Source organism: Hyaena hyaena, unplaced genomic scaffold, assembly GCF_003009895.1.
Source record: "Hyaena hyaena isolate Hyena2069 unplaced genomic scaffold, ASM300989v1 scaffold_388, whole genome shotgun sequence".
Taxonomy (NCBI): domain Eukaryota; kingdom Metazoa; phylum Chordata; class Mammalia; order Carnivora; family Hyaenidae; genus Hyaena; species Hyaena hyaena.
In genome coordinates, this window is record NW_024081021.1 from 523661 (window position 1) to 595749 (window position 72089).

Below are 72089 nucleotides of genomic sequence, written 5' to 3' on the forward strand. Positions count from 1 at the left end.
AAGAAAGAAAGAAAGAAAGAAAGAAAGAAAGAAGCCTTTAAAAAGACAGTTCAGTCTTTCTTGGGGTGAGGAGTTCAATTGACAATTCCACCAAAATTTGAAATGTGAATAACTTTTTGACCAAGAAATTCCAATTCAGAGTATCAGGAGCATATGAGTACTCAAAAGCTACATGCAAAACCCAGGGGCATGAAATTGATTACATAAGTTACCATTCCATCTCACAGTGAATATTCTGCATCAAAGATGATAGTGAACTTACAGATGATTTTCCTTTTGTTTGTACCTTTTTATTTGACTGAATCTTTTGTAATAAGCATGCCTTACTTTTATAATCAGAAAAATTAAGAAAGCCATTTTTGTTTTATTCATTTAGAAGCAATTTTAAATAGTAGTTAAGGGGCACTGGGTGGCTCAGTCGGTTGAGCATCCGACTCTTGATTTCAGCTCAGGTCATGATCTTGCAGTACGTGGGATCAAGTCCTGTGTTGGGCTCTGCACTGACAGTGGGATTCTTTCTCTTCCTCTCTCTCTGCTCCTCCTCTGCTCATGTGTGCTCTCTACGTCTCAAAATAAATATTTTAAAAAATAATAAAAATAAATAAAATAGTAGTTAAGACTATGACCGGGGTTCAAATCTGAGCACCACTCCCTTGTTCAACCTTTAGCAAGTTGCTTCATGTCTCTGTTCCTCATTTTGCCATTATTACATAAGGTTGTTTAAGGAGTAAATTAATATATGTAAAATGCTTAGAACCTGCTTGGCATGCAGTAAGCACTTGATATGCACTAGTTATTATTTCATTTTGGAAAAACCGAGATTATTCAGTGATTTGTGTTTAGGTTGTGTTTTGACACAAAACCTGTCTCTGATATCAAAACAGCAGATTCAAAATGTCAATAGTCAATGGGACAGGACAAAAATGAAATTACAAGTTTAAATATTGGAAAGGAAAAGACAAGGTGCAATTATTTTCAAAATGCTACAGTTGTCTACTGAGGGAAATCTAAGATACTCAATTTAAAAATTATCAGGATTAATGAGAGAATTCAGTGGAAGGGAAAAACAAGGGTTAAGTGTCCTGAATTCAATAGCTCTAACCTATAGTAGCAATAACTAGTCAGAAAATATAATGAAAGTTTCAATTCACAGTCACAAAAATAAATAAAACAACTGGAAACTTCACAAGATATTTATAAACTCCACATCAAGACTATCACAAAAATATGCTGAAAGACTCAAAAGGAGACCTAAATCTCCTAGATAGAATGTAAATAACAGAATAATGTAAACATCTCTGTTACATATTTGTATTTTATATATTATATTTACATAATAAATGTAAATATATAATGATATTAAAAATATAGATTCCTCTCAAATTAAAGTATAAATCTAATGCAATTCTAATGGAAATTCTGGACTCCTTCCTTGAATTTGCCAAGTTAATCCTCAAATTAATCTAGATGAATAAACACTTGAGAATAGGTAAGAAAAGTATGAAAAATAAGTTGCCCGAGGGAAGCTTACTCTGCCAGGTATCAAATCAGAAGCATAGTACTGGCTCAGTGGGACAGATCAGAGAATACAAAACCAGACACAAGCATTTTGGGAATTTAGTACATGGTAAAGGCCACCACCTATGTGGGATCATTTCAGAAACTGTATTAAGACAATTGGTCATGCATAAAGAAAAAATTTTAAATTAGATCTTCATGTTACACAATACACAAAAGTAAATTTCCAAGTAGATCAAAACTCTAAATTTTAAGAAAAGGAACCATTAAAGTATAGAAAAAAAAGAAACCATTAAACTGTATTCAAGGTTCAAGTAGAACCTTGAAATAAGTTTTGTCTTTCAAATTAGGATTTATAATCTATAGACCTCACAATGTCTTTTACTCAAAAAAACAGACACAAATATGTAGAGAGGTTAATACACATGTAAACAAAAAGGAAAACCCTGCAGACTGCAATAGTGGTGAGGACCTGGGATTACAGTGGACTTTCATCATGTTTTATATTTTGGAGATGTTTGAATTTTACTTTTGGAATCAGAAAAAAGAGTAAACATGGGGCACCTGGGTGGCTTAGTCGGTTGTGTCCGACTTTGGCTCAGGTCATGATCTCACAGTTTGTGGGTTTGAGCCTCACATGGGGCTCTGTGCTGACAGCTCAGGGCCTGGTGCCTGTTTTGGATTCTGTGTCTCCTTCTCTCTGCCCCTCCCCCACTCATGCTCTGTCCCTCTCTCAAAAAGAAATATTAAAAAAAATTTTTTTAAAAGAGCAAACAAAAAATGTATATTATATACTCTGATGAAATCTATCAATATTCTCAGAAGATAATGAAATAGAACAAAGCTACGTGCAGGATGAACCAAATACTAAAATTTTGTGAATCCTATGCCCAACATTCCACTACATTCATTATATTTGATTCACTTTCATCTGCTGACCTTCCAAATATAGCACTCAGAATTGACCTAACATTCCAGAAACAGTCTGGCCAACCTACAAAACAGTAAGACATGATCTGGAAGCAAAGGTTCTTCTATCCTTACTTTGTTGGTGTTGCTTTAGCCTCATCACAGTGTGATTTCCTGCAGGCATACCTGTTTTATTGTGCCTCACTTTAGCACATTTCATAGGTGCTGCATTTCTTACAGATGGAAGATTTGGGGCAACACTGCATCGAGCAAGTCCATCAGCGCCATTTTTCCATAGCATTTTCTCACTTCACGTCTCTGTCACATTTGGGTAATGCTTGCAATATTGCAAACTTTTTCATCATTTTACTTGAATTGCTGCGATTCCATGATACAACTTTAGTGGATGAGGAGTTGCTTATGGATGAGCAAACCAAGTGGTTTCTTGAGATGGAATCTACTCCTGGTGAAGTTGCTGTGAAGATTATTGGAATGACAACAAAGGATTTAGAATATTCCATCAACTTAATTGATAAAGCAGCAGCAGGGTTTGAGAGGTTTGAGTCCAATTCTGAAAGAAGTTCTAAATGTAGGTAAAATGCTATCAACATTATATGCTACACAGCAATTGTTCATGAAAGGAAGAGACAGTCAAAGGGGCAAATTTCATTGTCTTATTTTAAGAAATTGCCAGGGCACCTGGGTGGCTCAGTCGGTTAAGCATCTGACTTTGGCTCTAGTCATGATCTTGCAGTTCATGGGTTCAAGCCCCACATCGGGCTCTGTGCTCACAGCTGGGCCTGGACCCTGCTTCGGATTCTGTGTTTCCTTATCTCTCTGGCCCTCCCCCATTCCTGCTCTGTCTCTGTCTCTCTCTCAAAAATGAATAAATATTTTAAAAACTTTTTTTAATTTAAAAAAGAAAAAAGGAAAGAAATTGTCACAGCCACCTCAGCCTTGAGCAACAGCCCCCCTGACCAGTCAGCAGCCATCAACATCAAGGCAAGACCCTCTACCCACAAAAAGATAGACTCCCTGAAACCTCAGATGATGGTTAGCATTTTTTCTACCAAAAAAATATTTTTTAAAGTATGAACATTGTTTTTTAGACATACTACTATTGTACACTTCATAGACTATAGTATAGTGTAAACATAACTTTAATATGCACTGGGAAACCAAAAAATTCATTTGACTTGCTTTATTGCTTTATTGCAGTGGTCTGGAATCGAACCGGCAATACCTCTGAGGTATGCCTGTATTTAGATTGTGGTCAGCAGAATCCCCCATCTGTCCAGCCAGGTTTCTGCGGGAAAACTAATGCAACTCTCTATTAGTTTTCTGTTCTTGTCGTAACCAAGTATCACAAACTTAATGGCCTAAACAACACAGATTTATTACCACACAGCTCAATAGATCAGAAGTCTGACATTGGTCTCACTTGGCTAAAATCAAGGTGTCAGCAAGGGTGTGTTTCTATCAGGAGGTTCTGAGGAGAATCCATGTACTTGCTCACTCAGGTTGTTGGCATAATTCAGTTCATCACAGTTGTAGCACTGAGATCCCCATTTGCTTTCTGACTATCAGCTTGATGGCTATTCCCAGCTTCTAGGGGCTACCCACATTCCTTGACTTGTGGCCTCCATCCTCCATTTTCAAAACCATCAACAGCGGTTGAGTTTTTCCCATGTTTGAATCTCTCCTCCTATCTCCTCCCTCAGTGCAGACAGAAAAGTGTTTCAGTTTCAAAGACTCATGTGATTAGATTGGCCCCATTTGGATAATCCAAGCTACTCTCCCCATCTGAAAGTACATTTACTCACATCAGCAAAATCCTTTTTGCCATAAAGGTTACCTAGTTACAAGTTTTGGGGATTAGGACTTGGGACATCTTGGTGGGCAGTTAAGTATGTGTGCTTTGGGATCCGCAAGGGTTGGAATCTCGTTCTAATATCCAATGGCTGAGCAATCTTGGACAAGTTACTTTAAATATCTCCATCTTTGTAATAATGGCATCTATCCCAACTGTCATAAGAGCTATGTAACACACATATACTTCCTTAGCTCCCTAACATACACAAATGCTCAATAAATGTTAGCTATTATTAAACTTAAATGGGGAACCTTTTCTTATCTCAACTGAATTTCATCTTATTCTTTCCAACTCAGGGCTGCAGGCTGTCAAGATAGTTTTTAATCTCAATTCTGTGGTCTTCAATATTATAACTTCCCTTTAGATTTCTGTTATCTTCCCCTTGATAAGCATGCTTGCTCCTTCATCACGGTCACAAAGTTAGGCAAGGTTAAGCTGTAGCTTTGGCATGAATGCAAACAGCGCTCATCTTTGAAAACAATTTCATGGGAGAGACCCTGACTCTAAGGATAAGGTGCTGAGAAAGGCTAGGAAATAACAAAGGCTCCTCTTGCCCTTAAGGACATTCCTAGTTTAATGGCCCCTTTCAAAATGAGAAAAAAAATAGGGTCACTGCAAATGGCACCGGTCTGCTCTAAGACAACTTATTTTTAAATGGATAAGCGAGATAATGGAGATATTTACGTCCCCATTTTATAGACTAATAAACAACTGAGGCTCAGTCCATTTTAAAGGACTTGTTCAGGGTCATTATAGCTGATAAAGGGCAGACTGAGGCCATGAACTCAAGATTTCTGACTCCAAATCCTACTTTCTTTCCCCCTCAGCACTCTTCCTTCTAAGGATTCTGCTTGCCACATCTCAGAACCAGAAAAGCCCCAGAAAGGCGACAACTAAATGATGGAAGAAATCTTGAGCCTAATGAATTACTTCATAGGAAGGAAGGAAGGAAGGAAGGGAGGGAGGGAGAGAAGACAAAGAAAAAGAAAGAAAAAGAGAAAAAGAAAGAAAAAAGGAAAGAAAAAAGAGAGAAAGAAAGAAACTGGAACTCTTCAGCCTAGAAATATTACAACTGAGAAAAAAAATCAAATCCAAACTGACAGAACTAAGATTGATGGGCACCATTTGCTATAATCTAGTTGGTGCCTTTCAAACTCCTGTTAAAGTACTTATTCACAGAGCAGAAATGTATCCAACTCTATACTTCCATGTAGTGTTAGCCAGAAATATGCAGGCAATCAGTCTTCATAACAGTGAGTTCCTGGAAAAAACTTATAGATTGATCATTACGAATTAAAGTATGTTTCCCCATTTCCCAGCAGTATGATGAAGAGGCTTGACCAAGGGAGTATTATGTCAAATAAATCACACATACAGCCAACATAGGTGACAATCCAATATTATGACTTCAAAACTGCATATTCATAAAAAAGGGTCAATACATACATCTTTGTGTAAGAGATCTCAATGTACTATGTGTATACAAATATATGTAATTTACATATATTCAAATACTAAAAGTGAAATTCTATCATATAAACTTCTCTTAAACTAACAGTTTAATTTTGTCTGTCTTTAGAATTTAGGAGGGTTTTTGGGTTGTCTGGGTGGCTCAGTAGGTTAAGCATCTGACTCTTGGTTTTAGCTCAGGTAATGATCTCGTGGTTCATGAGTTTGAGCCCCACATCGGGCTTCACACTGACAGTGAGGAGCCTGCTTGGGGTTCTCTATCTCCTTTTCTCTCTGTCCCTCCCCCACTCACTCTCTCTGTGTCTCAAAATAAACTTTAAAAAAATTAACAACAACAAAAAAAGAATTTAGGAGGGCTTTGATTGAGATTATACGAGTAAGCCAAGTCTTTAAAAAAAAAAAAAAAAAGACTGTCTAACTAGGTTGAAATAATTAGAACCACCAACTTGTTGGATTTTCTGTATCTGAGCTATCCTACTTTTTAATCTATAAAATCCTTTTTTTATTGTTGGAAAATTCTCAAAGGAGCAGCTGCCCATGAATCTGAAATGACAATGATTGGGTTGTGACAGCCTATCCTTCCTTCCCAAGTGTTAGCCCCAGGGTAGTGCAGACGCCCTCTCCACTCGAAGTCCCCCCAACTGGTCCTAAAGATTTGTATGGACTACCACCAGAAGGACTTTTATACATATTACTTCATTGTGAGATAAGTAGGACAGATATTATTCTTAGGATCTGCAGTGTAAGGGACCTTAAATGACTTTGCTCAAGGTCACAGAGCTCATTAGTAGAAGAGCTGGGACACGAAGTCAGGTCCCACAATTAAGGCACAGTATCTTTTTCTGCAGTGTATCCACTCATCTGTCTGCCAGGACGGAAAGAGATTTCTTCGAAGAATCTTTGCGAGTTGGCATGATGTATACATGCTCACAGCAGGACTTTTGGTTGATATAGTTTATGACTATATTCCAGACAGACTATAATCCAGGTCTTTCCAGTAAGGTGTCTCCCATTTAATGGAATTGTTTTTAAAATGCCTATGATCGCTCCCTCTCTCTAGAAGGACAAAGCCCAGTGAGCTTTTCTTGTGATCACAAATGTCTAGATTTTCCTCAAAGCCACATAGCTTCGGGGGGAAAAAATAAAAATTCTAACTACTGTGTTTCTTTTCTCCCACTCTGAGTTAGAATCATCCAGTATACCTCAGACATTTCTTCAAATTTAGAAAGGCAAACCCAATACCTAGGTATGCCAACATTATCATTCCCCTCCTCCAACACATAACCTGGCCCCATCTACCTTGCCCATAACCTGCTTAAGAGGTGGCTGGTGTCATTAGGGAATACCACGGATCAGAACCCCTGGTGCTTGGCAATGATCTCCTCAGCTGGCTTCCCATAAGCTGGGATAGAAATTTCTTCCCCTTGGGGCGCCTGGGTGGCTTAGTTGGCTAAGTGTCCGACTTTCGTTTAGGTCATGATCTCGCGGTTCGTGGGTTCGAACCCCGCATAGGCTCTGTGCTGACTGCCAGCTCAGAGCCTGGAGCCTGCTTCAGATTCTGTATCTCCCTCTCTCTCTGACCCTCCCCTGCTCATGCTGTCTCTCTCTCTCTCTCTCTCCTAGAAATAAATAAATATATATATATATATATATATATATAAAAAGAAATTTCTTCCCCTTATCCAAGCTGCTTCTGTGTTATACACCAGCTTTAAGGATCTTCACATGAACATTCATGATGCAAGAAATTGCTAGGCAGCCTGATCCTTTCCTCTACAAAGGCAAAATTACCAGGTAACAAGAAAAATTAAGTTGAGGAATTTAGGAAACCTATCTGGATCATTCAGACAAGAAAAAACCTGTCACTCAAGAACAATTTTACGTATTTTATCCAAATGATTTCAACAGCCCCTTTCCTCAAGTGAGAACCGCTAAGTCAGAAAAACAACAACAAAACACCACCAAACAAGACTGCTTTCTTGAGCAAGCAGTGTCATCCAGCCTAAACCCTACACTGCATCACTAGACCTAGGAACCATTACTACGTTTCAACTCTCCTTCCTCAGTCTCTGCCCTTTGCACTACATATAATCACATGCTCTTTAGTGGAAGAGCATCACGGCCCATTCAACAACTGTGGGTTATAGCTCAATCCAGCGTGTCGCACCTGGTCGCAAGTAGGTTGAGGGTGGGCCTCCAAGATGTTTTCCCTGAGCCTTTCCAGGGTCTTACTCTACAATTTATAAACCATGTGGTCCTCATTCACACATAAGGGAAATAATTCCCCAAAGCAGTCCTACCTTCCTCAGAAACATAAATGAACTAAGGAAAATAACAGGTTTTACTAATTCCGAGACTAGTGTTTAGAGCAGAAACGATAGAGAGCACAGGGTGATTACACAGCAGGAGAAGGTACAACAGGCTGTGAAATGATTTTGGTCTTTTTGGTCCAGTGGTAGGAATTTCAGCTCAAACAACAGCACTTTGCTGAGAAAAGCATGCTATTAAATGAACAATCACATGAGGCCTTTTTAGAACAATGAATTTGGATTGGCACTAGCTCCGTACATATCACTTAGAACAGTTTAGCAAGAAAAGCTCTACCATGACTGAGGTCATTGATATTGGTATCAGTCCTCTCAATTATTTTGTATTAGGCAGAAAACACTTAGGTTTTATCGCGTATCATACAGGAGCGTAAACAAAAAGCATTAGCCTCCTCATTTTAGAGAAATCTCCTAAAGCTCTCTTGAGCAAACCATGAGCAAAAATTTATATATTATATACATAAACATTTTTGGTTTTACATATTATTTTCTATATAAACCAGTCTCTAATTTCTCAAGACTTTGAATCAGCTATGAATGTTAGCATATGGAACAAAGTCTAAATACGCCCGGGTAAACTGGATAAGACAGTCTATTAACTTTCAAGGACATTTGGTATAATTATGTCTATCCGTAGGCTGAGGCTCATTAAGTAAAGACAGCTCAAAACTTAGTAGGGTAGAGTCCCAACAGAACCTGAACTGAGCAGCTAGTGCACTACTCTGGTTTAGGAATGCAGAGAAATTCTACCTTCTATTTATGGAATCATCCATCCCTTTCTCAAACCCTCTTTCCTAACTGCTCACTGTTCACAAAACTCCAGCAGCCTCTCTTCCCTGGATCCATTTCCTCTGTCCCACAGTCCAGGATGACAGACTGGAAGTGACCAGCCAGCAAAGCAATACAACCATAAACCAGATCTAGAATCACATCTTCTGCTGGTGTTGGGTGAAATTAACCCACTTGCCCCCTATTCCCCACATTCCTTCCTCAACCTATCTAACCAGCGACATGAAAGCCCTGACACTCACTGTACTGACCCTTACCTAAACTGAAGGGTTGCTGGGCCAGACCTTTTTTTAAATTACCATTTTAATGTGGACAAGTCCATGGCATCTAGTACATCACAATTTGGTTAACCATCACCGCTATCTAGTTCCAGAGGAATATCATCATGCCCCCCCCCCCACCAAAAAATCCTGTATCCATTAGCCATCACTGCCCATTCACCTCTCCCCCAGTCCTTCACAACCACTTATTCTACCTTTTTCCATTTATCACAGTGATTAATAGTTTGGGCCAATATAGCTAATTCTACCAGTCACTGAGAAAGACCAGTTAATTTAATGAAGCAAAGAGGCTTTTTTGTTTATATAAGAATTTCAAGGCTTAACATCTGGATTCTAAGTCAAATTTAACTTCAGGTCATAACATCCCTACAGGTTTTGTTAAACAGATCACAATATCTGGGCTTCTCATCATTAGTTTATGAAATAGAATTACCATATCGCTGCCCTTCACATCCCATGCAGTGCTAATCACTCCTTGACCTCATTTTTCCATTTTATAGAATTCATAAAAGAAGAGATTTAAGTTATATTGCTCAAAGATTATAGATTCGCTCATTGATTTTTAGTTCCTCCTACTTAGGAAACAGCGTTTTCTATTTGGGAAGACACCTTTGCCATTCTTGTTAGTTCCTTTGTAAGCTTAAATGAACCTACGGACTGTTAAAAAGCTAACGGTCTGTTTGAACTTCTAATGTCTGGCACATTTCGTGCACTTAACAGATGTAAATGAGTGAGGAGCCCAAGATGGCGGCGGAACAGCATGGAAGGTTTTTTTCCCCATCTCGCCAACGTGAAATAACAACCAGATCAACACCAAACCATCCTGCATACCAAGAAACCGGATTTGAGGATTAACACAACAATCTGCACAACCTGAACCACAGAACTCAGGAGGTATGCAGCATGGAGAGGTGAACCGAGGGAGAGAGAAGCCACGGAGGGCAGGGAGCTGTTTTTACTTGCAGAGAGAGGACAGAGACGGGAGGAGAGTATGGGAAGAGCACTCCCCACAAAAGCAGCTTAAGAGAAAGTGAAGTGGGAAGAGCCACAGCGACTGAACAAAAAAGGGAGAAAGGAGGAAGAAGAGGGTTTAAATTCCATTAAGACTCTATAAAGGGGGGGCCGGGGGGGAGCACAGACTGAAACTCTGCAGCTCAGTACCTGGCAGTGCTCTAGGGCGAATCCCCAGGGGCGGAGGGGTCCAGGAGTCCTTGGGCCACACGGGGAGAAGGGGTTCCACCGCTAGAGGCTGTGAGGCCACGCGATCCCAGCCGACCCCAGAGAACCACCACATTCACTGGTACTGGAACAAGGTCGTTAAGGGTGAAGCCCGGCCCGTGTGTGTTGTGATTTTCCATAATCCCTGAAACGCTGCTGCTACATGATCACTGAACTTTTCCTGGGGCAGGCTGGCACCCAGCTGCAAGTGTCTGAGCATCGGCAGCACGGTCCTGCGAAAGTTCCTGGGGGCGGCAGCACTTGGCCATTGCCGGGTGAGACCCTCCCCCAGAGAATCTGAGCGGGTCAAAGCTGCAGTCCCTCAGAAATGAGGGGTCAGGAAACAGCCGGATCTGAGATAAAACTCAGTAAGGAGGTGCCACCTGGCAAACTGAAGGCTTGGTCACAGACATTGTAAACATGGGGAGTGGGTGGAAGCTGGAGACAAAGGACAGGTGCATGATTGCTGACGAGGGAGAAGAGAGTTCCCATACGAGAGGCCTAGTATCTGTGTGACGTGCGACGCCTTTTTCACCCCTCCTGCGCATGCGCATACATACCTCCAGGCACCACCATCCACCCCAGTAGGCTAAGCAGCGCCATCTAGTGGACAATGGGGCCATTACACTAAGCCCCACCCAAGTGGGCCATGCTCACTCTTCAGGAACACAAGTGTCACCTGCCTAGTTTATGGACTATAAAGTGCTTCATAGTTTGACTTCTAGAGGAAGATGATGTAATTTCAGTCGTATTTTAGTCTGTTTGCTGGTCCATCTATTCAATTTTTTTTCATTTCTTTTTCTTGAATACAGAATGTTTTTATTTTCAATTTTTATTAAAAATATTTTAATTTTTTCTAAATTTTTTAGTTTTGTAAATTTTTCAAATTCTATTTTTACTTCCATCATTTCAATTTATCCTATTTCATTGTATTCATTTTCTCAAAAATTCAACGTTTTCCTTGTCCCTCCCCTTTTTCTCTAATCAATCAAGCTCCTTTCAATAACTAGACCTAAACACACCTACGATCTAGCATCATTTATTTGATTTTGTGTGTGTGTTGCTTTTAATTTTAATTTTTTTACCATATTAATTCTTTTCTGGCTTCAAAATGATGAAACAAAGTAATTCACCCCAAAAGAGCAGGAAGAAACAATAGCCAGGGCCTTAATCAACAGAGATATAAGCAAGATGTCTGAACCAGATTTAGAATCACTATAATAAGAATACTAGCTAGGGTGGAAAATAGAATAGAATCCCCCTCTACAGAGATAAAAAAAGTAAAAACTAGTCCGGATGAAATAAAAAATGTTATAACTGAGTTGCAATCTTGAATGGATGCCACGGCGGCAAGGATGGATGAGGCAGGCAGAGCAGCGAAATCAGCGATATAGAGGACAAACTTATGGAGAAATATGAAGCAGAGAAATAGAGGAAGACTAAAGCAAAAGAGTACAACTTAAGAATAAGAGAAATCAGTGACTCATTTAAAAAGGAACAACATCAGAACCACAGGGATCCCAGAAGATGAAGAGAGAGTAAAAGGGCCGGAAGGGTTGTGTGAGCAAATCATAGCGGAAAACTTTCCTAACCTGGGGGAAAGACAAAGACATCAAAATCCAGGAAGCACAGAGGACTCCAAGATTCAACAAAAACTGACCATAAATAAGGCATATCTTAGTCAAATTTCACAACATACTCAGGCAAGGAAAGAATCATGAAAGCAGCAAGGGGAAACAAAGTCCTTAGCCTACAAGGGAAGACAGATCAGGTTTGCAGCACACCTATCCACATAAACTTGGCAGGCCAGAAAGGAGTGGCCGGATATATTCAATGTGCTGAATCAGAAAGATATGCAGCCAAGAATTCTTTCTCCAGCAAGGCTGTCATTCAAAATAGAAGGAGAGTTTAAAAGTTTCCCAGACAAACAAAAATTAAAGGAGTTTGTGACCACTAAACCAGCCCTGCAAGAAATTCTAAGGGGGACTCTCTGAGGGGAGAAAAAACGGGGTTGGGAGGGGAGACCAAAAGCAACAAAGACTAGAAAAGACCAAAGACCACCAACAGAAACTCCAACTCTACAAGAAACATAATGGCAATAAACTCTTTCTTTCAGTACTCACTCTAAACTATGATGAACTAAATACCTTAACAGTAGGAGACTTCAACACCCCACTTACAGCAATGGACACAGATCATCTAAAAAGAAAATCAACAAGGAAATAATGGCTTTGATGACATACTGGACCAGATAGACTTAACAGATATATTCAGAACATTTCATCCTAAAGCAGCAGAATATACATTCTTCTTGCGTGCATATGGAACATTCTCCAGAATAGATCACATACTGGGACACAAATCAGCCCTCAACAAACACAGAAAGATCAAGATCAGACCGTGCATATTTTCAGACCACAACGCTATGAAACTCAAAATCAACCACAAGAAAAAATTAGGAAAGATAACAAATACTTGGAGACTAAAGAACATCCTACTAAAGAATGAATGGGCTAACCAAGAAGTTAAAGAGGAAATTAAAAAGTACATGGAAGCCAATGAAAATGATAACACCACAGCCCCAAACCTCTGGGATGCAGCAAAGGCAGTCATAAGAGGGAAGCATATAGCAATCCAGGCCTTCCTAAAGAAGAAAGGTCTCAGACACACAACCTAACCTTACACCTCAAAGAGCTGGAAAAAAGAACAGCAAATAAAACCTAAAACCAGCAGAAGACAGGAAATAATTTAAAAAAAATAAATGAGTTACATGTCCAAAAAGCCAAATGGTTGCAAGTGACACTTCTGGAATGGTTTTTGTAGAAACTAAGACTTGTTGGCTCAAACTGTGATTTTTTTCCTTGCACCTCTAAGTAATAAAAATAATATCTACTTTACATTAATGCTTTGTGACCTCATAAAATAGCACATCTAAGCTTTAAATGAAAAGCAATGACTCATACAATTTGCTTTGACTCTTAGAAACACATACAGTCCAATTAAGCCAAAATGTGCAGATGGACTAGGCTGTCAGTATGATTCTAGTTTCTACTCATGGAATGATTCCGCTTCCCCAGCCCTCCAACCCTCCGAACTCCCCCCACACCCCCAGCAAAACCCTCTTTTCTAACTGTTGCACATCATGCCTTACTGTGCAACACACACAATACCTACGTTTTTCCTGCCCTGTCTAAAAAAAAAGGTATTTCAAATAAACAAAACCACATCAATAACCATCTTAACAACCTTAGTTTCACAATCTTAAATTATAATCAGGTCCCCAAACTATCCCACTGGTATTCAGGTATCTAAGTAGCTATTCTTGAATTATAGTCATAATCACAATATTTGAGGCCATTTACTAGTTTACTCTCCAGACTCTCCATAATCCGTAACTATTCTCCAAAAAGAATATTGCTCTTGATTTCTCTTGGTATTTCTCAAGAGAACAAAACAAAAACAAATGATAAGCAAATTGTCAAATCACCTCAAAGCAAATATTTCAAGGTGGTTCAGCAGCTTTGGCCTGATTCCTGTGTCATATTAGGGAGCTGTGTATGTTTTCAAATCTGAAATTGCCACTAATTCAGTACTTCTACTTAATTTGATTCAATTCTCTAAGATTTACATAAAATGACTGAAATACACAACAGAGAACATTTTTAGGTTGAGTATATATTAAAAGCAACTAACAAACCTACAGAGAATAGTTTCAGTGTAGAAAAGTGTCCAGAGATATTTGACTTATGTTTAAACTTTATGTTACTACTTATGATAAAATTTCAAAGTGAGAAAATACAATGGGGGTCATAAGCCCAGACTGGCAAAAAAGGTCAAAATAGCTCAGTTTAAAAACAGGGCTACCTGTCAAACAATTCTCAGTGCTTTCATCTGATTGTGTTGTTTGTACACTACAATGGCTAAAGGTGAGACTTAGGCCCTTAAGACATTATATTTGACATTAGACATTAAAAATGTCTAGGTCTGGCTTCAAACTAAAAAGTGCACTATGAGTAAAATGGCTTGCTCCTCTTTACATGGTCCCCTTAATGGACTAAGTCTTGTAAGCCAAATAGCAAAATGGAGGCGGGAAGGTTTACTGCAATGATCTTTCTTATAAGAACCTTTGTCAACTGAACTACTCTCTTTCTTAAATGTTTGAGAGCGCATATGTGTGTGTGCACCCACATGTGCACACAAGCAGGAGAGGGCCAGAAAGAGTGGGAAACAGGGAATCCCAAGCAGGCTCCACGCTGTAAGTGCAGAGCCCAACTTGGGGCTTAAACTCATGAACCATGAGATCTCATGAACTCATGAACCTTGAGACCTGAGCCAAAATCAAGAGTTGGACACTTAGCCAACTGAGCCCCACCTGAAAAACTTTTTAAGAGAAGCAAAGGTCATTACGCTTTTGATTCATACTTACGGAAATACGCTCTATAGTAAAAATGTCTTTATTCTAGAAAGGAACTGAGTTATCAAAGAGAACTACTAAAAAGCAGTTACCTAGCAACCTAGCCTTGCAATAGAAAAAAAAGAAAACATGAAACATAACTAACCCAATTTGGTAATTTTTATTTTCTTCTCTCATTCGAGTCCTAGAAATTACAGTCTGAATAACCAAATCACTCGGATGCTGGTAAGTCTGTCGGCTGCAACCATAAATTATTTTATTTGAGGTAACAGTATCCTCAGCAGGAAAGTGGGGATTTATATTCCTTAACTCAGTTATACAGGTACATTGTCAAATATTTAACAGGATTTAGATATGGGATTGGATTCCAATACTTAAAAAATAAACTCAAACCTAATATTTCTTTATAGTTATAGCATCTACTATTTCATGTTCTCCTAAAGCAGAAAGATAGTACAAAGAATTTTGTTGTTAAGGCTAAGGAAATAGAGAATGTAGCCAAAGCCAATTAATTCCATTCAAGGATCAGATAAGTCAGGTATTAACAGTAGTGACACGCAAGTAAACTGTCAAAGACATTACTAATAGCAACAGTATAGGGCTGATATACCAGTGCACAGAGAAGCAAGGTATAACTTAACAATGCTTTTACACCTTAGGAATTTACTCATCACTTTGCTAGGGAAAGAGCATTAAGATAGAGTTCATATCTAAAAGTCAATACCACTTAAGCCAAATCTAAATTAAATAAGACTTGTCACCATCCATGGGTTTGTTTCCTAAAATCGTAGGCACAAATAATCAAGAATGCTGACATCACTACTGGTTTTCAGAAGAGGGGAAGGGAAGGAGACAATTATTACATAAACTCAGAAGTTATCTTTTAAAATAAAGACAATTTAATTTTGCAACAAATGTAGAAAAGTATAGGGGAAGGGAGAAAAAAGTTCTATTTATTGTAGAGTTAGGTAAACTTAAAATTGGCAATGAATGAATGAGGAACATACACAGCCTAGTATACACTTATAGTTCATATACAAGTTACCCTTGGCACAACTTACTGGGTTCCATGTAATGCCTCTAGACTGAATTTATATTTTTCTAGATCTTTAGAGGGCTAAAGGGACATTGGTCCACAGCTGTTAAAATTCAAGGGGTATAAATGTTAACATGTGTTTACTTTTCATCTTAACTTTCTATTCAACAGCCCTAAAATTTTTTAAAACCCTACCTCATTTCTAAGAGGATTAAGGCAAACTGTCTTTTTTCTGTTAAAATTCAAAATAGAACTTTTACAAAAGATCTAAATACAACTTCTACATGGAAATGTGTTTAAAAGTCTCAAGGTCACAAAACTGCTACTGCTAACTATAGACTGTAGTTATTCTAGGTAGATGAAACATATTCCCCTTTTATTAAAGATAAATATAAAATGGCTACATCGCATTTCTATTATAAAAAAGCTATGAATTTGATAACAAGTGTGCTCTGGTCTCATAATACCATGTTTAGTCTTTTTACACCTCCTTGAGATACATAATTTTCAAAAAAAAAACAGTTCCAATGGGAGAAAGAATGTTTAATAAATGGTGCTGAAACAAATAGCTATCTGTCTGGAATAAAAATAAAATTAGATCCTTACACCTCGCACCATATATAAAAATACATATATTACTGATGGATTCAAGAGTAAAAAATAAAAATGCAAGTACCCCAAATCCTACATACAATTTTAAAGGGTTCACAAACTCCCTAAAGCCCATCCATGGGTCTCAGGTTAGCACAAAGAGGAGTTGTTAATCATAACTTCTATTAAAATCTCAATACCAAATACCAGATGTGTTTTCAAGATCAAGTCACATGCAACAAATGAAGATGAACACATTAACTCATTGTTGTAACTTTATAAAATCTCCAAACTGGAACTAGAAACAGAGGCATGTCAATACAAATGGACAATGACTTAAAAAAAAAAATTACACCAATTTAAATAAGTTTGAGTGCATACTGTACAAGTGTATCCATGTCTGTTAGCCTTTCAGAAATATAAAATCAGCTAAATCTTTAGTACTTAAAATTCATTATGTGCAATGTTATTCTCAAACTTGATTAAAATACTTAATAAATACATGTTTAATATGAATTAACTGCAACATACTAAACATCTAAACATATAATAGGGATTCTATAATATTAAAATGCATACTTTCACCTGCATTAATCTCATACACAATGGAAAAATACTTGCAGATAATTAGCATTAAGAATGCAAATATATTTTCACTGTGGAAGAAAAATATTAAGATTAGAAATCATGTATTTGTGTAATCTACAAGGAAGTTGTAGATAGTCTACATTATGGTACTCTATTTTAAAATGAAAACAATTCAATATTTAACTTTACAACAAATTTACTCAAGGCAAAATATTTGTTTATTACAGAACAGGATCTTAAAGTAAGCAAGGCAACATTAGATCAACAATCTTAGATTTTTTTTAATGAAGTGTAGCTTTAAAACTGTAATAAAGGGTGAACATAAATTCTAACATGCTCTTCTCTTCTTATAAATGGGATGATGTAGAAAAGCAAAGCTTCAGGGTGTAGGGATTGGAACCATCTGTAAAAATTAAAAAACAAAGTTAGTAGTTTAATTCATCAAACTTTCAAGATTACTTTGAACTGGCAGAGTCAAGTATTTCACCTTTTTATACCATCAGGAGCAGAAACATAAAAAGGAAAATTTCTATGTAAGGAAAGGGGAAGATTACTTCTGCACAGTGCTCCCAGCAAGTAAGCTACATGAAAGGGACTCTCCACTGCTACATTCCTACTGCACTGAACATTATCTGACACACAGAGGCACTCAGTTTCTTAGTGAATTAATTAATTAATCATTACAGATAAATAGTATAGGATTAGGCTTATGTTCACCAGCAAAGCTCACTTTGTAGAATACATTAGAATGGCAGTTCCTCTATAAGAGGCAATGGGACTCTGGGAAATGGGACAAGATTGGGATGTAGAGGAAGGTATTGATAAACTGAAAAAGTTCTAGAAGATCTAGTATTAAATTCTAAAATTACTCAATAAAAACAGTATGTTCCACAAAAATTTTTCCATTTTATACATTTTTCTTTAACTTTTCAGACTAGAAGGAAATAATCTTCCTCATTTGATTATGCAAAGAAATAATTCTGGTATCTTAATATATTAAAAGCTATCATCCTTGGGGCACCTGGGTGGCTTAGTCGGTTAAGCGTCCGACTTTCGCTTAGGTCATGATCTCGCGGTTTGTGGGTTCGAGCCCCACGTCGGGCTCTGTGCTGACTGCCAGCTCAGAGCATGGAGCCTGTTTCAGAGTCTGTGATTCCCTCTCTCTCTGACCCTCCCCTGCTCACGCTGTCTCTCTCTCTCCTAGAAATAAATAAAACATTAAAAAAAATTTTTAATAAAAAAAAAAAAGCTATCATCCTTAAGGAAAAACATTCTTATAAAGGAAAAAAACATATAAATAACAAGTATTTGCATGACATTGAGAGGATAAAAAGATAAAATAATTGTTCCAGCCTTCAAGGAGTTTAAATTTCATACACTATCTTGACTATGTCTCAAATATGAATACAATTTTAAAGCCTTTAAAAAACCTTCTACTGAGGGGTGCCTGGGTGGCTCAGCTGGTTAATAAATGTCTGACTCTTGGTTTTGGCTCAGGTCATGATCTCACGGTTCATGGGTTCAAGCCCCATGCGGCCTGCTTGCAATTCTCTCTCTCTCTATCTCTCAAAAATAAACTTTAAAAATAAATAAATAAAAACCTTCTAATATTAAGCTATGATTCACTACTCAAATTTAGTTTTGTGACTAAAAAGTAAATGAGATATTCCTACTTATTTTTTATCTTTCAATTAAAATTTTCAAACATAAAAAAATTTATAGATTAGTATGACAAATCCCCATGTATCTATCACCTAACTTTAATAATAATAATTGTCAACATCTGGCATCTACCTACCCTCTACATACTTTTAGGGAGCTAGAATATTAGGAAAAAATTTTTTCTTAATGTTTACTCATTTTTGAGAGAGAGAGAGCATGAGTGGGGAAGGGACAAAGAAAGAGGGAGACACAGAATCCAAATCTAAGCTGTCAACACAGAGCCTAGTATGCAGCTCAAACTCACAAACTGTTTAATCATGACCCAAGCCGAAGTTGGATGCTCAACCGACTGAGCCACCCAGGTGCCCCTGGGAGCTAGAATATTTTAAAGTGAATCCTAGATATGTTATTCTACTCATAAATCCTCAGTGTGTGTATTTTTCCTTTTTTTCCTCATCACACCTAATGAAGTTAATAATATTTTTTCTTCCACTATTTAGAAAAATAAACTTTTAACACCCTTTAGATCTAGGATCAAAGTACACAGCACAAAGCTTCAAAAGTTAAATACTTGAGTGTTCTTTGCATGGTAGAAAAAGAGGCCATTTTAAACAGAGTGACAATTTCATTTGATACAAATCAAAACGAGTATTCTTCAAGGGGAAATGGGTAAATCAAATAAACTGTGGTACATCTCTACTATGAATAGCTACTATGCCTGTGCTTTAAAAAAAAAAAAAAGAAAGAAAAAAAAGTAGCTTTGTATGTGCTAATAGAGAAATAGCTCTAAGACATAGTAAGTGAAACCAGCAAGGCAAAGAAGAATATGCACAGAAGAACCATTTTGGAGCACCTAGCATCCAACTCTTGATTCTGGATCAGGTCATGATCTCAGGGTCAAGGGATTGAGCCCCACATTGGACTCTGCACTGAACACAGAGCCTGCCTGGGATTCTGTCTCTCTCTCTCTCTCAAATGAAAANAAAAAAAAAAAAAAAAAAAAAAAAAAAGATTCTCTCGCTCTCTCTGCCCCTCTCCCCAACTTGTGCTAACTAAAAAAAAAAAAGAAGAATTTTGTGGGGGCACCTCGACTCAGTCAGTTAAGAATCCAACCCTTGATTCTGGCTCATGATCTGACAGTTGTGAGACGGAGCCGCTCATCCAGCTCCAGGCTTGAGCGAGGAGCCTCCTTAAGATTCTCTCCCTCTCCCCAACCTGTATTGCATGTATGCACCTTCTCTCAAAAAATAAAATTAAAATAAAAAAAGGACCGTTTTATGTAATTTTAAGTGTCCATATATATACATACACTGGAGAGGAGGAATAAAGGAGACAAATAGATAAGAAGTTGTAGAAACCTTTAACTTTCATTTTGTACCCTTATGTGTTTTCAACTTTTTAAACATATAAATATATTACTTTCTTCTAAAAACATCAAGAGGGATTGTGGGAGCCAGCATCCAAGATGGCCTCAATGATCCACCCTTCTGGTATTCATAGCCCTGTACAGTCCCCTCCCACACTGTACTAGTTGGTCTGTGCAATAAAAATACAGTATAAATGACAGTATGTCACTTCCAAACATTAGGTTATAAAAGACATTGTGCCTTCTGTTTTGGTTTTTGCTCTCATCTTCCTTGGATCACTCACTCTGAAGGAAGCCAGCTACCATGAAATGGCCAATGTAACTTGACTGAACTTGCAAAGTGACCTTGGAAATGGATTTCCCAGTCCCTAAGCATGACTTGAAATGACTGAGGACCCAGACAACAGCTTGACTGCAATCTGGAGAGACCCTAAGCTAGAAATACCCAGCTAAAATGTCCACAGACTACTGACCCTCATCTTGCTGTTTTAAGCTGCTGAAAGTGGTAATCTGTTATACAAGTAATAGGGAACTAACATAGGATTGTGTGCGTGTGGGATTTGTATGCCTTTTTTCTTCATACTTCTCTACTCAAAAAAACAGTGTGTGTTATTTTGACAGTAACTACTATTGAATAATTACGACACAATTGTACTTACTTGGAACTTGGGGCATGCCTGGATGGCTCAGTCGGTTAAGTGTCCAACTTCAGCTCAGGTCATGATCTCACAGTCCGTGAGTTTGAACCCCACATCAGACTCTGTGCTGACGGCTCAGAGCCTGGAGCATGCTTTGGATTCTGTGTTCCGCACCCCGCACCCTCCCCCCCCGTCTCTACCTCACTTGTTTTCTCTCTCTCAGATATAAATAAACATTAAAAAAAAAATGTACTTACTTGGAACTCTTATCTGGTAGTGATTAAGTGCGGTAAGGGCTTCCACTGCATCAGTTTTGCATTCCCATTCTAACAGCCCAGAAAGTGTTTTGGCAGAAGCTAAAACAAAACAAACACAAATACAGTAGTTATTTGCTTGTCATCAGTTTAAGCAGAAAACCTAAGAAGAGGAATGTGCACTTACGTTTTGCATCAAACACTTTATATTTGATGAATGTAAGAACTTCATGGTCATTACATAACTGTCAAAAAAATGTAAAACTCCATTAAAAGTATGGCCAAAATAATAATATTCCTGCCTTTTTTTTTTTTTTAAGAAAGTAAACTTTATGGCAGCATTTAAGTCTGGCATGCATGAATTAAATCAAACATTTTTTAGATTAGTAAGTTCTATAAGAAAATCAACGAAAAAAAGTGATATTCTGTAAACTATGTAAATAATTTGTGCTGTAAATGAAACTACAGATTTATAACTGAAATATATATTCTCAGAGCTGACCAGGATTTATCTAGTACCTAAGGTAGGGAGTGGAGTTTCAGAAGATCAATTCTTTTCTGAAATATTTCCTACATTTAGGCAAAAAGTCAGGGATAGATAACATTTTGTTATGGGCAAGATTTAAGGGCACAGTAAAAGAACTCTGAATCCAGGAATAAGGTCTCTCATTCCCATTCCAACTCTCAAAAAGACTGAGTCATAAGCCAACAAAAGACTAATGTAGAATGGGGGCCAGAGAAGTACAATGATCAAAGAATGAACTATAAGATACCAAAAAAGTAACAGAATACTAGTAATATCAAAAGTAGATGAATAGAATAAAATAAGGATAAAATAGTCTAAATTTTAAAATAAGACAGAAGAACATTCTACACAACTACATGTCAGCAAGTACCTTCGTGAAAGTCTCCTCTGTGACGCACAGTGGAACATTGTAATAATGCAGCACGCACGAGGGCGGCTGGATTATATTCTTAGATGCTTGACCAGCACTTGTAAAGCGATTATTTTTGCTCATTGCAAAATCTTTGTAGCTACTTGTACCATCCTCCAGCTCAAATATTTGACTTGGAACAACTGAATGTTGTTTAGACACACTAAAGATTGGGAAGGAAAAAGGTACAAATCATACCTTGTTAGATAGAAAGCAGCAAGTAGGCAGTCTCAAAATGTTAATATACATGCCTGCATTCAATTCTAACAAATGAGACAAATGTAGCTATTTTAAATGTGGTTTAAATATTTAATATTTTAAACAATTATTTTAATATTTAAATTTAGTTTGAGTTATAATCCATCACTCATAGCTTAGATACAGTCTCATATTAGGAAACTTTACATAAAACTTGCCCATTTTTACATGCTGTTTTATGATAACACTAAAAACTAGGTATAAGTGAGCAAAACCTGAATTATATGACCCTAACATACTTTGTCTAAAATGGTAACATTATAGGTGCTAGTTTTAAATGTGCTCTCAATTATATTAAAATATTCTGAAATTGAAATAAATGTCTCTAATAAAAATGAAGTTTTCTTAATACTTTTAAAATTTACCACTTAAGATAATTACCAAACATTAAGTCTTTTCCCAAATAATTTGACATTGTTAAGGTGTGTGACAGCTCTTTCTACAGCATACTCATCACCCATTTCTACCAGTGCTGTACCAGGAATGGTCTTCATAAACTTTACCTGTAAATACAAAATCCCAAAAAGGTAACTATTTATTTCCCTTCTACAGTAACAGAATTTCTGAAAGATAGTATGATTTAAGTGGTTGATGTCAAATACAGAAGATCACCTGGAATCTTGACTTTATTCTGCTGTGCTATTAGACACTCCTAGTTCTTATCAAAATTCAACAGTTAAAAAGGGAGACGACAGCGGTGCCTGGGTGGCTCAGTGGCTTAAATGCCTGATTCCTAATTTTGGCTCAGGTCATTATCTCATGGTTCATGAGACTAAGCCCCATGTTCGTGAGATTGAGCTCCCACTGTCAGCAAGGAGCCTGCTTGGGATTCTCTCTCCTCCCTTTCTCTGCCCCCTCCCTGCTCATGTGCTCTCTCTCTTTCTCTCAAAATAAATAAACTTAAAAAAAAAAAAAGGATGATAATTCTATTATTATATAACACGATCAAGAAGAGCACAGGCTTACCCTAACTCTGTTATTTACTGTGTGTAGTTTGGGGCAATTTACTTCACTTCTCTGAGCCACAGACTTCCCTATAAAATGGAGATAATGATAACATCTAGTAGAATTCATTAATATTTATTCATTCAACAAATATTTATCAGGTGCCTAAAATGTTTTGATGAACACTCTGTTAGGTACTGGGGATTAATGGTGAACATAATAAACAGTCTTCTTGAAACTTATATCCTGGTAGGTAGGTCAAAAATTTTAAAGTAAATAATAATTACCAACTATTCAGAATGCTATTAAGGCAATACACAAGACACTATTAGAAATAATACAAGATGGCCTTGAGACACCACTGCCAGGAGAAAGGCTTTAAGAGGTAGGGGCACTTTCAAACACAGGCTTTACTTCACAAGTTCTCATGACATCTTGGACAGAGGCCATACTTATCCTCCTGTATTATTCCAATTTTAATATATAACAATGCAGTAATAAGGGTTAGATGGGTTATAGTACAATAATCATTCAGCATAGTACCCTACCTCTTGGAAAGTCCTTAAAATAGTTATTTCTGTACCACTAACATTCATGAGACCTTTAATACACTCCCTTATTTTAGCCTTAAGAATACTACAAACACATTTACACAACAAATGTAGCATAGCATTTACACCCACCCTGGCAACTATCCATTTTAATGGGCTATCCTGCCGTTTTTATATTGCTCCTGTATTTAAACAACACTCAGCTAGAGCAGAACTTTTCAGCTTTATTTGAAATCAACTGTCTTCTTGGGGTCAGAATTTCTATACACAGATTTAATCCAATAATATCCTACAATTCTAATAATGACTAAATGTCTTATATTAAATATGTAGCTCTTATATTCATAAATCTCAAAAAAGGTGAGGAATAATTAACTATATATATATGTCTTTTAAAGGCTTATCCTAGCTTGAGTTTAATGTGTCATAATATATCATTTAAAATGTTCAAAAATTTTTGATATGTAGGACTAGAATTGTTCAAATAGCACACAGAAAACTTTTGCATTACACAAAGTGATTTATGTTTCTAAATCATGAGACAATTAGTTCATAACACAAAAGACAAAGATATACTAAAGATGTTGAACTGCCTGATTCTGATGATCTACAAATACAATAAGCACAAAGAAAAAAGTAACACTATGTGATAAGGTTAAATTACACATTAAAGCCCATTTTGTTATCAAACATGGAGTTCCTAAACCTTAACTAACACCTAGGTGTCTAAGATAAATGTCTGTGTGAAAAAATTCTTGACTACTTCTCCTAGTGTTGCTAAATCTATCCGCTGTATTCCTGGCTAGTTACATAAGCAGAAATAGCCCATATGTTAGCCCTAGACCAGAAGTGGAAATTTTTTCTTTTCTTTTCTAAATGTGGTCAAATTGTTATGTTGAGGAAATTCTTGTTTCAGAGATTTTTCTGAGTTCCTCAGATCAAGGAAGCTTTAGAATTAATAAACCAAGTTAAGAACTAAGAGTACCAACTATTCAAGCATGCTCCCCGTCCCACACATCTATGACTCACATGCTTATACCTTTTTATTGTAGTGAAAAGAACACTAAAATCACTTAAAAACAATAGAGAAAAATAACATTATCTCAGTACTGAAACTCAAATTAGCAAGTGTATCGAACAATTGGTCACTTAAGACTACCAGTCACTTCCCCAGTTAAATTTTCTATAATTCTTTAAAAAACAGTTTACAATCTACTTTATGATAGGAACTATTTTAAGTATTTATGTCGATAAACAAAACATCACAGATCCAGGGAAACTGATGCCTAGTGAAAACAAGGTTACAGCTTTAAAGATCTTTAAAATATGTCAAACTTAAATGTTTTGCTACTTTTTGAGTGTTTTGAACATATTCTTTCAAAGTAGATCAGTTTCAAATACTGATAGAGCTAAAAGCACACTGTTCCTCAGAAGATACTAGAACTCTACCATCTGGAATGCAAGTATAGAAATCTAGGACTCTCCTAAAGTTCATGAATTGGGGCCAAGCTCCATGAAAGTAACTGCTCTTTCAAATTCTACAGTTCAACATGTTAAATGCTAGACAGAAACTCTTTGTAATGATAAAATTAATACAGGCTTTATGCTTATAATACTCTAGTAATTGAGTAAACTGTTTTGGACTTCTATTTTTAAAGTATTTTTAGTACCAACAGCCTATACTGATCACTTACCAACAAAAAACTGCTGAAGTTCCCACCTAATGAATTTTTAGCATACGTTGGTCACCACTGAAAGAACTTGTATGCATCCCATATAAGGCAAAGACCGATGTATTTACTGCCTTTTCAGACTTTCCTACCAGATATTCTAGCAAGGGAAATTAATATGAAATGAAACCCACCTTTTCAATATTTCCATATAAGCAGAATAGGTTGAACACTCTTGAACAATTCATTTTTAGCTGATGTAATCCACTAACCATTACAACTGAACCAGAGGGATTTCCTCCATGCATGTAAGAGGAAGAAGCCTGTGGTAATGGATATGCAACAAGCTCAGGTGTATCTCGAGAGCCCATTCTGTAACGACTTGGTAAAGGCAATAATGGACCATGGGAGCCTATGAAAATAATACAAAACAAAACAAAACACAACTTTAGCAGATACGCTTCGCCACACAAAAGTAAACTCTTACTCTTAGCTAGTTTGGTGTAAGTCCCAGGAAAACTCAAATGTGTTAATATTCAAATATAACCTGTGGGGATTAATAAAATCTGTATTTCTTTGTATCGGATCCTATATATATTGACCTGCACACCCCTGCATATACGTCAGGCTTTAAGTTTATATTTTTTTAAAATATTGTTGAACCAGAATGTATACAAAAATCAGGCCACAGATAGTGGGAATAAGAGGAAATCAGTGTAAAACTCTGGGCTGCTGTGTATAAATTATACCTCAAAAATTTTAAAAAACCTTCTGCCAACATCTTTTGGAGGATAATACAATAACATATACAATGAAATCTTGGAAACGATCTCTAAACAGATGTCACAAAAAGAACATCTCTTTAATTCCAGTGAAAAGCTGCCTCCTTGAATATATTTTACTATAATGTGCTTTCTAGTTAGTATTTTGTTCCCCTAATTCTAATTTAGGAAACTAAACCTCTAATTTAGTTAATATCTCACCTACTCAAAGGTGTCCTTTATTCAGCACCCCACACTACCTGAAACAACATTTAAGAACATAGAAGAAAATAATGCCTGAGCATCTGAAACTGTTGTCACAGAAACACACACAAATCTATGTCTTGCACTGAGAATCCTTATTAAGAATCAACATGCTAACTTTAGAGTAGTTCTAAACAACTTTATCTGGTTTTCCCATCATGACAGATTGGAAGTAACAAGAAAAATAAAGCTAAAGTGAAGGGAACAGACAGGAATGAAGGAGTCTGGAGAAACTGATACTAAAAGCAGGCATAAGGCACATTCACAACAGCAACAAGAAGAGGTGGAAGAACTGAGAAGCAACTAAGAAACAGACTCATAAACTGGTGGTTGTGGAGGGGAAAAGAGTGGGGCTGGGGGGGTGAATAGGAAGGGGATTAAGAAGTACAAACTCCCAGTTATAAAAAAAAAATAAGTTTTGGGGATAAAAAGTACAGCACAGGGAATATGGTCGATAACACTGTTTAGTAACACTGGAGTAATGCTGCATGGTACTGAACGATGCATAATATATTGAATGTCTGTCCAATCACTATATTGTAAACCTGAAACTAATATAACAGTGCATGTCAGCTGTAATGCAATTAAAAAAAAAAAAAAAAAGCAGCGACTAAGAGGGAGCCACGGCTCAGAAATGTAAACCCATTCATTTTCAGTGCTCTGAGTTAGTGATTACAGAAGCTGACTCTGGTAACATGCCAAGGTCCTCTTGATGTGCAAGAAACCAATCCAAAAACCCAAGTCTTTCCCTGATCTCTCAAGAAGTAAAGAGTATGTACTGCTGGGGCACATGGGTGGCTCAGCCGGTTCGGCTCAGGTCATGATCTCACGGTTCATGGGTTCGAGCCCCGCACTGGGCTCTGTGCTGACAGTTAGCTCAGCCTGGAGCCTGTTTTGGATTCTGTGTCTCCCTCTCTCTCTGACCCTCCCCTGCTCATGCTGTCTCTCTCACAAATAAATAAAATATTTTTAAAAATTAAAAAAACAACAAAAAAAGTATGTACTACTACTGACTTTCATTTGACTAAGGGACATCTGTCATCTACTAAGTAAGTTACTAAGAAACTACATCTTGGTATTCACGGCACATTATAACTTATGTGGGCTCCAATTCAAAATTCGGTATTCTAAATGTAGTTGCCATTGATAACAACTCTGAAACACTGTCACTGAGCACACAAACAGTGTGGACTCCTACAACTACATGGAGGGAGAAACAAACACCTTATCAATTCATCATCATCAGTGTTGCCTTAAATTGGAATTCAACTGCTCTTCCTGCTGGGAATTGGTAGTTTATTACAGCAATCAATATAGCTCACAGTGAATTACTTGTTAGTAACTCTACATATTTTGGCCTCTAATTTAGACTGTTATATATACACTGGGGTCAAATATCAATCATTCTTCCCCACTGCAAACATACACATACATATTATACCATCTCTCCACCACCACCAATTGCTTGTACAGTAATGACACTTCACTATTATCACTAAATTTTCTTTTTCCTAGAAAGTAGAAAGATGTGTGTGTGTGCTAGATGGGCAATGGAAACTTCCACTCTACTTAAGTCAGCCAAAGTCCAAAAATGTCGAGATCCGCTGCCCTAGGTAACAGTTGAATTCAGTACAAGAGAATAACCGGTATCTGTAATTATGACCTCAGCCATCATGATTAAATTATGTTGTCTATGCTATTTAAATCGCTGACTGTATTGTTTACGAAGAAAAAATAGAAATTGTTAAAAGCTTTCTATATATAAAACAAAAAGTTCATGCAAAATGTTTTGATTCTTAAAAAGCTAATACTTCCGGTATTAAAAAAATTCACTTATGTGGAAAGACACTACGTAAATGGTATTACTGTCATTTCAAAGGCATTTCTCATCTTTGATACTTTAAAATCTTTGGTCCAGGAGCATATCCAAAGATACCAGCAATTAATATATAAACTTAGGCTCAGAGCAAATAAATCTGTATAAACGTGGCAAAAATCATACTTCTCAAGTATGAGGGCATCTGTAAGTTTATCTCATAGGACAGGGCTCCCCAAATTAAAAAAAATTAAAGAATTCTAAAGCATAGATTTACACTGCTATAATAAACCAATGAATAAATTTAATCTAATTAAAAATTAAATCTTTTCTATTCCCTCTTCCTCCTATAGCATCATAAAAGAAAAACCACTTATGACATGACACCAAAATGCAAATACACCGGTTTTGCTGAACTACTAATCTGAAGGGATACAGCTGTGACTTGCAATGTTTTCAATCTCTCTCTCTCCCCCTTCTCTCTAACCCTCTTCCCTACCCTCTCTCTCTCAAAATAAAGTAAAATAAAAGCTCAATGTCACTAGCATCCCATCTTCTTTACTTTTTCCCCATTTCCTCACCTTCTCTTCTCCACCTCTTTTTATTCATCTCTCTCCCTACTCTTATACTCTATTATGCTTACTTTTCTAAGAAAGAAGAACAAGTTTTCTTCTTTCTTAGAGGAAACTGGACAGAGCTCAGAATGAATGCCCCTACACAACCACTCCTGCTCAGCAGGACTCTCCAGAATGATCCCTATTTAACTGCCAATGCAAAGAATTCCGCACCTCTCTTTAAGAAAGCTTACGTTTTAAAATTTACACACATACACACACAAACACACAAAATAAACTGGGGTATGAAACTGACAAAAAATTACACAATAGGCTTTTTAAAAATATAAAGTTCTTCTAGGACATTTAACATATTTTTGTTTATACATTTTTTTGGTAAGATATATTTTATAAAGAAAAGCAAATCTGAAAATCCATACCAAGAAAACAGTCTGTGTCAACACTACCACAGTAAGGTTCTCAGTCCTTTGTTTATTCTTTCACAGATTATTCCAGACCCCTTTGGCAAAACATTTAAACAAATTTTAGCCTTCAGCGGACTGCCACGAAACATACACTCCACAACTACACTACAAACTTGTGATTAGCAATTCTCTGTAACCCTCCATTATGGAAAGCACAGTGGGCTCTTAATAAGTGTTTCTTTACCACAGGAGCAGAGCCATCCACATGACTAGATTTAATATTTATGCTGTTGAAGCAACAGCTAAGAAAAATGATCAAGGAACTCATTAAAATAATTCTAATACGATTTTCATCCTATACCACTTACTGTTTTGACAACACACAGATTGTTTCAATCACTTCTGCCACATAGATACCATAGCAACTTGAACATACCTACACATGCGCATCTGCGCACACGCACGCGCGCACACACACACACACACACACACACAATAAATCCTGGAGTTCAAAAAAACAAACTAAGGAATAAGCTAAAACTCACAGCTAAGAATAATCACTAAACATGCAGACATTCTGAAAACATTTCAGCAAATAGGCAACACCAGAAGCTTTTCAAAGATAAATCCCAAGAGCACAATATAGCAATTTCTATTTTCTATACCACTTCTAATAGCACCGTACTTCAAACCACAGAGTACGTGGGGCCAATAACTACTTAAAACTAAAAAATATTTAAAAACACAGAACTTATAGCCAGTTAAAAGACTCATTAATACCAATTCCCAACATCTACCTACAAGGACAATAGCCTGATACCTAACTTTTTCCTGGGGAAGACTATTATTCTAGGTTTCATGATCTTAAATCTTATCAACATACCAAACATTAAAACTAAGAATTTTTAAAAGAGGAATTCAATACAAACAAATTTAGCCAAAGCCAAAATACCAACTGTAGAACTAAAAGACTAAGGCTGTAACAAGAAACCTGTTTCTTTTTGACAAATCCCCCATTATTTCTGCCTTTATTACTCAGTTCCTCTTTGCTCATAATTGGTATAATGGAAGAAAATATACTTACTAAAGCAATATTTCTTTTTGGTCTTCTAACAGACCAGAGCCCACTACTAACCAAAATCAAAACCAAAACCAAACAGAATGGTAAAAAAGCTTTTGATCCCCAACCAATAGCTCTCATTCATCTCAAAGATATATCAATATCCTAAGAAAACAAAGGATTTTGGACAACTCCTTGGAAGTACATTATAAGGGACTAATCCCCTATAACCCAAGTCAGGTGAGCAGGAAAAATAGAGACAAAGAAATGTGCCATTCTTCATCAGAAATGGAAACACTCTAACAGTTTGTCTATACTACCTCCTTCTGCCTTGACAAACTTACCATAGCCATCATGTCTAAACGAAGAAGGGTGTTCTCCCAAAATGGCTTGTCTCTGGCGACCCTTTCCTCTATCTGACACAAAAGTAGAAACATGGTTTTAACAATTTTGACCCAAATACTTAACAGAGTTCTCACATGGGAAACACCCATTCAAAACATCCATTACAATTCATAAAAGAAATAGGATTCCTGGTTAACTTTAAACATCCATTCATATCCAATTTAAATACAAACACCAAAAGTTTAAGGAAGTAATTCTATCTAACAAATTTCCACTTAACTTGAAAATATCTTTTGGGCAAATGCCAAATACAATCACACTTTCAAATTTAAGGAAAGAATGGATACTTTTCAGAAAGTGAACATACACAATGCTAGAGTTTGACACTGTACAGAAGTTTTTACCAATACATGTCTTTAAAACAAGCTTTAAGTGCAGTACTTTTGAAAGACAGTACCTGAATCATACTATTAGCTTCAACAGCAACACATTTTCAAAGTGGGCTTCTTTCAAGAAGTTCAGCATAAGCCAACAACAACCTGTATTACATGGTTTCACAATCAGTAAACACAGAGTATTTTGTATGTATATACACATATTTACAAACACCTACTGACTTGAGAGCTGGAAATTTGCACATCACTGGCCCATATTATAGCATGGATTGGTAATTGTCTATAGACCTTAACACCAGGCAGGCCTATGAGCACCCTCCAAAGTTTAAATATGCCAAGATAAAGCTAACCAAGGGGGCTACATTATTGGATGAGAGTACTACAATACTCCTAAAAGATAATTTTCATTCTAGCTATGTTTTCAGGAAAGGCATGACAATTTTCCTAAATCTAATATGAGATATTAGTAATAAAATTACGTTCAAGTTTCTAAAATAGCACTTCCTATGTTGGTTGGTAAATTTTAGATATTATTGTACAATGCTTTTAGAAAATCTTATCAAATCATAGTACCCAATAAGATTTTTTAAAAATGTATCTTAAGAGTCTGCTCATTCTAATCTTTGAAAATTCAGAGAGAGGCCTTCTATAAATCCTTAGTCACCTAAACAAATGAGGTTTATGGGAGATGAGAAATAATATTCACTTCAGCCTAGAGAAGTATCACTTCTTAAGTACCTATTCAAAGTTATCATAGCATTAAAAGGGACCTAAGAGGTCATCTTGTTCAATTTATTGTATATAAATTCTCTTTACACTATCCCTATCAGTTGGAACCTCTAGTATCTGCTTACCCAACACCAATAAGATTCTCATGACTTTTCCTTACATTTTCAGTTAGTCCTAAATAATGAGAAAATTAATTTTTATATAGTATAGAAACTGGCCCTCTATCCACTTCTATCCCATCTGAGGCCTCATAGACTTAGTCTTTCTCCAAACACCCTTTCAAATGCTTCCAAGTTATTAAGATTCTCCCTCTATTTTCCCAAAGTCATTTCTTCCCCAGTCATTCACAGCTCCTTCTTTCCATTACGTGGGTTCTAATATCCAGCATCATCATTTAAGTCTCACTCCTCTTGAACCAATCCAGTCTGCTAATCCCTTCTGTTAATGTTTCTCTGCTTAAGCATGCCACCAAACACTAAATGCAATTCCTCATCTGATGATCTAAGGAATCCTAAACTGCCATGTCATCATGACTCAGTGTTACTGATACAGTTAACAGTGTGTTATTAAGGAAAGAGCACTAGATTGGGTCAGAAGCTTCCAACTCAACCACTAGTTCACTGTATAATTACAGAAACTCACAATCTTCATTATAAAATGAAGGAGTTTTAAGAGTAGATAATCTCCCAAAGGATCTTTAAGCCGAATCTTCTCATTATGAACAGTTCTCTGGATTTGAAGCATTAACAACCTAATATCAAGTCACATAAAACGGAAGTATATAGAAGAGTCAAACTACATCAGTCTATAAATAGTGGTTTCTAACTTTTCATGAATTCATCTGAAATCTCCCCAAAAAGATGTACACATACACAAGTTTTGCTTAACATTTCTGGAGTGATTCTATGGAGTCCAGGCTACAAATTAATTTTTTGCACTAAAATATGATTTGGGCTGAAAAGGACTTTTAAAAATGAGGTTATATTTATTATAGAGCTCTTTTTGGTAGAAAAAGTTACAATTCATTCACAGGATGCCTGGGTGGCTCACTGGGTTAAGCATCTGACTCTTGATTTTGGCTCAGGTCATGATCTCAGGGCCATGAGAATGAGCCCTGCGTCGAGCTCAGCACAAAACGAGGAGCCTGCTTGGGATTCTCTCTCTCCCTCTCTCTCTCTGCCCCTCCCCAACTCATGCTGTCTCTCGCATTCTTTCAAAATAATTGAATAAACTTAAAAAAAGTTACAATTCAATATCAACTTGAGTGGAAGATGAAGTCACTAAAAAAACAATAATATAAACTGGCATGGTCTCCCTAGACAAGTATCTGTAAGGATTTAGAAAACAAGAGTTTCTTCCCTTGAAACATAACCATGTAAATTCTACTTTACTTCTTTATATTTCACTATTTAAATATCTATCTCACACATTTGTAACATTTCTGACTGTAATTCTTCATATGAAAAACTAATCTGTTGGCTCTGCGTAAACTTCAGACCTTCTAAAAGAACAGATGTAAACACTATTAAAATAAGAAACATATCTACAATGCTTTAAGAGACATTAAGAGAAAGGTTACCAGAACTCACTATTTCAAATGAGTCAAAAAAAAAAAAGCGTTCAATACTTCTGATTGTAATTTGACAGAAGTGAGAGATTTCTCATCAACCACTTGTTCTGTTGTTTGAGTACTAAGGCTTTGTTTTCCAAGACTGTATTCAACCATACCAAGTCTATGCCAAGCAGATTTGTGAGCAGTGAGAAACGTGGGGTCCAGCTGAAGCTGCATTATACTACAAACCTGGTTGCAACCCCATGCATAAAACAAGATGACTTCCTAAGAATTGAGAATTAAGGGGACAATCACCCAAAGTCCTAAATATTTGAATGTGCGAAAGAATATCGCATTGTCTTTAATTTTTTCTTTTGGCAAGAATACATGCACTACACAGTACCTACTGCCCACAGTATTTTGGATGCCATGAAAATTTTTCCTACCTGATGGATTTTTACAGATTATGCTCATCTTGGTGAGTTTTTTAACATGTGGTTCCAACACTGATATTGTAGTAGAGGTGTAGCCAATACTGCAGCCCCCTTGTTTTTACAAGTTCCACATTTTAATTTGTATATTCCAGAATTGCCACACAGTTAGTTGAACAATTTTATCAGTCAGATCTATGCTCATGAAATCTAGCATTTATAAGTTATAGGTGAAAATGCATCTCAAATGAAATGCTCTCACTTTAAGATTTATCAAGTTTAAATATAGTCTACCTTGAACAGACATGTTACTTTCACCTACATTTGAAATGTCAAAATTTCTAGTTACACAAGTTAACATGAGTGATAACCTTGTATTGTTACAGAAAGTGACAACTTATGAACAGCCACTTTACAAAAAAAAAAAAAAAAAATCAAACCACACAGAAATTGTCTTTTACATATAATGCCACCTTTTCATCATCAGGTTAATCTATTCAATGTCCACAGTTAAGGGGAAAAAAAACCCAAAAGAGTAAACTTAAGTGCAGCAAGTGTGCACCTTTCTAATCCTTTTATCTCTAATATCTGTGTGGATTGGTTGAGCATAAGCAGTTCTTAAGACCTGTTGATAAACTGGCCCTGGTCATTTGCCAATTAACAATTTGAATCTAGGCTGCAAACAGTTACAGTAATGGGCATTAAGATTTACAACATTGTAGATAAAGTCTAGTACCCGTTAGTGAAAAGTCTTAAATTCTACAACTGAAACCTTAAGGGAAATCAGACCAATATATACATACAACTTGAATAAATGGGCACAGTCTATCATGGTGTTCATCCCATGCAAGTCTGAAGTACTGTTAAGTGTCCTCCTTTAAAAACTTGGGGTGATGGTGCATGCAGTATGCAGTCAAGGTGAATTGCAAGTCTGAGTTTTTCAGAGGGCTTTTTGCTGATGCCGATGTTGTGCATGATGAAGTGTAGAGTCAGCCTGCTGGAGTCCTCTATCCTTCTTAATGCCTTGTCCAGCTTGGGGGAAAAGTTCTTTCCATAGAGAAGCAGTGTGCAAGTTTGCAGTTTGTAAGGAATATTCTGAATCAGTTTCCTCTCCTCCAAAGAGAGAGAGCTGCTTGGAGAAATGCAAGTCCTTGAACTGCGGGCGTGCCTGTATGTATGGGCTCCTGGTTGAACTAAATATAAATAACTCAGTACATACCAGTAGGGGGCACTAATTTCAAGGTTATTTTCCAGCATTACATAGCCTTTGGCAACAAAAGCATTCACCAACAAGGTTTTCATTTAAATGAACTAGCTCACCTCAGGAAAAAGGAATCTAACTGCATGTAAAAATTTGTCAGATGTTAAGTACATTCTAAAACGCATAAAATACTTACCTCGTCTTCCCAAATACGGTTTAGTGTAGTCCCAACTGTCATTGTCATTCCTAATAACATTTAGACGAGTTGGCTGTTAAGATTAAAAAGAAAGTAAGTTCAAATTGTACATCCAAAGCATAAATATTTCTTTGGTGAAGTGCTGAAAAAATATTTACCCTTGCATATTCGATTTTTAGTGTACAACATCCAGCATATATATCTGCTCCATTGAGTGCTGCTTTAGCTTTCTGGGCACAAAGGACTGATTCAAACATAAGCTCTATTAAGGAAATTTGGTTTAAGGTATCCAATATTTTATCATTATTCACGGCCTCAGAAAAGGACTGAAAATAATCAGAACACTCACTTCTAGAAATGTTTTACCAATAAAATTTCTAGATGAATTTTAAGAGTATTTTCAAAATCAAGGGTGCCAAAGAAAACATAATAAACTGGGGCTCCTGGGTGGCTCAGTCGGTTAAGCGTCAAACTTCAGCTTAAGTCATGATCTCATGGTTCATGGGTTCGAGTCCCACGTCGGGCTCCGTGCTGACAGCTCAGAGCCTGGAGCCTGCTTCAAATTCTGTCTCCCTCTCTCCCTGCCCCTCCACTGGTCATTCTGTCTCTCTCTCACTCTCAAAAATAAACAAACATTAAAAAATTAAAAACACAAAAACAACACGAAAGAAAACTTAAGAAACCAAACTATATCAATCCTTCCAAGTCATCTGAAGCACTTTATAAATTGAAAGGAAGAGGGGATATGGAGCATGGTCACATTCCCTGGCAAAGGACAGTTTACTATCTTGAAACAGGAAATATTTTACTCTGAAAAGTAGGAAAAACATTACAAAACAACCAAAGCTATATAAAACAAATACTTGATTTTATTTTATTTTTTTTAATATTTTTATTTATTTCTAGGAGAGAGCGAGCGAGAGACAGCGTGAGCAGGGGAGGGTCAGAGAGAGAGGGAGTCACAGACTGAAACAGGCTCCAGGCTCTGAGCTGGCTGTCAGCACAGAGCCCGACACGGGGCTCGAACCCACGAACCGTGAGATCATGACCTAAGCGAAAGTCGGACGCTCAACCGACTAAGCCACCCAGGCGCCCCCAAATACTTGATTTTAATATACTTCTGAGAAGACAGGGTTTTATAATCATTAAACTATCTTCACTTTGTTGGTTTTCAAAAATTACTTGAGTCTAAGTGGCTAAAATGAACAAATCAGGAGACTCTAGATGCTGGCGAGGATGTGGAGAAACGGGCACCCTCCTACACTGCTGGTGGGAATGGAAGCTGGTACGACCCCTCTTGAAAACAGTATGGAGGTTCCTCAAAAAATTAACAATAGAACTCTCCTATGACCCAGCAGTAGCACTGCTAGGAATTTACTCAAGGGATACAGAAGTGCTGATGCATAGGGGCACATGTACCCCAGTGTTCTTAGCAGCACTCTCAACAATAGCCAAAACACGGAAAGAACCTAAGTGTCCATCAACTGATGAATGGATCAAGAAGATGTGGTATATTTATACCATGGAATACTACATGGCAATGAGAAAGAATGAAACCTGGCCATGTGTAGCAACATGGATGGAACTTGAGGGTGTTATGCTGAGTGAAATAAGTCAGGCAGAGGACAGATACCATATGTTTACACGTATAGGTGGATTAGGAGGAAGTTAATGGAGGATGATGTGGGAGAAGAAGGGGAAAAATAGTTGGGTAGAGGGAGGGAGGCCAACCATGACAGACTCTCGAATGCTGAGAGCAAACTGAAGGCTGGGGGGAGTGGGGAAGAGGGGAAGGGGGTGATAGGCATGGAGGAGGGCACTTGTTGGGATGAGCACTGGGTGTTATATGTAAACCGACTTGACAATAAACTATAAAAAAATTACTTGAGTCTATGATTGTTTAAAAAAAATCAAAACCAAAGTGGTTTTTAAAAAATCGGTGAAAATACCTTGCCAGAAGTAAGCACCATTAAGAGTATGCTGTCTATCCCTACCTTCTTCTGTGCATACACATGTACATATAGGATGTGGAGGCAGGGGTAGTTATTATTCTTTTTTTACCTGGGATTATACAGTACATACTATTTTGCTACTTGTTCTTTTTACTCAACATGTAACAAATTTCATAAAGAAAAGTTCTTACTTAAACCATGACCATTTAAAAGATGCAATAAAAAAAGGTAAGATTAGTTTTACTGACTAAAGTTTTGGTACTTCCAAACCACCTATCTTAAGGAGAGGTTCAGAAAAGTCCATTTAGGATACATTTTTAAAAGGCAGAGATGTACATATTATCAAATAATGTTATTTCTTCCCCCATTAAAAAGACAAAGCACACTGTGAGATGAAGCACTGGCATGTTTTAGGTAGCAAGCTATTATCTGTGGGTACTATGGTTTTTAAATCTAAGACAGATAGATTTGGGGGGAGGAATGGAGAATAAATACCACTTGTTCAGAAATAAGCAGGAAAAAGGAAGGCCTATATTACACAGCATTCATATACATTAATTAAAAAATTTACAAATAAAGGATATTCAACCATTGCTTGTATCCCATTTCTCTTGAATATAACAATACGTTGTACTTTTCCAACAGGATTGCATACTGTATATAAAACATCCTATAAAGGAAAGAAAACAAGATTTCTTCACATTTTATATTTGGAAAAACAACAAAGTTACACCTTGCTTTTTTCTACTAAAAAAATTCTGTCAAGATGTGGTTTCTATTCATTACTAATTAAACTTTTAGAAATTGTTACCCTTCTAAAGTTACTTCCTCACCTATACAATATACCCAACATTAGAGAAGTTATAATGAAACATGTCAAAAAGACTGTTACCTATTTTATCTCCTAAATAAACCCTCGATTCTTATTTTAACAGGTACCTAAAATAATGTCTGACAATACACAATAAATAAGCAAAAACTATAATCAATTAATGGTTTGTTTTCCAAATGTGACTCAGAAATGTTTATTTGACAAACACTTGAATTATAGTAATATTTATTAAGGGGTAGTAATAGATCAACTCAGTATTCATTTTTCAAGAGACAATGACTACAGAGAAAAGACTCAGGAAAGATCATTTATACAGTGTTAGATGTCAGCAAACAAGATCCCTGAATTAAGTAAGAAAGAACTTAAATACCCGCTTAAGAACAATTCTTCAACTGTCAAGAAATTTCTTGAGCACCTACAATTACACAGTGGCACCATTAGGCACTAGGGATACAACAATAAGCAAATCTGAGTACTTACACTAGGTTAGGTACATTCTTTCTCCCAAAACACACATTAATACTGCTTACTAATAAGCCTAGAAATATTACAGAGGTAAATAATATCTAACAAAATTTAAATAGTATCTTATGCTTTAAGTTTATGTCCCAGTATCATATAGAAATCATTTTTCTTCCCAGAGAGCACAAGAGGGGAAGGGGCAGAGAGAGGGGACAGAGGATCCGTAATGGGCTCTGCAAGCCAGATGTAGAGCTCGAACTCATGAACTGCAAGATCATAACCTAAGCCAAAGTCGGATGCTCAACCTTTAGTCACTCTAAAGGCAAATTTCAAAGTCACTGTTAATTTAGTTTATACTAAAATACATACCACTGTAATTGGATAAAGAGGATTCTGAATTGATAGCAGAAGAACTTTGTTGCCTCCTGATGGATCATCGGTATTGCCTGGCCGAGTAATCCTTTTGCTCGTAGAATAGTTGAAAAAAGCCTGTTGACCAGCAATGTACACAGGTTCATCCGCAGCAAATGTCACACATTCTTTGGCACTATCTATGTTTTCAAATTCCACTAGAGCCTGCCGTTTAAATGGCATCATCATAACATAGCTGAAAGGCAGATTGGGAGGAATACCCAAATAATAAATTCAGTTAACATTATTTATTCTCAATCAAGGAAAGGCAGACTCTAATAAATATGTGTCAAATCAGACTGATTAGTATTCTTCACTACCTATTATCTAATGTCAATCAATTTTTTTTAAGTTTATTTATTCATTGGGCAAGGGCAGAGAGAGAGGGAAACAAGAGATCCAAAGTGGGCTCTGTGCTGACAGCAGAGAGCCTGATGTGGGGCTCGAACTCACAAACCATGAAATCAAAACCTGAGCCAAAGTCAGACAATCAACTGACTAAGCCACCTAGGCACCCCCAATGTTAGTCAATTCTTAAGTCATCCAAATAAATTGTGGTATACCAGGTAGATGGTCCACATGTGGAAAGCTTATCCTCCTGTGACAGAAAGGTTTTCCACCTTTTGCCTTCCTCAATCACAATTCTGTTGTCAGTTACTAATGACCGGGCCCTGTTTATTCTTCAGGCTGCCACTCCCAAGCAATACTAGAAAATAGCTAGACACAGAAACCAATGCAGATGAAACTGAACAGAAAGTTAGCAGATGGGATCCCTAACAACAGAAGCTACTACCTCTACTGAATTTTCCAAATAAATAAGTGCCCATACTAATAACTAAGGACTATATAATTCTGCTTATCTTACTAAAAACAAGAGAAATAAAGTATACATAAAAACAACTGCAAACCATCCAAATTTCATATATATAATCTCTTCCAAAATATTTTTAAGTATTAAAGAATCCATGAAAAGGTACTTATTAGATGAAGGTAATCACGGTTGTCTGCAAACAAAGAGGGTGAAGTTATTTACATTTCATTGTATATACTCTTGAGGAGGAACATATTTTAACAGGTGAAATGAAAAATAAAGCAATGAAGAGAGGGAGAGAAGAAAGAAATCAAAGCACATGGATCACAGCAGGGGAAATAATATGTCCTCTATTCAGAAGAACAAGCACCTTAAAAAATGTTTTAAAATACAATTAGCATAGTTTTTTCTAAGAGGAGAAGGCTCTGCAAAAAGAACATCAGGTCAGGTACTCAGTGACAGCAATTTCTGAATCAGGCATCTAGACCTACCGCTACCCTTTAGAAAGCGGCAAATGATTAATAAATAACAGACCACTTTGTAGCCAGGCAAATTACGTAATTTCTTATGAATTTCAGCTTCCTCTTTTATAAACTGTGAAGGATTGTTGTCAAGATTACAGTTACTAAATTTTTAAAAAGATTTTTTAAATGTTTTATTTATTTCTGAAAGAGAAAGAGTGAGACAGTGTGAGCAAGGGAGGGTCAGAGAGAGAGGGAGACACAGAATCCGAAACAGGCTTCAGGCTCTGAGCTAGCTGTCATCACAGAGCCCGACGTGGGGCTCGAACCAACGAACCGTGAGATCATGACCTGAGCCGAAGTTGGATGCCCAACCGACTGAGCCACCCAGGCGCCCCTACAGTTACTAAATTCAAACTGCTTGCCTTGCCTCATTCATCTTCATATTCTAGAAACAGCGCTGACACGTAACGGGCATTCAATCAATATTTGTTGGTCTATGAGGCTTGTTAGCTCTCCCTACCCACATTGTTCAAACTTAAAGGAAATCTAGAAACAATAAGGCCTTGAATTAAAGAATTATCAATTATGAATATAAAATATAAATTTCAGGAAAGAAATACTCCTTCTAGAAATTTCTTGCTAAAGTTCTGAAGTCTTGCATACAAAAAACAGAAAACCCTGGAGTGGCACCTAGGTGGCTCAGCTGGTTGAGCGTCTGACTTCGGCTCAGGTCCTGATCTCGCGGTTCATGGGTTCAAGCCCCACGTCGGGCTCTGTGCTGACAGCTCAGAACCTGGAGCCTGCTTCAGATTCTGTGTCTTCCCCTTTCTCTGTCCCTCCCCCACTCATATTGCCTCTCTCTCTCAAAAATACCATTAAAAAAATTAAGAAAAGAAAAAACCTGGAATCAAGACTATGGTAAAGGAATTAAAGAAGGAGGCACTTGGGTGGCTCAGTTGGTTGAGTGTCCGACCTCGGCTCAGGTCATGATCTCACTGTTTCGAGCCCTGAGTTGGGTTCTGTGCTGACCGCTCAGAGCCTGGAGCCTGCTTTGGATTCTGTGTCTCCCTCTCTGCCCCTCCCCTGCTAGTACTCTGTCTCTCTCTCTCTGTCTCTCAAAAATAAATAAACATTAAAAAAGTTAAAAAAGAAATTAAAGAAGAACAAGCATTCTCCTACTACAAATATAAGGTGGTTGTATAGCTAAATAGTATTACGAAGTTTTAAGTATGTTAATAATGCCCTTTGCCTCTCTGGAACACAGAAAATTATAAAGGTTCAAAAATAAATTTTGTATTGACCTGTCATAGACTTGGTCATAGTTAAACTGCCTTCTATGGTAACTACAATAAGAAGTGAGCTAGAAGCACAGACTTAACAGTTAAAAAGTGGCATCACATGAAGATAAAGAAGGGAAAATTAGAATGTTGCAGACATTTTAGAATGCACCTAAATTATCTGCCAAGTAATTTTTAAGAAATCCTGAAAAGCATAATTTGAGGAAGATAATGAGAAGAACAAAGAAAGAAAAAATAAAAGGGCTAAGGGACATGGTAGGATCAGTGCTTTCAACTTGTAACTTGAAACACATTTACCAATATTTAAATAAAAGCAGGAGAATGCAAAAGATTTTATTATACAAATTGGGTCCCAAAAGTTTTGTTTTAAAATATTAAAACCAATGTAACTAATCATACCTAGCATGCTCTCCTTTAATGGAAGGGGAAAAGGGAAGAAGAGATACTCAGAACATCTTTTTAAGCATTCTTTTGATCCTAATACATGAATATACTATAGAATAAAGACAACAAATATGCAGAATTTTATTATAGTGGCACAACCATTCTCAACATCTTATCACAGTTTCTCCTAAACTTCTTTCCTACACATCTAGTTTTCAGGTATAAAGACACTCTATGTTGAACCTGGTGACGCATCTTTTTAATTTGAGCAGTTTCTATATAATCTCTATAATACCACACATACCACTAAAGAAATAAACAGAGAAACATTCTATAAATGCAACATATTGAAGCAAAACACCTACTCCTCACTGGAGGCTGTTCAAGGTTCTTTCAGTTTTAACAGCAGCCACCTCTTATTCAAGATCATTTCACACCATTAAAACTCCTAGTGCACATATTTATGCCAATTAAACTTTTAATTATACACCAATTTGTTCCAATTATTTCACGACTTTTTTATCCAAAAAACTACCAATCCTGAGGGCAAAATGATGTGCTATGCAAGCTAATGAATTACATTCACATATAAAACAGTTTACCATGGACTAAATATCAAAAATTATACAGGCCACTCAGAAGTGATTCCAATAACTCACCAACTTCAACAAATATTTCTTTAATGCTGAACATTCAGATCATGTGTCATAATTAACATCAATATATCAATACAGTTATGATTTCTCTAAAGTTCCCACCAGTATTTGCTCATCAACCTGTTCTCTGACATTGCTTCAGTATTTCTTGGCTTTAAAGAAGTAACTTTAAAAGCCTAAAATAAAATTACAAAAGAAAAAATAAACCAGAAATAACCATCTCTTTCTAACTCCATGGGACAATGCAACCCATGGGGTTAATCTAGTACCAATGTATGTGTCTAAATAAGGTCTAAGTCTGCTTCAGTATATAATGTTCCAGACAAACTTAATCTCCAATATCCTCTCCAAATGACTAAAGAAGTCATCTTAGTGACATTTCAAGAAATGGGCTTTCTTTTGCCCATGTGGACTGCCAATGTGGACGTCCATGAATAAATACCTAACAGTGGTTTCTAAGGAACTAAGTTGAGGATAACAGGCTTGCCAAGTCATCTACCTCTCTATTAAGATCATCAAAGAAATATAAAAAGATGCCATGATGGAAGGTGTCACCCAACACTACTATTCCTTTGAAACAATGATTTCTTCCTGTTGGACATCTCTGCTCTCTCTCTCGCTATCTATGCATCCTTTCAATACCCAAAACTCCACATAAAGTTCTATAAAACTGAAGCAATCAGGCTACCTCGGCAAATATACTGAAATTTCTCCCATTTATGTATTTTGACTTAGACTGTGCCTCTGATGCCTCTAACCAACATATTCACCAAGGAAAAAAAATATTAAAATCAACTCTCAACTATCCATACTAATAAGAGAACAACAGCCAGGCACACTCCAAAAATAATTTAGAAAGAATTTTTGAGTGTCTATGTTTGGCAGCACATTCACTTTTCTGATTATGTTTTCACTTGAGTCAATATTCTTAAGCATACACCAACTTCCTGGGAAGAGAAAGGAGAAGCCTGAGTGAATACAAAACTAGGATAAAACATACTTCCCATGATCCGTAGAACTCACAGCAACAAACACCTAAGGCAAATAATGCCTCCTCTTAATCTACCCACTTTTAGTTCCCAATTAATTCGTAAACACTCCCAAATAAACAACAACAAATCAGTATTTAAGTACCACTACGTGAAACTCTAAAGATGAAGGGTGCAACCAACTCATTCAAGTATCAGAGCAGTGTTTAACAAGGAGTCATGGACTCATTTGAAAGTCAGATAAAGATGCAATAATCCATTTTGCATACACCCTGGCTAAGCAGGGACAGGCAATCACCATCACGGATCCACAAAAATATATCTGTGCATCATCCCAGGAAGGATAAAAATAAGAGGCTTAAAAGTTTCTAAAGAAATACTGTCAGAGGGAAACCTTAATATATACTATGGCCAAACATCAAGGCTTGTATTATAGCAAGCAAGCAAGCAAGGCTTGTTTTACTACACTGTTTTCAATCAGCATGAAGTCCCTATGGGTCTTACCATATCGTTCCAAATTTCTCAAGGGCCTCCACAAGGTCTGCTTCCACAACAGATTCACAGAGTCCTCGAACGTGGACAACAGGTGAAACAGAAACTTTATGATGACTCCCACCTGCCTCCTAAGCAAGAGAAAATAATTCCTAATTAAAAACTTTAAAAGTATAAATTGTATCTGTAGTAAATTTGACTCTGCATCCAAAAGCAAACATTAAAAAAAAATTCCCAACCAAATTTCATTCACAAGTTAGCAAAAGGATCTGACAATAAAATCATCAATTGTTAGGCATGTGGGGGCCTGGGTGGCTCAGTCGGTTAAGCGTCTGACTTCGGCTCAGGTCATGATCTCACGGTTCATGGGTTTGAGCCCCACAATGGGCTATGTGCTGACAGATAGCTCAGAGCCTGGAGCCTACTTCGGATTCTGTGTTTCTGTGTCTCCCTCTTTCTCTGACCCTCCCCGGCTCAAACTGCCTCTATCTCTCTCAGAAATAAATAAAACATTTAAAAAAATTTTTTTTAATTGTTAGGCATGAAAATTTTGATTTCTTAGAAGGGAGTATTTTCTCTTAATAAGAAGTACAACATAGGGGTGCCTGGGTAGCTCAGGGCCAGCTCTTAGTTTCAGCTCAGGTTATGCTCTCACAGCTCTGTGCTGAAGGTGTAGAGCCTGCCTGGGATTCTCTCTCTTCCTCTCTCTCTATCCCTCCCCCATTTCGCATGCACACGCATGAACACTCTCTCTCAAAATAAATAAACAAATAAGAAGTACAACATAATAATTTATTTCAACTTCAATAAAATTTCAGAAAAAATTTCAACAGATGCAGAGTATGCTATGACTGGAATTACATTTTATACTCTTAGTTTCATAGATTTACCTACAAAAATTCAAAATCTCAAGTAGTCCAAATAAATCCCAATTTAAAATGTTTCTTTAATATAAAGATTATAAACTTTATTTATATCATCTTTTGTCCTTGCTTAATTGGTGATCTAGTTCCACACTAACTTGAAGTTTACTGTATTTTACTTAAGCGGAACACTTGACAACTTAAATTTATACAAGGTACCGTCTTTGTTGATAAGTATTGCAAAAAAAATGCAAGCCTTCCTGAGCTTCTCCGGAATACTCTGTATCTTTTGAGTACACCCAGAAGGTAGTTTTAAAATATAAGTATATGGACTATTATGAGATTTACTTTGACCATAAAAATGGCTCTATCATTTACTTATTCAAGTTCTATTTTTTTTTTTTTTTAAGCAGGCTCCGCCCTGGGCATGGAGCCTACATGGGGCCCAAACTCATGACCCTAAAATCAAGAGTTGAATACTTAACCGACTAAGCCACCCAGGCTCACCTCAAGTTCTATTAAGACTAAAATCTGTATTTTACAACTAGCCACTGGGCACCTCTCTTGTATCACTTCAGAAATGACTTCCATATATGATCCACATACACATACAAAAAATCTATTAAATGAAAAATGTCTTCTCCTACAGACTAATCTATAAGCACAAATGTTTTATCATTAAAACTTAAGAATCATTTTAAGAAAATTAAATCTCTTTATGGCTACTTTAAAAGACCCACCAATTTCTCTTTAGTATAAAGACTGTTAGAAAAATATAACAGTCCTGTGCACTGCCAATAAAAAAGTTACATCACAGTTTAAAGAGTTGATTTAAATATATGAAGTAACCATGGGACTATTCTCTTACATTATTGTCAGATTCATTTGCATTGCTTTGCGGAGTCTTTTCTATGATCAAGCAGATATTCATTACATGCCACTAATCATTCTGATTGTACACTATGTAATCCAACACTCTATTACAACCTTAAGAAACGACGCTCTTTGCCGCAGTGAAACCAACAACCAAATGTGCCTTGTCATCATTAAACTATGTAGGAATGGACAACTATGTAAGAAAAGAGCTCCAAATCATACCTAAAAACCTAATTTAGAGCATCTATTTTTTTTAATGTTTATTTTTGACAGAGAGAGAGAGAGAGAGAGAGAGAGAGAGAGAGAGACAGCGCGAGCACGAGCAAGGGAGGGGCAGAGAGACAGGGAGACCCAGAATCTGAAGCAGGCTCCAGGCTCTGAACGGTGAGCACAGAGCCCGACAGGGGGCTCGAACTCACAAACAATGAGATCATGACCTGAGCCGAAGTCGGAAGTTTAACCAACTGAGCCAACCAGACACCCCACATATATTTAAATATATTTAAAGTATAAATAACAAGTTTTACTCTAAAAATATTTAGACACAAATAGGGATCAAGAAATAAGACAGTCATCTCAGTTGATCCTTAGAAATCCGCTGGGAAGGGTAAAAATACAAAAGAAAACTTCACTGGCTAAGATTATTCAAAAAGTTACTATAAAACAATAGCGGAAGGAGGATTTCAAATTAGGACTACAAAGAGACTACAGGGGCAACTAGGTGGCTCAGTCAGTTAAGCATCGGTCTTCAACTCAGGTCATAATCTCACCATTAGTGAGTTCGAGCCCCGCAAGGGCTCTCTGCTGTCAGTAATGAACCCCCACTTCAGATCCTCTATTCCCCCTCCGTACCTCTCCTGCTCTTGTGCTCTCAAAACTAAACATTTTTTAAAAAAAGAGAGAGACAACAAGTTTTTGAGTATTTGAGTCTTCATTTTATAATAGATAAGAAATAATATAAAAGACATTTCAGAGATAAATGGAGAAATTTAAATAGAGATAACATTTTATATTATGTAACGGAACGATTTACTGTGTTAGGTACCATTATAATAGTAATGTTTATGTGAAAAGAATATCCTCATTCTTAGGGAAGGCTGGGATATTTAGGGATGGATTGTCAGGTATCTCCAACTTTCACAGTTTAGGTGAAAAAATGTATATAAATATAGATATACACATATGGAGATAAAATCCCCAATAGCAAAATGTTAAAAATTGCTGAAACTAGGTGAAGGGTATATGTAACTGAATATTTTACAGAATAAAAAGTTGGGAAATTATTTTATTATATAATATTTAAAGCCTATAATAAGGTATGAGGAACCATATAAATACTCCTTAACTCACCAACCAGTTTAATATATAAAACACTAGCAAACGGTTGAATACATCTCTTACCTCCCTTCCCATCATGGATAATCGGTATTTTGAATATAATGCTAAAAAATATGACTGTTTTACAAATTGGTCTTCTCACAAAGAAAATGGATCACAGGACCAGTTTTAAAATCCCTTAAAAATATAACTACACTTCCTAAAATCAATAGATCAAGACTTAAGTCATTCTTCCGAAGTAGGAACTTATTAAATGAAAACAATACGGTACTTAGGGGAAGATATGATTATCTCAACCTAAAGGCAGAAAACATATCCTGTACCCCTTGTATTTCCCGGTTTCCACTCAATTAATCTGCCATTCATAGAGGTTTCTCTAATTTTTACATTATGTCTCCTTTTCTTAAACTTAAAACTTTCCCATCCTTTCTGTAGTTTAAATTTAAAAAATTCCTGAAGCAGTCACATCTGAGGAACCTCAAAAGAAAGAAAAAAACCCTAGAGCTGTTTCCAAATATAAAACTGATATATTAATGATATCTTTTCAAACAATATTCTCACCACCTCCCTTCTCCCCCCACCATACTAAAATTTTACTTAAATCAGTATTTTCTTATCTCTACTTATGCTTTATACTGGTGGTAAGAAATCTGTACAGCTTCTTTTATGTACCCTAAAATTACCTCTTTTAAGCATCATACTATACATCTGACTCCAAAATTGGTAAATAAACTAGTATTATTTACCCGACTGATATATAACACTTTGATCATGTCTTCTCCAGTTAACAAAGTTTTTTTCGATCCTTTCTCATACAGAAGCCCAAAGATCTTCCATTTCTAGGCTCACTCTTTATCTATTTATGTTGATTACTTATCAGACAAAATACAATATTCGAAATGAGCACCCACCAAATGAAGGTATGCCTCCTGCAATTTATATACACTTTTGTTTTTAATTACCCTATTCCTGCTTATGGCAAACTTTGTCAACTATAATGGAGGCATTATTTGGTCCCCTGGGTGGGCTACAGACAGACCAGTCTGGTCATACCATTCCAAACACTCGGTCCCTTAGAGGCTATCTCAAGGACCAACTTTAATAATACCAATTTTAAGTGCTAATTTTGACTACTTAAGAGCAGATTGAAGACCGAGCTCTACTGAAGAGAAGGGAAGCTCAGTAAAGTATAAATGAAGCTTCTGAGAGGAATGAGAAGGGCCCATTAATGCTTCTTCACATAGTAAAGCAACAACTGTAAACTGGCAAAGGCCAGGCACAATGTCCTTATTAGGCTTTTTTGTTTTCCCAACATCTCCATACTCAACACATGCTTAACAGCACAAGACTCGCTCAGCAGCAACTAAACAACCTTCTTCTGCCCTCTCAGAATTATAAATATAAAAAGACCAAACTCAAGTTCAATAATTCAGCCCCCAACGCCAGACACAGAACTACTGCCAAGTGCTTATCCAGCTTCTCCCTAAACACTTCCAGTGACAAGAAACATACTACTCATGAGACAATCCATTATATTTTTAGAAAATTCTTCATAATATGCATCCAAATCTGTCTCCCTGTAGCTTTGTATCCAAAATGGGCTTTCGGGGCGCCTGGGTGGCTCTGTTGGTTAAGTGTCCAACTTCGGCTCAGGTCATGATCCCGCTATTCCTGGGTTCGAACCCCATGTCAGGCTCTGTGCTGACAACTTGCTCAGAGCCTGGAGCCTGTTTCAGATTCTGTATTTCCCTCTCTCTCTGACCATCCCCTGCTCAGGCTGTCTCTCTCAGAAATAAATAAAACATTAAAATTTTTTTTAAAAAATGGCCTTTGAAGTCAGACCAGTGTTTGAATCTTTGGACATTTACTGGTTCCAATGATCTTGAGCTAACTGCCTTTTTAATCCTCAGTTTCACTATTAAGAAAAAAAATCCTTATCATGTAAGATTACAATAAATAAATGGAACAACAAAAATGTCTAGTACAGTGTGAGGTGTAGTTCCTGAACAAGGGTTCAAGAAATATTAAATAGCACCCTCTACCCTTATCTACATTTCCCTCTTCTATATAACCTTCCAATTATTTGTAATGATTTCTCAAACCACACCCAAATATACCCTACAGGCTAAATATGCATCTCCACCAATTCTTGTCATTCTTCTTATAATGTGATTTCATGTGTCTTTTCCATTCTGGTAATCATTCTCTGGATGCATTAGAACTCATCAACATTAAAAGAAGAAGAAGAGGGGGGCGCCTGGGTGGCTTAGTTGGTTAAGCGTCCGACTTTCTCTTAGGTCATGATCTCGCGGTTCGCGGGTTCGAGCCCCGCATCGGGCTCTGTGCTGACTGCCAGCTCAGAGCCTGGAGCCTGTTTCAGTCTGTGACTCCCTCTCTCTCTGACCCTCCCCTGCTCACACTGTCTCTCTCTCTCCTAGAAATAAATAAAANTTTCAGTCTGTGACTCCCTCTCTCTCTGACCCTCCCCTGCTCACACTGTCTCTCTCTCTCCTAGAAATAAATAAAAATATTAAAAAAAAAAAAAAAAGAAGAAGAAGAAGAGGAATTTATCAATACTATACCAAGAAATGAGTACAGTATTTCTAAGTATTTAAGGTTTTCCCTTTTACTTTGGATACTTCATACAGACCAAGGAAAAAGGTGTTTTAAGGGGCAGCTTAAAATACCTTTTATCTCACACTATGCTTAGAGTTAACTACATACTTTTTCTTACTAAACTAAACAATCACATCTCTTGGTCTTTTTCTTTTTTAAAAGAAACAATACAGCAGATCCAAAATATGGGAAATCCTTTAATTTTCTTACCTAAGTTTTCAGGTACATTTGATTACATAACAGCAAAATTAAAAAGAACAGCCATATCATTCAAGTAACTTTTTAAAAAATAATCTTTACTTTTTTACTCATGTAGTAGAGATTATTTGGTTTTGCCTACCTAGATCCCCTTCCCCCTTATTCTGGTTAAACACACACACAACCCTGAACTCTGTATTATTCCCCTGGTATTTTCAATCACACAGTCATGCCTATCCAACTTCAGAGGTAGCCCTGAGATTAGTTGCGGGGAAAGGAAAGCTAAAAAGTGTTGATCAGAAGGGATAAATATAAATATGGACACCGGGGAAAGGAGAAGAGTGTTCTCTTATTTGCTAGCTTGAAGAATGGAAGTCCAGCTTTAGAACTACATGGAGAGCATACAGAATCAAGTTTCAATGACATCATCTAAATCCCTAGATGCAGCCATACCTGAAACTGCTGCCACAACTTAGCTTTCATGGGCCAAGTTTTTGTTTGGTTTAAGCTCACCTGAATTGTTGCTGTGATTGCAACTACAAGCTTTGAAAGGTGTATTCAGTTTCACAGAGGCAGAAAAAAAAAAAAAGGCATTAAATTTTTAAAGTAAATTATTTATTTTGAGAGATAGAGAAAGAGAGCTCAAGCCGGGAAGGGGGGAGGTGGAGAGGGAGAGAGGGGGGAGAGGGAGGGAGGGAAGGAGGGACAGAGAGAGAGAGAGAGAATGAATCTCAATCAGGGGCCCCAGTGCGGGGCTCAAATCCACAAACTGCGATCATATCCCAAGCTGAAATCAAGAGACCAACACTTAACCAACTGAGACACCCAGGCAATCCTGGAATTTTTTTTTTTTTACTTTTATAACCCCATCACAGACAACAGCACCTGGCACATAAAAGGGGCTCAAGTATTGTTTTTTGAAGAGTTAAGAGATCATAGTGATCCTCATGTGATGGTTGAGTTCCAGAGGGGTTAAGTCACAAAGCATGTTGTTGGGAGCAGAACCAAAACACCCGCCTTGGTTGGGCTTACAGGTCCATTAACAGCTCTTTTCACTGTATGTACTAATACGAAGAAATGCAGTCACTTGTTAAAACCAAAAGATAATAAAACCTTCTACCTTTCACTACCTTTCCTTCTTTCCTAATCCCTGGCCTGGAAAACCTCACTCTACTACAGCAGCATAGCTAGAGACAGAGGACATTACTGCTATAGACACTTTAAAACTCTGGCACGTACCTCCAGGGCACACATCCTTTAGGTTTTTCATTCCCCAGGGTGTCATTACTGTGCTCACCGTCAGCCTCTAAACTTTTCCTGTGAGAACTAAGCTAACAAAGTGACCTCATCTTATCTCCCATCCCATACTATTCAATATCACGAATATTCCTATACATCTCTGTAATTCAAATCCTTAAAGTATAATAATGTATCTTAAATTCAAACTAGATCCTCCACATAATATATATTGCTAAGAAATCCTAGGATCTACATTTTTATCATGGCATTTTGCCATCCTACAAGTCTATTTATTAAAAGTTGAAAAACTGAGTTAGCACTCCATAAATTTTTATCGATACTGGTCTTTACAAAAGCAGATCTTCTGGGGCGCCTGGGTGACTCAGTCGGTTAAGCGTCCGACTTCAGCTCAGGTCATGATCTCACTGTTCGGGGGTTTGAGCCCAGTGTCGGGCTCTGTGCTGACGGCTCAGAGCCTGCAGCCTGTTTCAAATTCTGTGTCTCCCTCTCTCTCTGACCCTCCCCTGGTCATTCTGTCTCTCTCTCTCAGAAATAAATAAAACGTTTTAAAAAATTATAAAAGCAGATCTTTTCTAGGTAACCTCTCAATTTAATTCTTCAATTGGTTTCGCCAAGTAAAGCCCTAATATTTGAAGTCAAGCTGCTTTCTAAAAAATAAACACATAGAAATTTACTACTAATATGATCTTGAAGGCCATGACTGCTAAATTTAAGACCACCACTTACTCCATAAGAATAAAGCAACTGTATAATACATAGCACAAACTTCCATAATCCAGCTTTGTTCAACAATGCGGCACAGTGAATCTGAAACACTCTAGGAATTTCTGATCTTCAAATTAAGTGCCAAAGACATAAATTTGAAGACTGTCTAATTTCTCATATCCAAACTACTAAGTCATTTCTCTATACCCCTTAACACGTCATGATCATTTACAGTGATCAATTCATCTTTAAATTAGAAGCATTTGTAGAAACACAGCTTTTCTTAAATACTCTTTCTTCTTTAAATCTAATTAATTAAATGGAAACTTAATTATCAAAAGCTAAATAATATAAATCCTTGAAGACGGACTTTGCACTGGACAAACCTCCAACTGAGTTGAAAAGATTGCCCATTGTTGTACCTAATCTGCATTTGCTGTTATTTAACAGTTTGATCACAAAGGTATTTCTTCCCTGGCTAGACTGCAGGACAGTTGAGGTTGAGCCAAAACCATTTCAGTTAGATGAATTACCATATTTCTGGCTCATGACGCACTAGACATTAAACTTCTATCCAGGGAATGCCTATCCTAATAAAATGTTATTATGTACAGGTTTCCATAGTTGCAATAATTTCAAAATAGTACCAAAAATTACATGAAGACAAGGGTTAAAAAACAGGAAAAATAAGCCTTCATTAGATTTCACGTTGCAGTATTGCTTCTACTGCTAAAAGCAATTCACACTCTAAGAAACAAAACAGCAGTAAATAAACAAAAATTAGAATTTATAACTCAATCTGCATTTATTAGTTCCTGCCTGGGTAATTTAAAAGCTGCATTACTTTAGTCACTGAATTACAACTTCAGGTATAGAAAAGTTTAACTTTTCTAGTAAGAGAACTCAAGAGTAGTAGTGAACTTTCTCAAAGGTAGTGACTCCCTCCAAACCCTGCCAAGTACTATTTCTACCGCCAGATACCATTCACTTTGGGTATATTAATTACGTATTATCTTCTTCCCAACATGCAAAATAATCTATTGCCTTAGTGTGTAATCTGATTTTCAAAAACACGTTTTTTCATAAAAGAATTTAGGTGTCTTTCCAAGAAACTTAAGACATTTCATGCTACTGCACAAAAGACTCGAGAGTTTTGGCAAAAGAAATACACTGATCCATCTAAAATATCAGTTACAATATTCCTGTTTCCAAACTTCCACAATGGAATTGACTTTGAGCTGAAACTTTAAAAAGACACGCATTTTTATTCACAAGCCCAAGTTACAGTTTAAATATTCCAAATACCTAGGCACAAAAACCAAGTCATATATATCTAGCTGTAAGGGAACACTTATTTAGAGGAAGAAAAAGTTCCTTTTTTCTAATGTGTTGAAACCTATGTCAAAGTTTCATACTGAGAAACTCTAACACTGGAAACTACTGACCAGGATTTTTTTTCCTATAAAGATTCAAATAGCTAGGGGCACTGGGTGGCTCAGCCAGTTGGGCATCCAGACTCTAGATTTCAGCTCAGATGTGATCTCCGGGGTTCGTTTGGGATTCTCTCCCCCTCTCTCTGCCCCTCCCCCCAACTCGAACTCGGTATCTCAAAATAAATAAGTATTTCTTAAAAATTCAAATAGCTCAAAAGCTTATAACTGGCCTCTTACAAAGGGTGAAAAAACATTTTATTATCATATATGTGTACAATGTCTTAAAATCCAGGAAAAGTTTCCTTTCAAAAAAAAAATCACCCTTAAAATGTGTCAGATGTTTAGAAGACATCTAAACCACTAAGATATAGTAAGTGCACCCCAAAAGGGCCAAGGCTTTTGCTTTGCTTTGTTTCCTTAAAGTGTCCATGCCCCATGCAACTGAAGCGGAGTTGCTGTGGATAAGACGATTTTCACATTCATTCTGCCTCCAGCTAACGTTTCTGGTTAAGAGCAACAAGAATCTAGGAAGGTGTGTTTAATCCAACTCCGAGTTCAGGTCTTCCTTTCGAGGGGCAAATTTGGAACAAACCGTCCATGAAGAACTGTGGTGATTCTAAGATTTGCTTTACTCGCAAACAGGGGTGGTGTTAACACCTACCCACACTCGGGGGTTTTTTTGACCGAAGGGCTAAGATCTGGACTGAGCGATCATCATAAAACTGAGTAGCACAGCACGCACACCATGCCTGCCAAGAGTAAAAATTGTGAATTAAACCTTCAGGCACACTAGGGTGTGAGCTCCAGAGCGTCATTTGCCGTTCAGTTACGGCTCTGCTCAGGACCCGGGTGAAGAGAGACCCCGGCGGAACCGACGCAACAACCATCCTGCGACCGTGACCAGCGCGCCGCTGCTTCGGCCAAAGGGGCAGAAGGGAGCGGGGTCGTCCCGACGCGGGCCAGCAGCCCGCGGAGTTGAACTAACAAAGAGCTAATCGCGCACCGAAGCCCCCCGCGAGCGGAAGCAACGCCACCCCGCCGCCCCCGCCTGGCTCCCCTCCCCAAGTTCAGGGCCGGCGGACGACTCGCGCGCGGGGCCTTGCAGCCAGGCCGGAGCCGGCTTCGCGGTCGGGATGCGGGAAACAGGTAGGGCCAAGAATAAAAGCCCCAGAGAGAAGAGCCGGCGCTTCCCGACGCGGTGAGCGCAGCAGCAGCGGGCAGCGAGGCGCGCGGAAGGCCCCGGGGCCGAGTCCCCGCCGCCCGGCCCTGCTGCCCAGGGAGCCGCCAGGCACAGCGGACAGGGCGCCGCGCTTTGTTACCGGCTGTGAGAAGCTCCGGCCGCCGCCGCCGCCGCCGCCATCGCCCCGGGGCGTCGCTTCCCGACGGTTCTCGCCTTCCTCGGCCGAGTAGTCGATCTCCCCCTCCTCGGTCTTCAGGCGCTTGGCCTGGCTCTCGTACTCGCGGTCCTCCTCGTACGTCTCCCTGGGAGAGGATGAGGAGGAGGACATGGCGGCGGCCGGAGGGACCGGCGGGCAAGCGGGTGGGGGTGGCGGCGGGGCGCGGGCCTCGGACGCCGCCGGCCAGTCCCCGCCACTGGCCTCGTCTCCTCAGCAAAGATCTGGCTGCCGGGCCGTCCGCCGGGGCCAGGCGCCCAGGAGCCGGCGAGGGTGCAGAGATCCGGTGGGATGAGGGGGGCGCCCCGGGAGGAGGCTCCGGAGCGGCCGCTCCCCTTTATTACGGAGCCAACATTCAGCCTCTCCCTCCTCCTCCTCCTCCTCCGTCTCCGCTCCCAGCCCCGGGGAGCGAATCTAAGGATGGGGACGCGACTGTGGCTTCCGGTCTTCCCTCCTCCCCTAATCCGCTCCCCGCCGCCCAGGCCGAGCCTCCGCCCCCGCCTTAGCAGCCGCCGCGCAGGATCGAATCCAGCCGCAGCCCGCGGGAAGCGCCCCTCAGCCTGGGTCCCGCTCCCTATTGGCAGGGGCAAAAGTCGACCAGGCTTCCAATTGGCTGCAAGGGCTGTTCGTCAAGAGCCGCCCACCGCTCGGCCTCGCCCCCCTCCCTGCGCTGTGTGAATTCGCCGCTGGCCTGCCAGTCCCGAGCGCGCAACGTCCGCAGCGCGCTGCCCGGGAGCCGTTGCCGCCCGGCGGCCGTTAGCGCTGTTGGGCTCCCCCGGAGCCGGGCGCGGAGTGAACCCGGGCTGGCGACGAGGCGTGCAGCGAAGCCAGGGCTGCGGGTGTTAACCGCCCTCCCGCTAATTTAAATGCTTTTTATTACTTCTCTTCAAAAGAGGATGAGGAAAACCTCTAAAATCCCTGCAGATAGACCACGCACAGCCCTTAAAACTACCGAGGCTGAGGGGAGAAAAGGGTTTGGAACCATCAAAGTAGCCTTCTAGGGAGAAGCCCTATGTTGTGTGCAAAATCTGATAAAAGTGGCTGCACCCTTTCTCCGCCCCTGACGAGATATTCGAGAACAGCAGCCAACATTTCCATTTAGCAAGGTGCCAGTCTGAAGACGCTCCCCATTCACTGTCAGTTTAATCACGTAGCGCTCATTTGTCGTCTAGACCTGTCTTTCCTGACAGTTCTAGCGGACTGGTCTGTGTAAGTTCCTGCTCCAATTAAATGTTTTAAATCTCCCGTAGAATACGTCCTCCTTCATCCCAATCCTTTCCTTTCGGGATGATCTGTTTATTTCACATTATCATTTATTCTCGAAAGATACAAAAGCCTATCAGAACTCTTAAGACCACAGCTCACTTCCTCTGTGGAGCCTGGAGGACTCCTCCAAGCTTCTCGTTGCTGTTTTCTCGTTTTGCAGCAAGGCCGTTTTATACCTACCTCTTAGAGTGTTCTAGAAACGCTGGAAGAGGAACGTTGCCCTTTTCATCTTTGCGAATCCAGTTACTGTGCAGACCCCCTGGCCCAAGTTAGGTACTCAGCAATGCTGAACGAGTGATCCTTAGGAGTCCGGTATCTTTCAGGAGAGAAACTGGCAAATCTAGCCCAACTTAATGCCCTCTGTGACCTACCCTTGGGGAATTGCCTGGGATTAGGAGTCACTTGAATGTTTCCATTGTCCTTATCCCTCAGATGCTCCTCTAAGTGTGGCTTTTCCTTTTCTGTGCGGATTTTTTCCTCCTCCAGCCTAATTCTCGTTTCCAAAGTTACTTCCTCCAAAGGAGCCATTTTTATTTATTGCTAGCAATGCTTTAACATATGTACTATTTTATATTTTATAATTTACACTGCCTGTCGTTTTGGAAAACAACTGCAAGTTTTTCACAGCTTCGAGTCAGATTTGCGTGCAGTTGCAAGTGTCCACTGACAAAATAGAACAACAACGAAATTTAGAAATGTGTCTTTTAAATTAAGGTAGAATGGAAGTGGACAGAAGAAATATCAAAGGGGGAAGCTGCAGTGCTAGCTACAGAGCAGGAAATATTATTGGCAGGGCACTGCGAAGAATGAGAAGGAAGGCCTTATGCAAACTTCCCAAATATTTCATAGTGATGGTGAAAATATTTTAAATTCTCAACACCTACTTCCAACCCGTAGATTATACCAAACTAAAATACGAGTCTCACACTAATCCGTAAGGAAACCCAGCCTTGCCAAACTTTGCTGCCATACTATTTACTAACAGAAGGTAGGAATCAGTATGTACCAGCATGAAACTTACTTCTTTTGATGAATAGCTCACATCAAACTGTTAAGTAAAAAACAAACAAACAAAAAAACAACTGAAGAAGTAAAAACGTAGAACGCATGTTTAAAGAACATAGATCAGGACATTGACCATGGGTTATCTGTGAGCTTGTTGCTGATGAGTTGTTCAGACAGTGACAATAAGTCCTTTGATAAGGAAAATGCTAGCTAGCTCATCATTCTACTATGAGAAGAGCTAAAGAAGGAGGGCATAAATATACTCAGCTTGATTTAACTTAGATAAAATAAATTATATGCTATCCAGTAACCAGAAATGCCTAAGAAACCCAGAAACAACTCCTAAATGCCATGACCATCTGGAATTTCTGTTGCACAACATATAGCTTCAGGCCTTCGGCTGACTGTCTAAATGACTGGATTGGCTGCTGTTGATTAGGGTAAGAAGCAGCCTTGAACTATGGTTGCCACAACTCAGAGTGGATTCAGGGGCTATACCAGAGTGAGAGACAGGTCCAGAGCAGCCCTGAGAAAACTGATAGTCAAAGTCCTTTCTAATCTAACCCCAAATTGCCCTTTAGTTTTAAATCTCAATGCTGACTTTGTGATTTATAAGATATTGTGCTAGGTGATGAAGGGACCAGAAAACTACATGAGTTGGTCTCTGCCTTCTCAAAACTTGGAATCACGTCGAGGAAACGAGGCACATATAATATACATGCAGTAATAATTACAGCCATTTACAATGTGCCAGGCACTGTGAACCACTGTAAGGGCCATGCCTACAAATTCTGACAGAAGCCCTCTAACAGGCATTATTATTGCTATGCCCATTGTATGATTAAAGAAACTGTGTAGGGAGGGTTAAGGGACCTGCCCTAGAGACCAAGTAAACCAGAGAGAGCCCGAATTAGAACCCAAGCAATCTGATCCAAAGCCAGTATACTTCAAGAAGAATGATTTAATTATGATATATTTTTTTACTGCCTTCAGAACACAGATCTTATAGGCTCTTATCATGATACTAATTTATTTGCTGGTTTCTACCAGCTGTAAGTCCAGAAATGGGTGAATAGATTATAATTTTCACCGTTTTCATTGGCATAAGGAAATTCAATTCACCTCCATAAGAAATTATAAGTAATACACCTTTAGTATTCTTTTTTTTAATGTTTGTTTATTTATTTTGAGACAGAGTGTTGTATGTGTGAGTCGGGGAGGGACAGAGAGAGAGAATCCCAAGCAGGTCCACACTGTCAGTGCAGAGCCCAACAGAGGGCTCCAACTCAGGGCCCGAACTCTTGAACCATGAGATCACGACCTGAGCTGAAACCAAGAGTTGGACACTTAACTGACTGAGCCACCCAGGTACCCCAATTTAGTGTTCATTTTTAAATTTAATTTCTGTAGAAAATGGCTTAAAAATCATGAAAAAAGTACCACTATTTTCTGATGGATACACCATTTGAACTAAAGATGCAAATTGTGAACTTTTCATACCCAAACTCAATTTTCAATATTGCTATTTCTTTTTTTTTTTTTTAAGTTTATTTCTTTATTTTGAGAGAGACAGAGCATGAGCAGGGAGGGGCAGAGAAAGAGGGCGAATCCCACGCTGCTGGCTCCGCACTGTCAGCACAGAGCCCGATGTGGGGTTCAAACTCCTGGTACTGTGAGATAATGACCTGAGCCGAAATCGAGTCAGATGCTTGACCAACTGAGCCACCCAGGTGCCCCAATATTGCTATTTCATTAAATATACAAAACTTTGTTTCCTGCCTCAGCTCTTGCAAAATCAAATAAAACCTTGGTGCACACCTTACTTGTGAGTACACTTCCGAAGGACTGGAACCGTGGTAGTGCTGTTTGACTTAAGAGCTGTTTAACATGAACACAGTCCATTCAGAGACAAGTCAATTAGTTCCTATGAAACTTTGTCGAATCCAGAGTATGTTTGTGATGATACCACTTCCTTGTTTGACAGAGATCCCCAAGAAAGCGCACTGCGGTGCTGTTACCCAAGCTAGCCCCTTTAATTTGATCCACATTTGGCTTGTTAGGGTGAAAAGCCACTGTTCCAAGAGCATGCACCCCACAGGAAGTGCCCCGAGCACTATTAGCTCACCGTGTAGTCAAGTGTAACCACAGTGGTATTCTTTTTCAGCTGCTATCATCATGCACATCTCCTTTGGGTCTAGAACTACAACCGTGTTTGGCCTCTTTAAAAAAATTGAATGAAAATTTGTGATAAGTCAGCAAAATTAAAATAGATTAACCTTACAGAACTAGCTCATATACCAAATAATGAAAGGTAAAGTTCAGGTTCTTGTTATAGCCACTTGGTCTTAGAAATAATACTTAAGCAGTGCGCCTGGGTGGCTCAGTCGGTTGAGCGTCTGACTTCGGCTCAGGTCATGATCTCGCGGTTCGTAGGTTCGAGCCCCGCGTCGGTCTCTGTGCTGACCGCTAGCCCAGAGCCTGGATCCTGCTTCGAGTTCTGTATCTCCCTGTCTCTCTGACCCTCTCCTGCTCGCTCGCTCTCTCTCTCTCTCTCTCTCTCTCTCTCAGAAATAAGAAATATTAAAAACAATTTAAAAAAATAATACTTAAGCTATTTCCACTTCTAACTCCTGTGAATTGAGAATGCTTTAGACATCTTTAAAAAGAATTTTAATACATAAAAAGAGTAAAATCATGGCATTTCTATCCACAGTTGAGAGTAAATAGAATTTGTCAAAGTAAATTCACCTTGCATATGAAAATACAGATAAAATTAACAAGTAGTTGCTCACACTTAACAAAATGTTATTAAGTGCTACTGATCGTTCCCAATTGTGTAGAATGTGAAATAATTGGGAGTGATCAGTAGTTCTTAATACCTTTTTGTTATTAAGTATGAGCTCTTAGTTCTTTTCTGTCTTGTTTAATTTGAGAAAAATAAAAATATCTTGGAGTTGGGGCACCTGGGTGGCTCACTCGGTTAAGCGTCCGACTTCGGCTCAGGTCATGATCTCGCGGTTCGTGGGTTCGAGCCCCGCGTCGGGCTCTGTGCTGACAGCCAGCTCAGAGCCTGGAGCCTGTTTCAGATTCTGTGTCTCCCTCTCTCTCTGACCCTCCCCTGCTCACACTGTGTGTCTCTCTCTCAGAAATAAATAAAATGTTAAAAAAAAATATCTTGGAGATGGCCCATTTCACCCCATCAGGGAAATTTCCTTAGTAAGGAAGTTACTAATTCACTCATTTTTTTCTTTCCTGATCTTTGATGCTGGGACCACTATAAAAATGACAAGGAATACTACAGATAACACATAAACTAGGTTTTTGAGTCCTGGTTTTTTTTTTTAATGTTTTTATGTATTTCTCTCTCTCTCAAAAATAAAATAATAGGGGCACCTGAGTGGCTCAGTTGGTTAAGCGTCTGACATCCGCTCGGATCATGATCTCACAATTTGTGAGTTCAGGCCCCGCATCGGGCTCTGTGCTGACAGCTCAGAGCCTGGAGCCTGCTTTGGATTCTGTGTCTCTCCCTCTCTCTGCCACTCCCATGATCATGCTCTGTCTCTCTCTGTCTCTGAATGATAAGTAAACATTTAAAAAATTAAAAATATAATAATAATAGTAATAATATAATTACATTTTTCAACCAACTAAGCTCATTTTGTACACAGGATGTACCAAAATGTGTATGATTTAAATTTGTAAACCAACCAATTGTATTAAATGAGGCACATCTAATGAAAGACTTCCTAGTGTGAATATTTTTCAAAAGTGAAAACTCCTTTCACAAAGTAGTCACTCTCTGATTTATCTAAGAATGCTGTTACATGAACATCAGAATTTGCACTGAAATGAGGATTAGGCAAGCAAAAATAGTTTTCTTTAAAGGTGCTGTTCTAAGCATCCAATGTTTAAAGTGTGTAGGATAAATTTACTATTATTACTACTTATAAATAAAATAGCCAGTACTACATAGCGCTTTAGTGTGTACAAAGTAGTGTCACATATCATGCCTTGTTTGATTTTCACAGAAACTTTATGAGGTAGACAGGGCAAGTCCTTTCTATCTCCATCTGGCAAAGTTCAGAAAAGTTAATCATTTGTCTCCAAATTGCCATCTTCTTTCCAGCATAGCAGTGAAGACATAAGAAGTATTATTTGTGGTGATTAGACTGGAATTGGAACTTTTAATTTTTCTGCCCTTTTTGGATGGGACTACTTTCTTAGGAATATAACTTTTAGTTATATATGATATATATATAAACACCTGTTCAGAGAAGGCCCTCAATAAACACTTGCTAAATAAATCAGTAAATAGATGCATTGTCCTGAAAACAGAGCAGACAATATCAGTCAAAGTTTAGTTGCAGAGAGCAAACTCCATTCCAGTTAGTTTAAGCCGAAAGTCTTAACATACCTCTGGAATAATTGAGAGTACTAATGTAATGATTCTCAAACCCATGCCTCAGAACTAGGATACTGAAAGAGCTATGCTCTCCCTCACTGAGAACTGACAGCTTCAGAACTACACCAACACAGCCACTGTCTGGCAGCCACCAGGATCAACAAGCGGCCACTTGTACCCACAGCCAGCCCCAGAATCATACGATACTAACTGTAACCCAAGTCACAGTTGTTAGTATCCTGAACTGGCAAAATGGATGCCCCGCCCCATGCTTCCCGATATTCACAAAGCTAACGACAGAACACTAGACCCTATATAGAAAAAAAAAAAAATGCCTCCACGATCATGGCATCAGAGAGGCAGCCTTCCAGGTCTTCCATAGAAGCATCTGCTAACTTTCGAAGCCTAAGTACCTCCAGGATAATAGCTGCAAGAGAGTCTGGAGGGTGTAATTTTTGCTTATCAGCCTCTGCAGCAGAGGAAGCATACCTGACGCGGAAAGGAGGATGAAAGGATTGCCAGGTGCAACCCTCCTTATCCTCCACACTCAACCTAAAGAAATTGATCTATTTTTTAGATTGGTGCTTTGAAATTTGAATGTGCATACGCATCACCTAGGAATCTTAGGAAAATGCAGAGTCGGATTCACTACATGGGGATAGAGCCTACAATTTTGCATTTCTCACAGGGTTCCAGGTGCTGCTGCTGCTGATGTGAAGGCCACATTTTGCATAGCAGCATTTTGGAGAAGAAGTTATTCTTGCAACAAGTTTAGAGAACTAAAGATAGTTATTTTTTTAATGATCATTTACTTTCAAAATAGAGACAGAGTGTGGGTGGAGCAGGAGCAGAGAGAGAAGGAGACACAGAATCCGAAGCAGAGTCCAGTCTCTGAGCCGTCCACACAGAGCCCAACATGGGGCTCAAACTCATGGACCACAACATCATGACCCTAGCTGAAGTGGGATGTTTAATTGACTGAGCCACCCAGGTGCCCCTAGAACTAAAGATGGTTATAATCAACTTACATATCACCAAGTCAACTCTTATAATGAAGATTTACAGTGAGAAAAGATAGTATTAATATATCATGTTACCTCGGGCAAAGTCTTTAAGATGGCTTCAGCTCTTCTGCCAGTGACATCAAAATGACCATAGGAAGGGAGAGGAAAGTCAATCCGCTTGGTTATTTCTATAGTGCAATGCTTTTTTGTGGAAAAGAAGTGAAAATTTATAAAAACAATATTTGGAACTGTTTCTTCATGAATACCAATGTGTACATCTGCAATTTAGACATAGAGTTTATGTGTGTGTGTGTGTGTGTGTAGATATATAGATATAGATATATAGATATATATTTGTAGGATTATATTTGTAGGAGATATATATATCCTGCAAATAAGAAGACAAACTCTAGTTCTTTTAAACTAGGTGAGGCAACAGTTTTAGTTAGTCAAATTGATTTCTTTTCTCAGGCAGCAACATTACAACCACTCCTTACCTCCCTTCTCTGTCCCCAACCTCCCAGCCTTTCAACCAGCTAGAAGTGGAGCACTGAGAGCATAGTTGTTGGTAAAAAAAGAAGGGATAGAATTTCGTAGCCATAGCCTTACATGGAGAGCAAGCCTGCGCTACCCATGGTGTGGGGTCCTGAATGGTTAGGGTGCCATGGCTACTGTACCCCAGGGAAGGAGGGTGAAGAGCTGAGATCACCAAAGATAAATTTCACCCAGTTCACAACTTCAAAAGATTAAGTCCACCCAGTATCATTGTGGGGAAGGAAGATTGCCAGTGACCTCCAGATTACCAAACTCCAGCCTTAGAGATTCAAATATAAGACAGAGAAGAATGGGTTAAAGAAGATAAATGATCTAGAAATGAAACGGGTTGAAGCTTCAGGCCTGTATTGATTGCTGTTTACTGTATTCCTAGTACTTTGAAGGGACCTAGCTGTGACATGCCAGGCATCCCCACAATTCAATTCTGAGATAGATTCAATGATTCATAATCCAGTTGACATCATTGCCACATTGTGAAAGAATCGATTCTCACTTTTAGACACCCACAGCTACAACATCAGCTCTCTTCTGCATTTTCAGCTGGGCTTACAGCCACCTGACTAACGACTGCCTTCCCAGCCCCCCTTGCAGCCAGGTGTGGTCATGTGACAAAGTTTCTTGCCAGTGGAATGTGAGCAGGTAGGATGGTGGAACTTCCGCATCATTTGCTTAAAAAGATACCGTTTGCCCTCCATGTTCTCTCTTTCCCTTCCCACGTGCTGGAGTGCAGATGTGGGACTGAATTCGCTCTCACCATGCAGAACACTACAAAACATGACAGAGCAGCAACACTGAAGGGACCAGGTCCCTGGATGATTTTTATGGAGCAAAGCCACTCCACGGCCTGAACCCACATACCTCCAGGCCGTCACATGAGAAAGACAAACTTCTATTTTGCTTTTATGCCTTATTTTGGGATCTCTTGGTAATGACGGCTTCTGGCCTTTACCTAACATACCTGTTAGCCCCTCCAGGGAGGGATACGGGATTGCTGGAAACCACAGCTCAAAGTAATACATATTCTTTCAAACTTTTCAATTTTGTGCCATGTACAAAATATTTCCTAGTTATTAAAAATTCATCAGCTGGGGCGCCTGGATGGCTCAGTCAGTTGAGCATCTGACTTCGGCTCAGGTCGTGGTCTCACGGTCTGTGCATTGGGAGCCCCACATCAGGTTCATTGCTGTTGGTGTGGATCCACCTTCAGATCCTCTGTCCCCCTCTCTCTGCCCCTCCCTGGCTTGCACTCCCTCAAAAATAAACATTAAAAAATATTATTTTAATACATCAATTCATTATTTTGTGAATGCCTTTGTATCCCTGTTAAATTAAACAAAAACTAGTATCACCTTGCTAGAGAGTGTTTTTTCGTCCTGGCTGAGAGAAAGAGGCATGCTGTTTATCCCCAGACCTTCAGTATCTTGGCTTCCACCACCAACGTTAGCAGATATTCCGAGAAGATTGTGGTAGCAGGAGCGACAATCTAAACCTTTAAGTTTCATGATAACTAAGAACCAAATGCCATGCGAGTGCTAATGGTTTTATGGGAACACAACACTTTCTACACCATCATCTGCCTCGACAAAGTCAGCCATATTCAGCTAGTTACTTCAAGTGAATACTCTTACCCCTCTCTGTCTAACCAGTGTTGATAGTGTACATAAATTTGTTGTGTACACCAACCTGACCCCGTGGTAGGCACTGAGGATATGAAGATGACACTGGCATAGCCCTCTCTGTGTCTATGTCAATAAGTCTATCTTAATGAAGGCTAAAACATGATCCCCTCCACCTATGTGAGACTAAAACAATAATGGCCAACATAAATGAGGGTGAAGAGATACCTCTCTGTTCCGCAAATACTATCGTATATTCAAAAAGCTATTAGATATAATTCTCTCTCAGCACTGTTACAAAATTATAGCATTAGGAACTGATTAAAGGCAAATTTTAATTCACTTTCAGAAACTAATAATAATGTATTTTGCCAAAGTTAATGTTTACAAGGCCCCTCTACCAAGTTTAAGAGTCGTTAAAACGATAATACCCTTTATTGAGGTAATTTTACTCATGAGAAATTAATTCAAACTAATACAGAAGCCATATGTATGAAAATGTTCATAATATTATGATATCTAAGGGTGGGGAAATCATTACATAAATTGTAATTGCCAGCTAGATGAAATAACTGATAATTATAAAAATCTTGTAAAAATAAAAAAAGGATTTAATAAGGGTGCCTGGGTGGATCAGTCAATTGGGCATCCATCTTCAGCTCAGGTCATGATCTCGCAGTTGGTGAGTTCAAGCCCCGCGTCGGGCTCTGTGCTGACAGCTCAGAGCCTGGAGCCTGCTTCAAATTCTGTCTCTTCCTCTCTCTCTGCCCCTCCCCAGCTCACGCTCTGTCTCTCTTTCCTTCAAAAATAAATAAACATTGAAAAAGACTTTTTTAAAAGGATTTAATAGTTTAAAAAGTATAATGTGTGTGTGTGTCTGTGTGTGTGTCTGTGTGTGTGTGTACAAAGGTTTCTCAACCTTGGCATTACTGCACTGACATTTTGGATTCGATAATTCTTTTTTTGAGAGGGAACTATACACTGTAGTATGCTCACTAGATGCCAGTAGCACCCACCTGCCCCTAGTAGGGACAATCAAAAATGTCTTCAGACATTCCCAACTGTCACCTGCGGGACAATCTCCCCTAGCTGAGAATCCTTAGTAGTTGAACTGTGTGTATCGTGGATATTCTGTGATTGCAATTCTATAAAATAATGCACATATGGACAAAGGTGGAAGGAAATTTAGAAAAATTAAAAAGACGGGTGCCTGGTTAAGCAACCAACTTCGGCTCGGGTCATGATCTCATGGTTCGCGAGTTCAAGCCCCATGTGAGGCTCTGTGCTGACAGCTCAGAGCAGAGTCTGCTTCATATTCTGTGTCTCTCCCTCTTTCAACTCCAGTTAGTGAACATACAATGTTATATTAGTTTCAGGTGTATGATTCGACACTTCCATACAGCACGCTGTGCTCATCACAAGTGCCCTCCTAAATCCCCATCACCGGTTTCACCCATCCTCTCATCCTCTTCCCTCTGGTAACCAACACTTTGTTCTCTGTAGTTAAAAAAAAAAAAAAAAGTCTGTCCCTTGGTTTGTCTCTCTTTTCCTCTTTGTTCATTTGTTTTGTTTATTAAATTCCACATATGAGTGAAATCATATGGTATTTGTCCTTGACTGAGTTATTTCATTACCATTATACTCTGTAGCTCCATCATGTCTTTACAAATGGCAAGAGACAATTTTCACTTTCCGACTATAGTCGTATCATCAAAAGAAACTTTACTTAGATGATTGCAAAATCATTTTTAAGGAAGCCAAACTGATATGTGATTCAGATGGAAAAGGACATAATGACCCATTAATATTGGAAATGAGTCTTATTCTGCAGAATGTTTCTTGGAGCTAGCCCACACTCAGAATTGCCACTGATTTCAAAAGAAACCTTGTACAAGAAAAAAAAAAAAACGAATTCAGAATTATTCCATCACTGATCCCTGTGATTTGAGTAAGGACTTAATGTTATGTTTGGCTTCAACAGGAAAGTCACTGAAAATATTTGGACAATGCCCAATGTTATAAAAACATGTATTAGGGACTATAGTATCTAACATGTGAAGAATACTTTACAGCACTTGTCTTACACAATGGAGTGAACACAAGAAATAGGACCTCAGTTATGAACATGTGCTGAGTAATAGGGCAAGTGTATAATGTAGGGCAAAGTGTAGGCTACTCTAACACTGTAGGATTCGGAAAGAAAAAAGCCATTGTCAACATTTAAACAACCACTCTGTTCCTTGCTCCATGATTAAAATGATTTTTGAGCAGACGTGGGGATGTGGGTGGTTGACACACACCTTCCCCTGTTCTGGGATGTAAATTTGAATCTGTACACAAATACAAGGGTGTTTGACACTTGATTTTGTGAGTTATTTTCAGAGCCTTGGAGAATTTGGAGGCTGAGAAAGAAAGGAAAAGAAAAGATTTCCAGCAAGAATCTGGAAGAGCAGAATAGAAGGCATGGCTTCTCACCTCTCCACTTCTACTCCCCCTCTACTCCACCTGTTACTGTGGATTCATTAGGTCCTCACAAAAAGAAGTGTTAGAATCAGAATCTGATGGCACGCCTGGGTGGCTCAGTCGGTTAAGCGTCCAACCCTGATTTCAGCTCAGGTCATGATCTCACACTTCGTGGGTTCCAGCCCTATGATGGGCTCTGTGCTGACAGTGCAGAGCCTGCGTTTGGGATTCTCTATCTCCTTCTCCCTGCCCCTCTGCCACCCTCTCTCTCTGTCTCTCTCAAAATAAATAAACTTAAAGAAGAAGAAGAAGCCAAAACTTCTCATGATACTTTGTTGGATTGGGCACATACCACAGTGCTGTTTTGAGACCCAGATAAGAAAGGACAGAGAGGGCTGAGGGCATTGTCATAATTTCTGAGTGGATGAAAGTCAGAAATTAAGACTTTAAGTCACACCTACCGAGTGCCTGTAGGTCGGAGCAGCAGAAAAGCAGCATTTACATGGCAGGTCCTAGCAACAGGGTGGGCGCCTCCTTCAAACAGAGTTTGAACAAGAGACTTCCGCCAGGAGACGGGACCACCACAGGAACATGAGCACATGTGTTCCTAAGCACACGTAAGAAACTCACTCACAACTCCCATGTGAATTGGCGAAGCTTTTCTGAGGGGAAGTTATTGAAGTCTTTTAGGTAGGCATGTATTGTTAGTGTGACTTCTTTGGTTCCATGGGCTGAAGAGGTGTGAGAACATTCCAACTGCAGCCAGTTTACAAAAAAAAAAAAAAAAAAAAAAAAAAAATCCCCCCTCATTCCCAATTTTATATTCCACAGGTATTCCTCACTTTATAAAATTGTATGTGAGAAAAGTTGACCATAAATAAAATGTAAAGTAAATGTTTTCTCATAGGTAGCTATTTTTGGTATAATTTACGTACAAAGTAATCATTAAATTCTTTTCTAGTGGAGGAGAAAATTGCAATAAACTGGACTTAAAACTTTTGATAAAGGGGAACATTGAAGTGAAATGCAAGGCTGGGCATTGACAAGCCAGTACAGGCACATCCCCTACTCACATTATGCTTCCACTATTAGCCTCTGCCACAGTCTCCATGTTCACAACTACCGGATTTTTTTAAAACATTTTTAGAGTTTTTATTTATTAAAAAAAATTTTTTATGTCTTTATTTTATTTTGAAAGAAAGCAAGCAGGGGAGGGACAGAGAGAGAGGGAGACACAGAATCTGAAGCAGGCTCCAGGCTCTGAGCTGTCAGCACAGAGCCCGATGCAGGACTCGAACCCACAGACTGTGAGATCATGACCTGAGCCAAAGTTGGATGCTTAACCGACTGAGCCACCCAGGCGCCCTCCAGAAATTTCTCTTTTAGACCAAAACTGTCCATTCAGCCCCCTGAACCTCCCAGCATTTAGGAGCCAATAAATTCTTCTTTTCCTTAGGCCTGTTTAGGTAGGGTTTCTTTCGCTAACAAGTGATTCAAGCTCCTGCCACAATGTGCTGAACCATCAAACCCTTCTCAGGGGCATTCTTCCCATGGCCAGTTATTAGGATATTTGCCATCGCAGTTCCTGAGACTCAAAATCAGGTCGACTGGGAAAATGAAGGAAAACATGTTAGCATGACCACACACCTGTGCCTTCTCCCAAACACTAGTAGAATAACAGTAAAAGGAAACAGTAAAGAGGTACCAGCCCTCAACAAGGACAAAATCAGAGAGGAAACAGAAATGAAGATGATTCAATAAGCTTCTGAAAGATGAAAAGTGAATGGAGAAGTAATAACTAACCTAATGGAACAGAGGAAGTTGAAATCCAAGCATCTCAGAGGGGGATTTCCAATGAATAATGAGCTAGAAACTGAGAGTCTCGGTGCACAAAAGGTAGAAGTGTAGGTGTGGCTCCACAAGTAACAGCATGGGTGAGCTCTGTGTGGAAAATGGCTGCACTTCTAGTCCCAGGTCCTTTCTCAATGCTAAGGAGCCAGAAAAATACCACCTCCCAGGAGAATGGAGGTTTATCTTCCGGGGAAATTAACACTGACCTGTTAGCTTAGATCAGGCATGTCCTTCTTCCCCGCTCATACCCACTCAATGAGAGATTCTCTTCTGGAAAAACTAGACAGTCCCAGAGGAAAGACCTCCAGACACTGACATGAGAAAGTCCCCAAATACTAACTAAGGCTGGTTCTGGACCCAGCGACCCTACAGCAAGGCCCTTCAGGTGATAAACCTTGTCAATGCACCTGGAGCTCACAAAGAGCTTTCTCATGAGTCAGTCTTAAAGACTGGTGGCACCCCCAAGGAAGCCAGATTTGAGGAAAATCTGTAATATGAAAGAAGTATCCCCAAGCAAACAGAAAATGGAAGCCAGAGAGTCCTCGACCCTGGAAAGAGTAAAGTCCAGTTACAATCACTGCTTCTGAGGATGTGTGATCAGCAGAGTGAGCGCTACTGTACCCAAGACGTGCCATATCACTAGCATCACATCCAGTTGCAGGTGACAAAACCAGGCCACAACTGACAAACAGCAATAAACAGCAACTGTAGTTCTCATATAACAAAAGTTAAAAATATTCAGCAATAGCCTGCTAGAACTGAAGCTCCAAGTTCAAAGGTCTTTGCTTTGAACAGCACCTGGAATATAGCAGAGCTCAACAAATATTAGTGAAATGAATGAATCTCTTCCTTTTTTCTCCTTGGTCCCCTACTTCACCTCCCGCCTCTTTTAAAAAAAATTTTTTTTAATGTTTATTTATTTTTGAGAGAGAGAGAGAGAGAGAGAGAGACAGTGTGTGAGCAGGAGAGGGAGATGCAGAATCAGAAGCAGTTTCCTCTGAGCTGTCAGCACAGAGCCCAACGTGGGGCTCGAACTCATGGACTGCTAGATTGTGACCTGAGCCAGAGTCAGACACTCAACTGACTGAGCCACCCAGGCTCCCCTCACCTCCCACGGTTTGAAGAAAACCGCAACATCTCAGGCACGTGAGGGACTTTTTTGCTAAAGTGGAATTATCTTCTCGTTCCCATTCTATGCTATAGTATTTTCACACTGTCCAGCCAGCAAAGGGTATTATCAATCCTCTGCAACTTTCTGGATGACTAGGATTTTAAAAATTATGCCCCCAAAAATGTGACGAAGAAAAAGAAATTGCACAGCCTTTCCTTCTGTCACTACTGCTGGTTGTTTATGAATAGAGCCTCAGTAACCACTGCCGCCAGCTAACCGCTCCTGTGCCTTTTAGGCTCAAGTGTTCAGGAGAAGGAGGAGGAATAGAAGACCAGTTAAGACATAGTCTGAAGCAGGGCATTTTTAAATTTTTTAAAAATGTTTAGTTATTTTTGAGAGAGAGAGCGCACATGAGTGTGTCAGGGGGAGAGGGAGAGGGAGACAGAGAGTCTAAAGCAGGCTCCAGGCTCCCAGCTATCAACGCAGAGCCCAATATGGGGCTTTAACTCACAAACTGTGAGATCATGACCTGAGCCAAAGTTGGACACTTAAGTAAGCCACCCAGGTGTCCCTGAAGCAGGGCATTTTTAAACAGCATTTTGATGTAGCTAGGACCAAATGACCTGTAAAATGTAAAATCACGATCTTTTAAAATGCACCAGGTAATGGATGTAGCAGACATTCTTGACCTAAGCCTACCCTCTCTCAGCACTATTATTAAGACATTATTTCCAGGGATGCCTGGGTAGCTCAGGTGGTTAAGCGTCAGGCTTTGGCTCAGGTCATGATCTCACGGTTTGTGGGTTCAAGCCCCATGTCAGGCTCTGTTCTGACAGCTCAGAGCCTGCTTGGGATTCTCTCTCTCACTCTCTCTCTCTCCCCCTCCCCGGCTCATGCTCTCTCTAAATAAATAAATAAATAAACTGTTTAAAACCCCACAACTGTCAATTTCCAACTCACATCATGTCCTCAGGCTCCTAACTGCACAGGGCACTCCCTAGGGTGCCTCTTCAGGGACTGTGTGTTACTCTGGCTATGCCCTCATGAATCCTCTTGAATCTCTGGCTACTACGGAAGAGAAGAATGTCTCAAAGATCTCCTAGTGTTTTTCTCTGGTCTTTAGCTAAGCAAAGATGAGAGCCTGTGGTGGCCACGAGTGGACAGGGACTCCAGAGAGCTACACTGGGTAGACTCACGATGGTGTCCCCACATGCACCTCTTGGGCCCTCTTCTCACATAACATTGTCACTGGCCAAGCGAGAGAGAAGCTGAGAGAACAGGAAACTTTGCTTTCCCCTCCTGGGCTCAGTCTCCAGTAGCTGCATATCCATCTTGATAGGCCCCATTCACTTTTCAAGAGATATTTACTACCATCCTTTATGTACAAGGTACACGCTGTATTTCAGGGAGTGCAGTGGTGAACAAAAGCCATGATCCTTATTTGTCCTCTGAGATTATAATCTACAGCAGGAGAGGAGAGGTGTATACACATTATGGGTTTTTATGTTTAATTATTTTGAGAGAGAGAGCACGCGGGGAAGGGGCAGAGAGAGGGAGAGACAGAATTCAAAGCAGGCTCCATGCTCTCGGTGCAGAGCCTGATGTAGGGCTTGAACTCACAAACCATGAGATCCTAACCTGAGGCCAAACTCGAACGCTTAACTGACTGAGCCACCCAGGCACCCACAACTTATGATTTTTTAATGTTACTACCTTGTATCAAAAGAGGTTTTTTTTTTAATTTTAATGTTTTTTTTAAACTGTTTAAATATTTTTATTTATTTCTGAAAGAGAGAGAGACAGCATGAGCAGGGGAAGGTCAGAGAGAGGGAGACACAGAATCCCAAGCAGGCTCCAATCTCTGAGCTAGCTGTCAGCACAGAGCCCGACATGGGGCTCGAACCCACGAACCGCGAGATCATGACCTGAGCCAAAGTCGGACGCTTAATCGGCTGAGCCACCCAGGTGCCCCTCAAAAGAGTTTTTAAAGGCAGATGAATCAAACCCTTTGTGTAGTCCTATCCCTCAGATACTTTGTAAGTATCTCTCATAGCTCACATAGCTTGCATTTGGATTAGTAATTTGTAATTTAAAGAGATATGTTAGTCAGCATTAAAAGATATATAGACTAAACAGGGAAAAATAAAAATGGTTAATTTGTTAAGGTAATGGAATTAATGGGTGACTTTCCCTCAATGGTTTTGATTTATATCACCATTACATAATGATGGTTATGAACTTTTTATGCTTTAAGAAAAAAAGGCTCAAAATTGTTGTCATCCACAACCTAGCTCCAGAGACTGATCCCCAATTTTGCCTAGTTAAACCTCTGAATTAATCTCCTGGGGATCTGAGAACTC

The 72089-nt window shown here is 38.7% G+C and overlaps 1 protein-coding gene and 1 pseudogene across 2 annotated transcripts; both read right to left on the minus strand.

Moving 5' to 3' along the window:
* Positions 1–16687: 16687 nt before the first annotated feature.
* On the minus strand, positions 16688–54920 carry HNRNPLL (heterogeneous nuclear ribonucleoprotein L like). Of its 2 annotated transcripts, XM_039251236.1 has the most exons (13): positions 54382–54920; positions 43786–43904; positions 38638–38875; positions 37559–37644; positions 35181–35277; positions 35023–35095; positions 30518–30589; positions 25488–25705; positions 22509–22630; positions 21831–22032; positions 21122–21179; positions 20938–21036; positions 16688–17417 (listed from the first exon to the last, which is right to left on the minus strand). In XM_039251236.1, exons 1-13 carry the CDS (start codon positions 54568–54570, stop codon positions 17362–17364), a joined length of 1629 nt encoding a protein of 542 aa, XP_039107167.1. In that variant the 5' UTR covers positions 54571–54920; the 3' UTR covers positions 16688–17361. The 2 variants fall into 2 exon arrangements, with proteins under 2 accessions (XP_039107167.1, XP_039107168.1); XM_039251237.1 differs by lacking the exon at positions 30518–30589.
* LOC120244640 lies at positions 23472–23572 on the minus strand (annotated as a pseudogene).
* Positions 54921–72089: the final 17169 nt, after the last annotated feature.

Coding starts and splice junctions, on each gene's coding strand:
- HNRNPLL (XM_039251236.1), bottom strand. CDS start 54,570: ATGTCCTCCTCCTCATCCTCTCCCAGGGAGACGTACGAGGAGGACCGC. Junction 43,905..54,381: donor GCCGGAGCTTCTCACAGCCG/GTAACAAAGCGC, acceptor TCTCTTGCTTAG/GAGGCAGGTGGGAGTCATCA. Junction 17,418..20,937: donor CTACCAGATAAGAGTTCCAA/GTAAGTACATTT, acceptor TAATTTTTACAG/ATGGTTCCAATCCCTACACC.